General features: G+C 36.4%; 2 protein-coding genes, 2 long non-coding RNA genes and 1 pseudogene across 4 annotated transcripts; 4 read left to right on the forward strand and 1 right to left on the reverse strand.

Annotated features, from left to right (window-relative positions):
- The first annotated feature begins 18,090 nt into the window (after positions 1-18,090).
- On the forward strand, positions 18,091-19,775 carry LOC145046855 (uncharacterized). Its single transcript, XR_013682079.1, has 4 exons — positions 18,091-18,268; positions 18,615-18,683; positions 19,374-19,440; positions 19,695-19,775. It is a non-coding gene; the product is annotated as an uncharacterized LOC145046855 (long non-coding RNA).
- A 7,712-nt stretch (positions 19,776-27,487) lies between these two features.
- On the forward strand, positions 27,488-31,600 carry LOC144997838 (transmembrane 9 superfamily member 9-like). The gene is made up of 7 exons (XM_078957701.1): positions 27,488-27,814; positions 28,594-28,758; positions 28,840-28,949; positions 29,275-29,383; positions 29,765-29,877; positions 30,010-30,163; positions 30,235-31,600. Exons 1-7 carry the CDS (start codon positions 27,701-27,703, stop codon positions 31,390-31,392), a joined length of 1,923 nt encoding a protein of 640 aa, XP_078813827.1. The 5' UTR covers positions 27,488-27,700; the 3' UTR covers positions 31,393-31,600.
- Positions 31,601-32,514: 914 nt separating this feature from the next.
- On the forward strand, positions 32,515-36,482 carry LOC144997839 (leucine aminopeptidase 1-like). The gene is made up of 10 exons (XM_078957702.1): positions 32,515-32,808; positions 33,485-33,896; positions 34,014-34,208; positions 34,286-34,511; positions 34,634-34,760; positions 34,974-35,069; positions 35,200-35,277; positions 35,552-35,612; positions 35,690-35,877; positions 36,155-36,482. The coding sequence occupies exons 1-10, from the start codon at positions 32,572-32,574 to the stop codon at positions 36,278-36,280; spliced, it is 1,746 nt and encodes a 581-aa protein (XP_078813828.1). The 5' UTR covers positions 32,515-32,571; the 3' UTR covers positions 36,281-36,482.
- Positions 36,483-37,200: 718 nt separating this feature from the next.
- LOC144998771 (uncharacterized) lies at positions 37,201-38,882 on the forward strand. Its single transcript, XR_013660424.1, has 3 exons — positions 37,201-37,517; positions 38,220-38,279; positions 38,552-38,882. It is a non-coding gene; the product is annotated as an uncharacterized LOC144998771 (long non-coding RNA).
- Positions 38,883-39,332: 450 nt separating this feature from the next.
- Positions 39,333-42,490, reverse strand: LOC144997840 (putative LRR receptor-like serine/threonine-protein kinase At2g24230 pseudogene; annotated as a pseudogene).
- Positions 42,491-72,089: the final 29,599 nt, after the last annotated feature.

The following is a 72,089-nucleotide window of genomic DNA, read 5'->3' on the forward strand; positions in this document are numbered from 1 at the left end:
ACTCCCCTTCGGATATTACCAACATTTTTAATAAAAATTATATATAAATTATTTATCAAACTTCGAAAATTCATATCTCCTTCATACGAACTCCGTTTTCGACGTTCTTTATATCCCCGCGAAGGTGAGACTACGATCTACAACTTTCGTTTAGATTCCGTTGGCAAATTCCAAAATTATTTTTATTATTTAGTTATTAAAATGACATGATTAAGGAATTTCTTTAAAAATTCATAACTTCTTTATCTGACGTCGGTTTTTGCCAGACTTTTTATCGTTGAAATACCATTGTCGAGACCTTCGATTCTCGTTTAGGTCATTTCCGACCAAATGTCGCTCGATCTCCGATTTGAGTTTTTAGCTGTCTGTTGGTAAGCTGAACTTGGAAAAATCATAACTTCAATATACGAAATCGGATTTGGGCGTTCTTTTTACGTACGATCATGGTTTAATGATATTTAAACATAGAAGAATTTAAATAGAAACTTTTTGGATATTTTATTATCAAAGTTAATTTTATTAACTCAAAAATGTTTACAATAGTTGACCTATTAGATCATTACAAAGAGTTGAAATATCGGGTTGTCACAGTGTCTCTAAAGTTCATCAGTCTTCATCAACTTCCAAGCCTCCCAATAGGAACCAAAGAACTACAAAGGTTGTCTTTTTTTCATCTTCTTCTTTGATTGGTCTTGTTTTTTTTTTCCGAACTTTGCAAGATGACCCTTGGTGGGTTTAACTTGTTTATGTTATCCAAAAATGATCAAGTATTCCGTTGCAAAATATCATGTTTTTGAAAATAGATTTTGAATAAAAAAAAAACCAACAATTGGTACAAAGCCACCTTACAAGTTTGGTTAGATTTTTTTGATATTTTGAAATCTTAGTTTTTTTGAGAATACAAATAACTTGGTTTTGTATAAAAACAAGTTCATACAGATTTAATATATCAAATTTATACTATTTTTTTATGCGACAAAAGTTTCATGCACCTTTTGTCATTTGAAGTTGTTTTAGAAAAACAAATGTTGTTTAATTGTACATTGATATGTGTGATGTGCATAGACTAACAAGAACCATTGTGTTTGTTGTGTTGGTTGATTTTATTATAAAATGGTTATAATAATTTACTTATTCACATGGTATCTAATAAATTAAATATGTTAGTTTTCTTGGTTTATTTTTATAAATAATAAATTAGTTGTTAGATATAATTTATTTGTACAAAAATGTAACAAAAAATGAAGTTGGATGATTTTTTGAAAACCAACAAGCAATTTTCGAGATTAGAAGCATGCTGAAAGTTAGTGACATTTTCTGAAAAGTGTCACTAATGCTTTTTTCTTAAGGGTTGTTGGACTTTTAACGACCGTTGCTGAAATATTGCTTTAAATAAGTATTTCCAATCTTTTGCAAGCAACGAGTGTCTTCTCAAATGGTAGCTTCTACAACAACATTACAAGAAGATTTTTTGATCCCTTAAAATGTCCCTTTAGGAATGGAGTTGCATTTTTATGTTGACTCACTTAGTTGGTTATGTTTATGTACATATAATTTTATGTATGTTTGTGTTGTTTATTTTATGTAATTATTCTGTGTGGTTGATAAATTAATTTTTCACATGCTAAAATAATTGTTGGACAAAATAAACATCACATGGAGTTTGGTTTTCAAAATTTATAATGTGAACATAATAAGATGTAACAAGTTACAGTTTTAAAATAAAATTCGGTTTTATAAAAAACGTTAATAACGTTAAATTTTGAAATACTCAAATATAAGTTTTAAAATGGTGATTTTTATAACCTATACAAACTCCAAATATATAAGTAATATAATGAAGTTTCATTAAAGATATAAAAAGTTCAGATGCACTCAAACTTAATATCGGTTATTAAAATTGAATTGCGTTAAATTATATAAAAACTAGTTTTTTTATATAGAACCTTTAAAAATGATTTTCTTTTGAAAATTGGTATCATGGTTTATTATATGCATGTTATAATTATGATATCATATGTTTTTAAAACTAGAATTATAAAACATATTAAAACCCTTTTATAAACATCAAATCTATACAATCATTTTTTAAAAACACTCGTACATCTATTGTATGCACTAATGAGATAAATGATACCTAACCGCTTAATGTTATCTTTAGATGACTGGGGTGTATTCGCAATTTCTATAACCAAGTTATAGGCCGATTACACATGTTTTTCAAATTGGATCATTTGATCGGAGATCTTTTGTGATAAATGATACCTAAGCAAGAGAGTTTCGAGGCATGGATGTGATCAAACATGTCTAATCAAATTTGTTATAAGCAATCCCATAAATCTAGGAGTTATATAGTAAGATATAATCGATAATCGATATCTACTGGGTTGAATTCAAATGGATGGGATAAATGATACATAACAATTTACCTGTTTTGCAACTTGGATCCTAAACTTTAATAATTAATGTTTTTGGAAACTAAAAGTGTATTAATTATTAAAGAGTTTAACTATTGAAAATACTAAATGAATTTTGTTAAAATTTTGTAGTTAAATAATCCATTATCTTTACCATGAATTGTCATTTTCTTTAACGAATTAATGAAACAGTAACATTCACTAGATACAGCTTTAATGAATGAGTTCATGTCTTAAGAGACAATCTCGCCAGAGATATGAAATTATATACTCTTAAAGGTCCTAGTCCTAAACTATTTGCTTTGAGAAATAAGGCTAAACATGATACCTAGTAAAGACATCATTGTGAAGTTAAAGATGTTTCTAACATCAAAGTAGGAATAGTACGTGGCTAAAAGAGTCACCTTGTGTGACCTAAAATGCCCATGTTTTGTGGACTGAACACCTTTAAGCTCAAGAAATCCAATAAGGCCCACATAGATGGATCTTGTTTTGTTTTTGGGGAAATTGGACACTGGAAGAGGATTTGCTCCTCTTATTTGGAAAGAAAGTCTGGAGGAGACTAGTACTTTAGGTATCTACTAGATAGAACTCATACTTTTCGTATAACACTTAGGTACTTGGTACTTAAATGTAGGGGTGAGCATGGTGCGGTTTTAGCCTAAAATCGCAACTCATACCGCTAGGTGCGGTTTTTCTTTATGTAAAACCATTAGGTGCGGTTTTTTTTCGGTACGGTTTTTGCGATTTTATTTGCGGTTGAGGTTTGTAATGGTGCAGTTTCGGTTTTAGACCGCAAACTACTAAAATGGCCCAATACTAAGAAAATTTATATGTCTAAAATAAGTAAATAACCATATTCATTTAGCATCTTAAAAGCCAATAATATCATTTACTACTTAACCATGGCAGTAGGCCAATAGCCATTTAAATGGCATAAATTGCAACAAGTCAAAGTAGAAAATTACAAGTTTAAACAAGTCAACAACATAGCCACTAGATTGGCCCAAAATCGATAAAATTGCAACAAATTAAAGAACAAAAATAAAGTTTTTCCAGTTTTTCACTTTTCAACTATGGATCAGTTAATAGACATCTATAGCCAAATTCCACAACTTCCACAACTTAGCCAAAATCCATCATTTTCCACCGGTGCTTCCTAGAAGAAAAAAAAAAGCAAAAAAAAATATATTAGTATATTTGAAATATGAACAAACATATAAAGAAAACCTTACCAATTTTTAAACTCGTCATCTTCTCATTAAACTCATCTATGTCCTTATTTTTCATAGAACAACCGAGTTCAAGATCAACCATTGTACATCTTATCCAATCTTGTGTACAAATCAAAGCTTCCGCGGTTTCGGTATTAAGTGAACTTCTATACTTGTCGATAACTCTACCACCCGTACTAAACGCCGATTCCGATGCAACTGTTGATATTGGCATTGCCAAAACATGTCTAGCTAGTTTGGAGAGTATAGGAAATTTGATTGAATTTGCTTTCCACCATCCCAAAAGATCAAACTTTGGTCCCTTTTTTCCTTTCTATCCATTAGATAGATATCAAACTTGTCTTGACCCCCATCATCAAACTTGTCCCCCATCATCAAACTTGTCAAACTCTAGCTCCAAATCAATATCCATCTCACTAATACTTGACTTTTCACCAAAAATCGAATATTGTGAGTTTGGTACATTCTTATTTTCCACCTTGCCCTTGTAATGATTAAACAACTCATCAAGAGTCTTAGTCACCTTTCCCACTATCTCTTTACTTTTCTCCGAAGGCATACCATGGATCAAATCAGTACAATAACTAATGTATGCGAGCTTGTTGCGTGGATCCAAAACAACCGCAACATACAAGAGATAATTCATATTATCTATGTTGTCCCAATATTTATCATACTTTGTTTTCATCGATAGGGTCATGTTTTTCTTTTGTTCATCTTGACTCAAGGTCATCCGAGTGATGGTGGCCTCCATTTTCACAAGTTCAGAAAAAAAATATATTTGATGTTACATACTTTGAAGCGGATATCTTAGTTGTAACATCGGAAAATATTTTCAAGTACTCGATCATATTCCTAATTTAACAATCAAATATCAAAGTGTAAGTATTCAAATGATAAATATAAAACACTAACTAAATAAATCATATATAATAACATACCTAGCCGCTTGCCAATCAGCACCACTCGGAGCACCAACTACTCTAGGCTTTCTTTTCATTTTTCTTATGCTCCGTTCCACATCTTCCACCCCCTCGGTGCGAAAATAAGCCTCATAAGACGGATCTATTATGTAAAGTCTGTTAAGAAAATAACACATGAACACAATGTTATTTAACTAATAACTAATAAGGAAATAAATCCTACATAAAAAGAACACTTTAACCCTTAAAAAAACAGAAAACAACAACAGAAAACAGAAACAGCAAAAAAAAATGCAATCAGCAACAACAAACAGCAAACCAAAAAAAAAAACAGCAACAGCAAACAAAAACAACGAAAAGCAACAGCAAACAAAAAACATAAAAAAACAGCAATCAACAACAACAAACACAAACAAAAAACAGCAAACAGCAATAGCAAACAAAAACAGCAAGAAAAACATAAACAACAAACAAAAAACTAGAAAAACAGGAAAAAAAACATATACCTGTCAAACGCATTTTCATACACTACAGCTGTTTCCAACATTAGATATGTGGAGTCCCATCTTGTATCAACATCAAGATAGGGTTTTAGTTTGGATTTTACTTCAACACGAGCAGCACAATCTTCAAAACTTTTATATCGAGCCGGTGATGATCGCACGTACGTCACAGCATTTTGAATTCTAGTAACAGAATCGAATTGCTCTTCCAATCCATCTCTAACAACAAGATTGATAATATGTGCACAACAACGTAGGTGCAAGTATTTACAATCTAGTATATCATTCGGTCCCGCTAACATCCTGTTCAAATATCTTATAGCCCCATCATTGGAAGACGCGTTATCCACTATGACAGTAAACGCGGTCTCAATCCCCCATTTTTTATACACTCATAAACCAAACTCCCAATGGTCTCACCCTTATGATTCTCTATAGGACAAAAATTTAGGATTTTTTTTAAATCAAATGTGCCGTCGATCCAATGTGCCGTAAGACACATATAGGTGTTGTTTGTTTTTTGGAAAAAACCTCTTCAAACCTCTTACTGCTGCACGAAGCAGCACACACGCAGCACTTTTCATCTCGCAGCTGTTTGTTTTTTAGAAGTCTTTTGAGTTAAAAACCTCTGCGCGTGCTCTGTTTGGCGCAACACTTGTACTGCCTCTTCCAACCTCTTCTTCTTCTTTTTTATTGCTGAAATTTTGATTATATATTATTAAAATTTTATTTCACATTTTTTTCCCTTTTTTTTCGTTTATTCTTATTGAATTTATTTTTTATTTTTTTTATATTCAATAATGATAATTTCTTGAGGAAATATCATTATTTTTTACTGAAAATATCTTTATTTTTTGTTGAAATATCATTCTTTTTTTATTAAATATCATTAATTTTTACCGAAATCCTATACATTATTAAATTTTACGTATTAAAAAGTTATTTTCGGTTTATAAAATTAGTTTATTTTAATTTTTTAATATCTGCAGCAGTATGCAGATGTTAAAAAAACAAACACGCTTTTTATTATAGTCTGCAACCGTTTGATCCACCTCTTCTACTGCAGAGGGTTGCAGAGGTGGTCCGCAGACTTCATGAATTTTTGCTTCAGAAAATCAAACAGCACCATAATTAATGCTTTGAACGGATGACCATGTGTCGGTAGTTAGAGACATTCTTTGACCTTTTAACATTTTTTTGACTTTTTCTACCTCTTGTTCAAAAACAGATATACAATCTCTAGCAACAGTCCATCTAGATGGCATAATAAACTTGGGATTCAATTCCCACAAGTACTCCTTAAAGCCTTCATCATCAACAATACTAAAGGGTCAAGTGTCCTTAATGCACATTTTAGCAATGCCTAGTCTACCCTTCTCTTGGCTAAAGGAATGCTTAGCCAAAGACCCACCCCCCTCCGTCTCTTTGGGCTTGAAGTTTAAGGTTGACTGATTTTTTGAACCTTTTTTTTCCTTATTATAAAGGGGTGATCTTACACAAGAATTTCTTAGATGACTCGGTAACCTGGAGGTACCATTATCTCTAGTTCCACAAGCTAAAAGCTTTTTACAATATTTGCATTTTGACTTTTTAGCACCTTTCTTATATGGAAAATGTTTCCATACAATCGACTTCAACTTTGGCTTGTTTTCTTCTTCAGGGACTTCAAATTCATCATGTTGATCATCTAACATCTATTACACCTTCATTTGTAGCCATTCTAAACAACAAACATACACTGTAATTAGAGCCATATTGTTAAAAACATACACAATTACACACATACAACTATGAAATTTGAAGACTTTGATGTACAAATCTGCTGCAGAAGATGAGTTATTCATAACTTTTAATCGTGAAATGGATGCCCAATCCTTCCAAAATGAAAGAAAATATACGAATGTGTCATCCGATGCCTAAAACTGGGACAATATCGATGCTATGCCTATAGCAGTAAAGAAAATAGATGAGAGGTTATCAGAGTTGGACACCATAGCCAAAGAAGTTGAAGTTGAGCTAATTTCAAGAGACACCAGCTCAAATTCGACTAGATCAAAACTCAAATCAGCTCAAATTGAATCAAATTCATTAGAAATCAAAACTCAACGCATCTCAAATTCAACTAACTGTGATCATGCGAACATATTCAGAATAGTTGTGCATCGAGTGAGCCAAAAAAATTAATCTTACCTAGATTCAGAGTGTCGATTAGATGCGTCGGAGACCGAAGTGCTGGTCGCTGGTGAGCAAGTCGCTAGATTCACTGTACAGGTCGCTAGCTCACTGCTTGCTAATTGCTATTGTTGGTGCGAACGAAGTTGCGATGGGTCAGCTACTCAACTTTGATGACAACGATTGAGATTTGAGAGAAGAGAACACAAGAAATTTTGATTAATTTTGGATGTCGGCCGGAAGAGAAAATTACTATATGTGATTTTAGTGTTAGAGTTTTGAGGGGCTGAAAAAGTGAAAAGATAAGGATTTATTTTGAAGTTGTATTTTTGTTCCCTCCATTTCTTTTCAGTTTTCCCTCTAATTCTATTTCTTCAATTGTAAATAAATAAAAATAAACAGATATGTATATTTATCTTATACTTTAATTTTATTAAATTATCAAATATATAATTATACATATAATAAAATTATATAATAAATTTTGCGGTGCGGTTTCGGTAAATTTGCAGTGTTTTTCAAGCTAAAATCGTACCGTACCATGCTTTGCAGTTGCGGTTTTTGCGGTTTCGATATTTTACGGTTTTTTGCGGTAGCGGTAAATGCGGTTTTTGGTGCGGTTTCGGTTTTCGGTTCGTTTTTGCTCACCCCTATTTAAATGTCTATCCTAATAAATGAAGATCATTTTACCAAATGTCATCTTCTCATTAAATTTGCCACATGTAATTTTGTAAATTTTTTGATTAGATTTAAATCCACATGTCATTTTGTGGTTTTTTAGAATTAAATCCATTAATATGCCACATAATACTAAATTTATATTATATATGTAAAGTATTAAATATATTTAATGTCATAATAAATGCAAAGAATCTTAAAAAATATATAAGATATATTAAAATACATTGAATATGATAATAAATTTAATGAATATGACAAAACAATCATTGATAGTATATGGATGATCTTCTCAATAGTGATTCTATTTATTCATTAATTGAATATGTTTATTTATTTTAAACTTTGATATATAATTTTTAATCAACCCGTGTAATACATGGGTTGCATACCTAGTTAATCTAATATTTGTAAATAGCTTGCAAATATTTACAGAAGAGTAACTAGTTAAGCACAATCAATTTTGAACTACACTCTCAGAGTTTAGTTTATTAATCATGCTAGGAACATAATGTACTTGTAATATGAAACAATATTTTTTGGAACCATATATGTTTTAATTTAGCTTGTCTAAATATATGTCTCAATTTAATCTATGAATGATTAACTATTATTTAAATCGTTTTTCGTAACGATTACCTTCATATTCAGAAATGATTAAAATTATATTTATGAGATAGATCACTTAATAAGAATTATAAAGTAAATATCAATGTTTTATAAATAACAAGTTCTATATGCAAAATACTTTTGACTTAAACTTGTTTTAAATCAAACACATCTCTGATATTGTTATCTTTATTATAAATGACATTCACATATTCCAAATTCAAGAAAGAGATATTTGAAGGCAAATAATGTAGTTTATTTGACATACATAAATCTTATTTATATATAAAAATATTCCTAATGATATTTTCACTAAGTGGTAGAGAAAATAAATACTAAGAAACTATACACTATGTTGTATTACTTCCCTTCTAATGAATGTTAAAGATTAAACATAAGATACCAAATCAACTTTATTAACAACTATAGTAGTTATAAACTATATTTTTACATGTTAAAACATAATTGTGAAATCTTTGTTTTAAGTTTTCAAATATAATGTTGAAATACAAAGTGATAAGAACTATCTTATGTCTTAATGATAATAAATGATGAATTAAATCTTACTTGGTATGATTTACTTTCTAACCGGTAGAAACATCCTCCTTTTATTTCCTTGGGATACAACCTAGAACAATTTTACCTTGAGTACAAACTCCAACTAACTAGTAGATATAACATTTTCTTCATAAGATTTTTTATGGAAAGACTTCATCCTTATCTCATTAAATGTTTTAAAGACTATGTTGGACTAAAGATTTTAAACCAAAAATCTTCTAAATACATATTATATAATACTCTAAATGTGGCATAGATTATTATATGCAAACCCACCAAAAACTAGTTTTCTTACTTCTCTGACAGCCGAGTTAGCAGAAAGCAAACTTCTAATGAAAAAGCAAGTGAGAGGTTCCAATAGTTTTCTTACTCCTCTGATAGTCGAGTTAGCAGAAAGCAAGCTTATAATGACAAAGCAAGTGAGAGTTACATGGAACTTGAAGCAACTCAATAACCATTACCTGATGTAGTAATAGTCGGCACCAGTTTTAACAAGGGATTATTAAACTTGAATAATAGCTATTCATAAACACAAGTTGTTCGCTTTAGTGGTATAAATCATCTATGACTTGAGATATGTGTAGCCTCTCATTGATGAGCTTTTCTTGATGGTTTCTGTAAAATCCATCAAATACAAAGATGTTATGTCAAATCTCGAATTTGATTAATGACTTAGAATCGTGAAGATGAGATGTAATCCATGTATGATAAATTGATAATCACATATGGTCTTGACTGAACTTCCTCTCTATAGCAAGGCTAGAAGGAGTAAGTGATTCTTCTATAAATAATTCATTACATGGATAACTATACACATTTAAAGCATGTCATACCCCCCAACCAGACGGCAGAAACATCCAGGGGCTTACGCGTGACTTCATCCTTGTAGTATCATCACATAGTATATAATTGAAACATAACATCATCATCATCACACATGTAATATAACAACGAACATTGTTTACATCGAGTATTGTGTTTAAATATTACATGCCAAAAATATAAAAGTGCGATGGAACAAAATATAACAAAACATCCATTAAATTGTTCAGCTCAACCTACTTCAGCGGTTTCCTGAGAATATAAGTTAATTTGAAAAGGTCAACATAAAGATGTTGGTGAGTTCATGTTTGAGAAAATGATTTGTATAGCTTTGTAATCACAAGAAAATCCTGTATTTTCTTAAAATAGTTTAGTATGTTTGTGTCCGATCATGTATTAATGCATGTGTGTTTTTGTTTAGTAGAATCCCAAAAGTAAGTGAAGATAATGGAAAGAGAACGTCCCCAGACAACCCTATGTTGTCTGTAAAAGAGAGATTGTTGCCATACCAACCCCCGAGATTGAGTACCAGTGCGAGTATGTTCCTGAGTAATCCAAAAAAAAAGAGAATGGTCTCCCGTAAATTTCATAATGTTAATTCCTCTAAATGAGTCATTATAACCATACTTGATATTGACAATTTCGTTTGTCTTGGCGTCTTTCGGACGTCGAGGGAATAAGGTACGGTTTGTCACCCTAGATTGGTCTAGTCTAACTATACCGAACAGCTCAGGTGTGGGGCCTCAACCCCGTATAGATCTATACACAAACTCACGCTATCCCTCCAAGAGACTCTGGTTATAACTACAGGTTACGATCGTACACAATAGGTGTTAACCGACACGTCTCACTAGATCCTTAATCAAATCTTACGCGAATAGAAACATATAAAACTCATTTCGGGCCCCAATGAACCATGTAAGCGGCCACTAAGGCTCACTAAACACGTAAGTCATTTTCAGGCCCAAAGGAAACGAGATTATATAACATGGGCCCAAAATATATGTAAAAGGACAACTAAGGCCCATTTCACATGTAATGTATTTACAGGCCTAAATAGTACGCAAATAGTTTCCAACGTCCATCGCGCATGTTAATGGGTCAATGAGGCCCAATAAACAAATAAATAGTATTCATGACCCATCAAACATATAAATGGACCACTAAGGCCCAATAACATGAAAATAACAAAACTAGCCCATTCGTTATTATTTTGATAGTATTAGCTCAATTATTTACTAAAATAGCATACAAAAACCCCACTTTTTTTTGTAAAAATAACATCTCTGGCCCATTAAGCCAGAAATTTACAATTAAGGCCCAATTTTACTAAGAAAAAAAAACATTTTAGGCCCCATTTTGGACAAAACTTGTATTTAAGACTAGTTTTTGTAAAAATAACATTTTTAACTCATTTTTGTCAAAAATATCATTTTTGGCTTGATTTTTGTGAAAATATACATTTTCGGCCCATATATAGAAATTTTCATCTTTTTGCCCCAAATGTTCATAATTTTGTAACTTTGACCCCTTTTATCAAAAATTTACATTTTTGACACAACTTTCTTGAAAATGACCATTTAAACCCACAAAATGTCAAAAATTACAATTTTTGGGCCCAAAACCGTGAGAAGCCCAATAAGGCCCAATTTATGAAAATATTTACATTTTTGGTCCCTATAAGGTCTCAAATGTCGAGTATAGCCATTGTTTTAACAAAAATTTCCTTTTGAACCTCATACTAGCCGTAAGTTACATAATTAGCCCATACTTTGTTATTTTGTCGATTTTAGCCCCTTTCATGAAGTTTTTCTTAGATTCAAGTATCCCAAGAGTGTTTTAATCTTTTTTCTTGTGTGATATGTTGAAATAAGTATTATATTATACCAATATCATCATCTTTAAGTAGATCTTTAAGTTTATGAAGTTTACAACACATAAACACACATGTAACTAAAGAAAACACACAAAATCATGCATACACACATAGATCTACACAAAACAACTTATATTCTCCCCTAAAACAAAGTAAAAACCGAAAATAGAGGGTATGAACTCACATTGGGGTGTTGGATTCGGTTTTTGGTGAGGAAAATAGAGAGATTTCGGCCATTGCAAGCTTTCTTGAGTAGATCTCGAGCTTATGAGGTTTTTAAGGAACATAGATCATGAAATAGAGTGTTAAGAGAAGTAAGTTCATCATGAACATAAAGTTAAACATTTTGATGAAAAGTAGCTTACCAAGGTGAAGGGATTTTTGGCGATAACCTCTTGAAACACACACCAACCCATGAATTTTAAAAGGAGGAGTGGTAGAATTTTCCTTGTGTTCTTTGGGAGGTATGAGATGAAATAAAGAATGTAATTTAAGTTTGAAGTGAAAATTGGTGGTGGGGAAGGTCTTATGGTCGAAAATAGAAGAAGAGAGAGGATGGATTTGATAGATGGTCTTTACATGGAAGATTACTCCTAGAGATATGCGGGTTAATTACTTGGAAGACCATTAGACAATAATTAGGTGGCAACACCATAATTATCCTATTATTATTATTATTATTATTATTATTATTATTATTATTATTTTCTTATATGTATATGTGGCCGAGAATAAGCGGGAAGGAAAAGAGAAAGGAGAGTTTGGGGCCATTTTTTGATTATGTTCGAAATTATGTGGCCCAAATTGAAGGTTTTCGGCCCGTTTGGCCCATATGAGGATTTACGGCCCAATAATGATAAAAAAAGAGGGTTTACGGCCCAAAAATGTTTAAGAGAGTTATTTACGGCCTATAAAGGCCCATGAGATTGAAGTGGGTCATTTGAGGTCCAATAAGGCCCATAAAAGTGAAATGAGATATTTTAAGCCCAACATGGTCCAAAAGGTTATAGTTTAATGAATGTGGATCCAATTAGAGCCCAAATAAGGTTCCTTGACCCAAAATAACCAAATTAGGAGCTTACTGGCCCATTAGGCCCAACAAGAGGATCCTGATCCATTCTGAGTTTGAACCGGGTTATTAGAGTTTCAAACCCATAGTCGAGTATATGAGATATGTTGAATTAGGTTTTGAACTTCATAAGTGAGTTTTGATACTAATGATTGAACTTGACTATGTATAATACATGACAACATGTACAAGTTATACAAGAGTTGATTACATGAATATATAACTTCCTAGCCAAAATGCTAGTTATGACAAAGCAAGACTTGTTATAAAAGGTTTTTCTCATACTCATGTCATTGACTATGGTCCTTATCATACTCATGACATTGACTATGATCAAACCTTTTTTCACAAGTATCTATGATTAGATCAACAAGGATCTTGTTTACTACAAATATATATTCTCAATATGAGATATAACAAATAGATTTCAAGAAAGACCGCTTTTCTTAATAGACATCTACCTGAAGATATCTATATAGATTAACTTGAATGTTTTCTTAATATGTAGAGCTTGAGATCTACTTGTGGATATAAAGCAAATATCTCAATGTTGCAATCATCATTTTAATATGAAACCATAAGGTGTGTTTTAATATCAATATGAATAAAACATGTGTGTTTACTAAGAACTAGTGGGAACATAGTGACATTCCTAATCTTGTATGAATGAAACATACTTAATCATAAGAAATTACATTCTGACCAAGCCAAGCTTTTTTCACCTTGATTCGGAATGTGTTTCTAAAATGAAAGACTTAGGAAGAACAAGATATATTCTCGGAATGTAAAATCTATAGAGATAAATAAAATGAATGTTAAAAGTTTTAAATCTTTATGTATACATGGACAATATCTTGAAAGGGATCAAGACACAAAATTCCTTTAGAGGAATCTTGGTATTGCCACATGGCACTAAGATTGAGCCAACCTCAAAAGGATCTAACACATAGGTCTGAACCAACTTAAATGATTTATATTCAATTTGCATGGCAAATGAATCCATCATTTATGCCATATTATGGATAAGACTTGGTATATTATCATGTTGAGTATATCATAATACACCAATTGAATACATGGGTAAGTCACTAGATGACTATAGAAACATTCTAAGAGTACTTTATAATAACTAAGAGAATATGTATTAGTTTAGAATAAAATCTGCATGTAAATATCTACATAAGATTCTGATTTCTAAGAAAATATAGATAATTATGGATTATAATTGGATTATGACTTCATTGTGGAACAGTGGCGGAACCAAAAAATTTGATATGGGGGTACAAACATTGTCAATATATATTATATGTAGTTATCTAATATCGGACACTAAAAAACATGTTATAATCTCTTTAGTTAGGGGTACAATAATGTCACACCCCAAAACTGAGAACGACAAAAACGTTCTGGGGCAGAGGACGTCATGTAAAGTATCACAACAATGCAAAGTAGTAAACAAGCAACAACATCATCCATTGCATTAATAGTATAATTTTAAATACATGTGTGTTCTTTCATAGAATAAAACAACATAATGAATAATCAAAATAAAAGACGAGTCTTGACTGCTCCGTCTTCACAAAACCTGGTCATCTTACATGTCTATTGGTGACCTGAGAATACAAGTTATTTTGAAAGCATAGATCAGCATAAAGCTGGTGAATTCATAAGTATTTTAGTGTCATTGATTTGTAAAAAAAGCTGTAATGTATGACTTGTAATTGTTTGAGAAAAAGTTTGTATAAGTATAAAAGATCCTAGAAAATCCCCTATTTCCTACTAGTATAAAAGTAGTCTTCTACCAAGACCCAACTGTTTTGAAAGTATGCATCACTGTAATGTGACGATTTTCCCCTATATAACTATTATAATTAAAATATAGTCTACCTCATCGTTTATGTGAATGTGTCACAAAATAAAGGTAATAAGGAAAATAGTATATTTATGTCAAATATAATCTACCTCATCGTTTATGTGAATGTGTCACAAAGTAAAGGTAATAAGGGAAATAATTTAATAACTGAAATTGTATCCTTTTGCACAAGGATATTCACGGCGTGGTAACTCGCCGAACAGTACAACCGTAGACATCCATCAATGTGAATTTTCCCTATTATAGCTAACCGCCTTGGGTGTAGAATGGTCAGTCCCGTATCGTATGTAATAGTATCTATGTAATAATATATATGTAATTTGTAACATACACGTTCTGAAATTGTGTATTGTTATTATTAAAAGTGAATAAAATTGAGTGTTGAGTTCTAACAGATGGTTTTTACTAGAAATGAAGTAAAACTATGTTTAGAATCACTCAGAAAATATTGGAAGTCTTATGAGATTCCAATTAAAAGCCAAATAGTGAAATTTAGCGAAAATATAAAATTTTAAATAAGTAAAATTTTATTATTTGATGTTGTAGAGAATCTCGTTAGAAACTTGTAGGCGAAAACCTCGTCAAAATCCGAGTTATAACGAAGAAGTTATGACCAACCGAAGATCCGAAACAAAACCGGCACGGCACCGAATGACGTAAAAATTGAGTTTTTGATAAACTACTTTTTAGCCTTAGTAATCTAAATGAAAGTCATAGTATTCGTTAAACCGAGAAATTCGATAAAAAGAACGCAAAAATATGACTTCGTATGAGGAAGTTATGATTTTTCAAAGTTTCAACTTAGCAGTAGACAGCTAAAAACTCGAATTTTAGATCGAGTGATATTTTACCGATATATCCTAAACGAGAATCAAAGGTCTCATCATTTGTAGTACAACGGTAAAAAGTCTGACGAAAACGGATGTCGGATGAAGAAGTTATGAATTTTTAACGGATTTTCCTGTCCCGGTCTGTTAAAAATAATAATATTAAAATTAAACTCAAAATTAGCCAATGAAGTCCAAACGAAAGTTGTAGAATGTAACTTTAGCTACGGTGCATATAAAGAACGTCAAAAACGGAGCTCGTATGCGAAAGTTCTGGATTTTAGAAGTTTGGGCACATTTTCTGAGAAATTCGCATGAATAGTACCAGCCACCGGAGACCTACGAAGCAACTTCGTCACCCTCGCAAGATCGTGCCTCGTGTCCAACACGTGTCGCAGTCCGGTTTGCTCAGATCTGCATCCCAATGCGCGTCCGACGCGCCTCGCCCCGTGTCGCACTTCGGATCCTCGCACCCGGTCCCCTGCATGCGCGCCACCTGCTTCGCTTCGCTCCTGCCGCATGCCCTTCGCTGCTGCTGCCACCGAGCCCTTCGCTGCTGACTCGCCCTTTCCTCCTCGCGTGTCTCTCTCCCTCGCTGCCATCTGTCTTGCTGACTCTTCTTCTTGCTGACCGACCCTCGCATCTTCGCCCTATAAATAGAAGCCTGCGAGATCTTCCGGGTAATTTTAGAAAATTGCCATTTTGGCCCCTTTTTCCATATTTTCACTATTTTGACTTTTCCCGAAGCCGCGGTATCAGTTTTAGCACCCGAAACACGTCCCGAGACCCCCGAGAAGCCCGAAAATTTTATCTTTTCGGTTTTGAAGCCCTACTTTCGCAGAGCCCAGTTTTCAATTAAGCTTCCGGTTTTCAACATAGAAAGTCATATTTAAAGCCGAAATGCTGTCCAAATTACTATTTTAACCCCCGGATAACTTAAAGTGAGTTCAATATATACGAACAATTGTATGTTATGTGTTATATGTGCTATGTGCTTCTCAGTGTTATTATTCTGAGTTATTCTCCCGTGTTATTTTATTCGCTATGTTTATAGCAATTATAATACCTTTGACCATGTGATCAGTGAAAGGACTTAGATTCACATTGGTACTGGTACGTAGCCTATGGCCATGTAGAGCATGTCTCCGTAAGAGAATGACTTCTATTTTATGACATTGGCATGACATTGGCAGAAGGTTAGATAAGAATTATATGTAGCCTCTAACCATGTAGAGCATGACTCCGTAAGAGAATGAACTCTATTCTATGGTATTGGAAAATGGTTAGACAGGGATATAAGCCTGAAATCTACTAAAATGTTAATCATAAATTATGTCTTCTGTGCCAATTGGGCCAAAGCTTTATTGAAGCATATCAAGTATTGAAATCGTTATGTCTCATTGAAAAGTATATCTTTGAATAAAGTCTTTGATTTATATGAACGATTGTCACATGATTTCACATATGTCTTCTTGTTCCCTTCTGCTTCTGTCATATTGGTATATGTAAGGCATAAGATTATATTGTATCTATTTATTGAATTCACTAAGCGTTATGTAACGCCCGCAGATCCGGGCTAGTCAATTTAAAGGCAATAGGGGTCAAAAATGACTTTTCGACAAAAAGATTATTTAGAATAAATAATCTTAACCAAGTTTTAGAATATGTCACAAGGTTTCTGTACATATAAAGAACGCCGAAATCCGAGTTATAACGAAGAAGTTATGACCCGTCGAAGTTTCGCGTCGGAACCGGCACGGCGCCGGGAAGCGTAAATAGTAAATTTATGATAGAGAGAGATTTAGCCTTAGCGCTCTAAACGAAAGTCGTAGAATATGTTAAACTAAGAACATCGATAAAAAGAACGCCCAAATCTGACTTCGTATGCAGAAGTTATGATTTTTCGAAGTTTCGGATTAGCGGTGTACAGCCCGAAATTCGAATTTTAGATCGATTGATTTTTAGCCGACACAACCTAAACAAGAATCGAAGATCTCGTTATTAGTAGCGTAACGATAAAAAGACAGACGAAAATGGACATCGGATAAAGAAGTTATGAGATTTTAACGGACCAATCCTGTCCCGGCCTGTTAAAAATATAACTTTAAAAATAAAGTCAAAATTAGCCGACGGAGTCTAAACGAAAGTTGTAGAGTACGTCTCCACCTACGCGTGGATATAAAGAACGTCAAAAACGGAGTTCGTATGAACGAGTTACAAATTATAATAGCATATTTACGTATTAAAATAAAGTATAAATCATGTATACGTACACATATATATACATATGTATATATCATTAGAAAGGTATCGACGATGCGGTCATTATAAGACTAATGTTGAGTTCTTTCGACATTAGTTTAGTACAAATATCATTAAATCCATTTAAAATAGTATTATAGAGGGGTGTTTAGTTGTTTATATAACTAAAAGGTCATTAAGTAATTATGGAGGGTAGTTTTTGAAAATTCAATTAGTATAAATAAGAGCCTTGGGCTCTCATATTTCTTGCACCATTCTCTTGATTCAAGAGTCTTTCTCTCTTTATCCCCCGAGCATTTCGGTCCCTCGTGATTCGACTTCTCTTTCTGTAGTTTTAGTATAGTAAGGTGAGCGCTGAAGCGCTGCACGAATCTTTTTTAGAAAGATTCAGCGACGAAGTTCTGCCCCTGCAGAGCCCGACTCCTAGCTAAAATCCCCTTGAAAGTAAGTTATGCTTACCCTATTTTAAATATAGTTTATATTTAAAATTAGTATTGTTATTATAAATTTATAATAAATATTTAAGCTATTATTATGACTTATATAAGTGTCGTTATAATATCTTTTAACTACTCGCGGTACGGGGAATCTGGTTTAAAGGGCCGCATAGGGTTGTTGGATTTCAGAAGTGCTATACGCCAAATGGTCCTGCCCTCCGGTGTTTTATGTATGGCCCCTGTCTGTACATAGTAGTTGGAAAGTATTGTTTAAACGCTTATATAATAATAATAATAAGACTAATAATTAGTGACGGTAATATTAGACTAAAATCTAGTGGTGATAATATTAGGTTTCGTCAAAGGAAATTATTTTAAAGTAAACGAAGCGCTGTCCGAGTACTGAGTCACCACCTTCTCAGGTGAGTGCATAGTCCTTTTCATCTTACACATAGATATGAAGTATTTTATATAAACTACGTGCTATGTGTGCATATTATCTGAATACTTGTTGTCTATGCTGGATGAACGTTTTATACATGTTTTAAAGAATTTAAGTTGTATACGTATTTTATATATACGAATACGTTGGGTATGAGATGGGTAGATGAATGATGAGAGATAGAAGATGATACATTGGCAGTTATAGACTTAGTGTCTATGGGACAAACACCGGTAGCTATGGACTTAGTACCTGTTAAACGTTGGTAGCTATGGATTTAGTACCTGTTGGGAATTGGTAGCTATGGACTTAGTACCTGTTGAACATTGGTAGCTATGGACTTAGTACCTATTAGATAAAGACTAGTAGCTATGGATTTAGTACCTGATGAATAGACCATAGCAGCTATGGAATTAGTGCTTTATGAACGAACATTGGCAGCTATGGATTTAGTGTCAGTCCTATAACCCTGGAGGTAAGGGACTTCAGAATAAACGAATGCAGGATAGATGACTCTTAGGTTAAATCCTTAAAGAGTAAAGAAGATAATGGGGATGGGTAATTGGGTTGATTGTTTGATTGAACATAGTAATTATATTATTGTGGGTTGAAAACCCTATGTACTCACCAGGTTTCCCAACCTGACCCACTCAGTTTATGTATATCACAGGTGACGAAGTGAAGTGACATTACACTGAGAGATTTAAAAGAGATGTAGATCACTAGTGTAAATCATTGTAAGTTCTGTTTATGCTTATGTTTCGGTATTAACGATGACATCCCAAACATTTTAAAATGAAATAAATACGTTTCTTCGAAAATGTTTTAATAACGTATTTACCATGTTTTTCTGGGAACAAATTCCGCAACCTTTTTATAAAATGAAGTACTCTGATTTTTATAAAGCATAAACAAAATCGGTCTTTTCTGGCCGTGATTTTGGGGATGTCACACGTTATCGCTTATTCCTCTCAATATTTAACAATTGCAGGTGATGAGTATTCCAATATAGCTTTATACTGCTGAAAGATTTAGAATAGTTAATAGTATTTCTCTGTATTTTTAATGTTCATGTATGTATGTGAATAGTAGATTCCTGGGTAGACATGAAATGTAATAAAACTTAGTCGGTTTGTATCCAATCCTTTGTAATCACTTTATCAATATAAAATATTGCTTTATAAATATGCATATAGCATGTTTTGAGGAAGTAACTTAAGAAATATTTTGAGATAGTATGAAAGTTTGGGTCTTTCATAAATACAAAAGTTAGGGTCTTTCATAATCGTATCTATGTAAGTGTATGTAATAGTATCTCTTCATATAGTATGTAATAGTATCTCTTCATATAGTATGCAATAATATTTCTGTAATTGTACTTCTGTAATCATATATCTGTAGGTGTATGTAATAGTATCTCTTCATATAGTATGTAATAGTATCTCTTCATATAGTATATAATAGTATTTCTGTAATTGTACTTCTATAATAGTACGTAATACTATCTCTTCATATATTATGTAATGTATTAGTATAGACTCATGAAAGAACTGACTCTTGTGTGATTCCTTGTACTTGGAATAGTAAGTAGTATCTCCTAACTATACCTATTATAGTTACTAGTAATGTACGTGTATAACTGAAAGTATGCCTTTGCTACCCAAAGGTACCGAATTGATTGATAGAACTTTTATGTCTATATACGTATACATGATATATATAACTAATATTTAGACGACATTCAGACAAATAACCGATACCATAAGGCCACATCCAAACAAGGAAAAGGAATTAAAGCGAGCTAGCAGTCCTAAGTCCTTTAAACATTACTTATATAACTATACATACATAGGCATGAAGTTGACAATATAAAAGTATAAAAGAAGTTTTGTAAAACCTTTGAAAAGTTTAATAAATAAGAATTGATGACTTGATGTCAGTTTATAAAATGATTTGAAAACAGTTTGTTTGATAAGAACAATTTAAAGTATAAGAAATCCTTTGTTTGAAACACAATTGTAACAAAGTTTGAAAGGAAAGTTACAATATGTAAGACAGTTTGATAAAGAGTTTAACATATAAAAACATTTTGATAAGTCATTTGGAAGTAGTTTACTGAGTAAACAGCTTCAAAATGCAGTAAGTCCATTTGTATGCTAGTTATTAATCACATGTGATTGATATAATAACTAGCATGATTCAACTTGTATTCCCCTCATAAAAGCATTTATAAACATTTAAAAGGTTAATTAAGGGGTATGAACTCACTTGTAGTGGGTGGATCGTATGGAAGTGTCAGACAAGAGCTAGGTGTCAAGTGAAGACTTGAACACACACAACGATCCTAATCACATATAAAGACATATGTATGTATACAATTAGTAATCATAACATTAATTATACAAGTTAAAACATTCTAAGACATGTAAAAACACTTGATTTAAGTGTTATAAGTCCCAAGGATTGCATTTAAGGGTTGTAGGACTTGGATTTTGGGTTTAGGGTCCAAGGGTAAATTCTTTATGAGTTTACGGTTTTGGGACCAACTCCCTTGGAGTTTACGGTTGTAAACCCATGAGTTTACGGCCGTAAACTCATGGTACTTCTACCATTTTGTGTCTTGAAGCCTATAAGTCATAAAGAAACATTCCTACTTCATGTCTAAGCCTTTGGAAGTGATTGTGGCATCATTTCACCCCTTTGTGGAGTTTATGGCCCATGGACCATTTCTCCATGTGTTTACGGCCGTAAAATCTAATGGTTCATGGTCTTTTTGATGTTTTAAGGTCCCTAGTTCAATGGTGGTCGGTTCTAATCCAAGTTCTAGGCATAAGGAAGGATATTAGGTCAACTTTGCACCATAAAAGGGAGTTTACGGCCTTGGGAGACCCTTAGCTGTAAACTCTCATTCAACCATTGATTCTTGATGTTTCTAAGGCCTAAACAGGTTAAACGTAGTACATAACAAGTTAGAACAAGAGTACTTACGATCTAGGAGCTTGAATGGTCGGTTTTAGCCAAGAACACTAGTGTGTGTTCTTGGTGTTCTTGGTGAAACTTGAAGATCTACACAAATGGAATGATTTCACGGATGAAATCATGTAAGATCACTAGATCAAGTAATATATCAACTAGGTAGGACAAGAAACTTACTAGTTTTGAAGATCGAGGATGAAGATCGGGATGATAGTTGAGAGGATTTGGGATAGAATCAGCCAAGGAAATGAAAGGAATGAACAAATGGCCTTCACTTGATCATATAAGGTGAGTTTACGACCGTAAACTCAATTGTGGTGGCCGTGAACTCCTGGTTAAGGTGTTTCAGGCTTGTTCTTTGTGCTATTACTTCAGTAGATAAACCCCAACACTTATCCCTTAAGTGTACAAGGCTCAGAACGCTCAAACAGACTCCAAATTATGCTAAATGATAGCAGGAATGAGTTTGACTTTCAATGAAGTGGTTGAATGTACAGTTAAGAAAATTTCGGGTTGTCACAAATAACATGAAACATGTTTACAAAAAAAAATTTATATATATAAAACAATTTTTTTGGAGGTACTGTAATACTGCCAACGCCCCATCTAGCTCCGCCACTGTTGTGGGATGAAGAGTAAGTTTAGTTGGAATGAGGTCCAAGCAAAACAAAATGACTTAATCTACTGCAAAATAAGAATACACAACTTTAGAAGTTTAAATCTATTATGATTGGATGAATGGGTTCATTGAAAAACTATGTTGATTTTCAGCCATTCCATGATCACAAAGAAATCTTTGTGACTTTGAGAGAATACTTAATCGAGCTAAGTGACTCTATGTCATGAAAGAATACCAATCATATACTCCAAGATATTTAACTATACCTAAAGTAAAGTCAAATGTGGAGATGATAATATTTGCAGAATTCACACAAATTAAGTTTAGTCGAACCTATTAATAAAGTCCATCTTTTAAGCTAAGTATGAATGACCATACTTCAACTATAATACATTATTATTCTAGAAATGAGATTTTAATTTTGATTTAGTATTGGATATTGGAACATTGTAACAACAACTATTATATGATGTTTTGATATCCTGGGATATGATCATAACATCAATACTTGTTGTGTTCTATATTAACATGTTAAATCCATGAATAATCTTATTATTCTAAAAGTTTATAGTTAGTTATAATTGTGTAAGCAATATGTATTTCGAAGACTTTTAACATATATATATATATATATATATATATGTATGTATGTATGTATGTATGTATGTATGTGTGTGTGTGTGATTTTTTTTTTTTGCAAATTATATCTGGAAAATTAAGATTTTTACATGTCAGATATGTAAAATTCACTAATTTTTTTAAAAAATATTTACAGGTTAAAATTGCAATACAAAACATCTTTTTGTTGTAAACTCATGTCTTTAGTTGTACATAATCACAGTTATCTTGTTTATTTTCCGCTTAAGATGTTTTCATTCTTAATTTTACGGTTTGTAGCAACAATAATTATTTTTCATACTTAAGAAGTTAAAAGTTAATTTCATCATCGATGTCACGATCAACATCAACGTGTTATATATATATATATATATATATATATATATATATATATATATATATATATATATATATATATTACAGAAAGACCATACAAAACAAATTCGAAATTTAGTTTATATTATGGATGAACATGATATGCTTCCATTTATTTTCCTCCATACGATGGGGTACCATACAAACTACGTATTTTTGTTACAAGTACCATACCAAGTATATTTAGTATCAAATTGTTTGGCTACCAATAATTTTGGTTGATACAAGTTGGTAGTGATATATACCATCTTTGTTTTGCTTATTTATTGTAAGATTTAAAAACCAAGGAGGACATAGGTAATCTTGATTTTTGTAAATGAAATTACTTTAATAATATTTTTGATTTACTAAAGAATTCAGTTGAAGTAACTTTCACCCAACTTTTTATTTTTTTAATTTAAAGTGTTAATAATTATCGATTAATGCGATTAAATGACTTATATCCGTGTTTTTAACATTATAATATATGATTTTGTGTGTTTGTGTGTATGTATGTATGTGTGTGTGTGCATATATATATATATATATATATATATATATATATATATATATATATATATATATATATATATATATATATATATATATATATATATATATATATATATATATATATATATATGGAAAAGTGAATATACCTAACAACCTTATATAAGCTTAGGTACCTAACTCCATAATACTATATCGGTTTGTATCATATTTACATTGTAATTGCCTAAGGTTCTTAAACTTCAACCCCATAACTTTATTACTTCCAAAATCTTTGGACTTTCACCAATATCTTTCTTTTACATCACGTATTTTTATTGAATACCGCCTGATAGACTTCATATCCTACCGCTACAAATGAAATGATGTAGGAGAAATATAATGATGAATGTCCAAATTTTTTTTGTAGTAAATCAAGTTTAGGGATAAAGTTTAAGAACCTTACATGATTGCAATGAAAATTTAATGCAAAATGATCTAGTTTGATGAGGTTAGGTACCTAAGCTTATATAAGGTTGTTAGGTATATTCACTTTACCCATATATATATATATATATATATATATATATATATATATATATATATAGGGTTAGGTTATTTTGTTTTTACTAAGTATTGTGTGCCAGAATGCATAGATCTGGACCATCGGATGGAATATAATCAAATGTCATGCTTTGAGGGTCTATGGTAGTAGAATAGGATAGCATGTACCATATAATCACACAAATTTCAGAATAAGGGCATTTTAGTCAATTAACCTATATTAAAAAAGGAAATTTTCGGATTTTTAGGGATGATTAATTCCTTTATTTTTTAAAAATCTGAATATTTTAAATTAATTCAAATTTAAAAATCCGATTTTATTCTGTCAGAATGATAGAATGTCAACCATAAACTAGTAAATGCATTTTTCGATTTTATTCTGTCAGAATGGCAGAATGCCAAACATAAACTAGTAAATACATTCTGAAAGAATACACAAAATCGATTCTTAAACTAATAATATATCAAAAAATTACATTGTATGATTGTGATTCATTGAATAATAACAAACATTCTAAAAGAATAAACAAGTATAATTCTTAAAAGATAACAACATTCTTAAAAAATGAGTGTGATCATTCTTTAATTCATTCTTCAACCCTTTCCCATCAGGTCTTCAATCCATTCTTGAAGCCTTTTCCACCAGAAATTCATTGCCAAGTAATTTGTAGTGATACACTTGTAAAACCTGCACATTAAACATACAAATAATTAACTACAATTTATCAGAATACAACAAATAATATTCTTACAAAATAAACTATTCTGCAAGAATATTCTTTAAGAATTTGTATTATCAAGAATATACCCAACAAACAAAATAAGGAACTAGAATCAACCTATTCTGACAGAATAAGGAACTAACATTCTTCGGGTTCCATGTGTTTCTTCTCGATATGCTCAATGTATTTAACTGCAAATTCTGACAGAATAAGGAACTAGCATCAACCTATTGTTATAAAAATGGCATCCAACCCAATCTAAATTGAGTTGTATAGTTCTAAAAAGAATAAGGAACATAGTGAAGTAAAAACATTAATGATTTTTAACTATTTTTTCATTGAGGCATTTTATCGAACACATGGAGGCCATGACAGAATGTTGTTTCAAGAAATTACCCGTGATCAGATTAAGCATATCATGCAGGCTAGCACCAAGTTCCTTTGGCATGGCTTCTAACAAGGGTATCAATGGACGAAACTGTGACCCATTCAAACATGTAGCTGCAAAGGAGACAGACACTGTTAACCGCATATGTTAATGGTGGAAAAAAGAAAATTTTGATCAATTGAAAGACACACACACACACACACCTGAGATAAAGTTCTCATTTCATATTTCACTCTCAAAATCTGTCTTGACCAATTCTTCAATGCCTTCAATGAAACCCGTCTGCGTTTCTTCCTGTAATCCCTTAAATTACCTGAAGCACATGACTCTGTGATGAAGTTCAAGGTGCTGTTTTTAGTATCCCTCCAGAAACTGTAAAGAACAATGATGTTTTCATTCTCTAATGTCTGTAACAATTTGATTTATGAAAAAGAGTCTCTTGAGAACAAATGGATCTCCACCGAAGCTTCTTAGTTTTACTTGGTTCCATGCCACATCTCTTCCGATCAAATCCCCTGTACACCTTCTTCACTGCACCAACGCCTAACAAATCATTGTATCTCCCAAATTCAATCGAAAGTTAATGAGTACAAAATTCAATCAAAACATCGAAATTGTAAGACCTGATTGAGATAACGAAGAGTGTAAATTAGGAAAAGTGAACCTGAAACGTGAACATGACCGTCAACCTCCTCCGCCTGCAACTGTCGGCGCTTCTCGGGTTCTGCGAGTGAAATCATGACGACGATTGCTGCGACCGAGCCGCCTCCGATGACTGCCAGTGTTGTTCCCTCAAATGTGTCGGCTCCTAGTGCAGATACAGTTAGGGTTCTTCGATTGTTTAGTTTGTAGGATTGGAGAATTGTGTGGTGGTGAAAGAGACATTGTGGGAGTCCGATGAGAGCGTAGGATCCCTTAAATAAAGGGATATCAGTTGTTAATTTTGGATATTCATTAATACATATATGTAATATTACTAATTTACCCTTATTTAATTAATTAATTAATTAATTAATTGCTAATTTCTGATTGGTGCATTTAGGCACATAATATTTGTTAAAAACATTTGAACCTATCTCTCTCTCTTTCTCTCTCTCTCTCTCTCTCTCTATATATATATATATATATATATATATATCCGGTTCCGGTGATGACTCTTTTTTCGGTGAGGACTTCTTAAAAAAATTGAAAAAAAAAATACAAATCATAAAATCGAGCATAGAACTACATTCAATAGAAAAAAATTGAAAAAAAATGGATCATTAAAATTGAATAATGGATCATAAAAATGATTCATGCTTCAAATTTAATGATCCAATTTTTTTCCCTCCCCAATATAGTACTATGCTCGATTGTATTATTTGTATTTTTTTTTTCAATTTTAAGGTGTCCTTACTGAAAAAAGAATCATCACCCGATCCTTTCTTTCTTCTTCTCTCTCTCTCTCTCTCTCTCTTTATATATATATATATATATATATATATATATATATATATATATATATATATATATATATATATATATATATATATATACTAGCTTGGTAGAATAGTACTTTAGTATTTAAACTTTTGCCTAATTATTGTACCAAGTTTAATCAATTGCTATGATACTACCAGCAAAACAAGTTGACTACCAACATTCGACCGATATGTTAACGTTTATTTGGTTAATTATTAAATTTTATAAATAATTAATATATAGCAAGATTCTAAAAAGCTCGTCATGACTCCATAACTTGTATTTGCTTTCACGCCTTAGTACAATGTTGTCTTAAGTCATATACGTATATATAAATAGATAGTAGTAGAAAATATACATAAAATTATTAGTTATGTACAAAGTTATCGTGGTAAGTGACCCCTTACAAACAACGTAATTGATCACAACTTGTAAAAACTTGAGGTTTTGTATTGCCACCAAATCACAAGTTATTTAGGAAATAGGTAGAAATTGCCGTTCGTATATGTATGTATTCTCTTAACTTTTTTTGTACGTCTAAAATTTGTATTTAAATAACATTTGAGTATAGACCAGAAGAGCTTAAAATAGTGGATGATATCCATTTAAGGTAAAATGATCAAACGGCTGAAACGCGTTTGATCATCTCCACTCTCTACTCATCTTCTTGATCCCCAATTGGGTGCAGGTTTTTGCCATTAAAACCAAACTCTCACATTACACACTGTTAGAAGAGAATTTGAGAGATTCGGCTACGGATCTGAAAACCCAGATCTCAAAATCTTTCATTTCTCCTTTCCGATCATATGGCTAATCGATCGCATCTAGGGTTTCACGTATGGATCTGCGTTCTTCTTCTTTTATCCATCCATGGATACTCCTTCTACCTCCCTGGTGTCGCACCCCAGGATTTCTATAAGGTAAGAAGTTCTGATTTACCTAATTGTGGTTCTGGTGTTTCAATGTTTGATGATATTGCTAGTTATGGTTATTGTTATTGCTCATCAAATACGATTTAAATAGATCGTTACAGTTACCATGTGTTTTCATTGATTTTGGAAGAATCTAGTATGTCGGTATGTTATTCTCCAAGATCCATTTTTAGCTTCCATGTCTGTATGCATTAGCTTCTGTTTCTTGATTAATACATAAAAATCAGGAACTTTTTCCCCAATTTGTTTACTCGGAGTAGTGATCTTATACTTAGATGACAGGACATTGGTTCCTGTTGTCGATCTTGCTTCATCTGTATCATTGTCTTCTGAGATCTCAGCTTCTAATCATTATCATGTCCTTACTCTCTAATCTAATGGTTTAATCTTTTTATTACTTATCTGTCAACAATCTAACTATGAGTTGTGCATGTTATGATGACTATAGGCCCCCTAGAACTCAACTTGTGTCCATGAAAATGACCTGATTTGAAAATTAATAAATCCAGATTATTAGCTTTTGGGCCCTACACCTTGGTAATAGTGCTTAAGGAGTAGATCTTCCCACATACAAGCCCTTGTATTGTATCCACCAAATGGGGCCTTCCTGCTGTTTGAAAAATCTCTTAAAAGCTATCAAGCTATTAAGGATACCTCAAATACTACTACTGTTGTCTATGTGTATATGTATAATGTATGCACACATACAACAACTGTATTATTTTCATTTAGTAACGTGCATAAATATTTTCATTTTGTGATTATAGGGAGATGTTCTGAGGGTAAAAGTGAACAAATTGGCTTCTACAAAGACTCAACTCCCATATTCTTACTACTCTGTCCCTTATTGTCGCCCAAATAAAATAGTTGATAGTGCTGAAAATCTTGGGGAAGTTCTTCGTGGTGATCGTATAGAAAATTCTCCGTATGAGGTATAAAACTAAAGTTTTGAGATCAATTATGTTCCTTTTTACACTATGTTCTATAGTTTTCTAATGAAAATTTATTTGCAGTTTCAAATGCGAGTGCCACAAATGTGCAATGTTGTATGCCGAAGAGTATTAAATGAGAAATCCGCCAAAGAATTTAAGGAAAAGATTGATGATGAGTATAGAGTTAACATGTAAGACACTTAACATCAAAAAATTTGAATTTCACTATTATGTAGACCTAGACAAGGATGAGACATGAAAAGACAGGACCTGACATGACAGAATAGGTTGTACTGTGTATAGTGTGCATTGGAATCAGACTGATACTGATACTGATACTCATATCAACGAGACAAGCATGTAATTCTTGTCCCACTAAAAAAGTGGGACAAGGACTTGCTCTTGATCTCTTGTTTGTGCAAAAGACACGAATACCCTTATTATCATCTTGATCTTTTGTCGGTGCAAAAGACATGAATACCCTTGTGTTATTGATTTGCAAGCTTTTGTTGACAGGATATTGGACAATCTACCTTTGGTTGTTCCCATGACAAGGCTTGAAAAGGATTCACCTGTTATATATCAGCATGGATATTTTGTAGGACGCAAAGTACAGTATGCAGGAGTAAGACCCTTTTTTCTTTTTCTTTTTTATATATTTTTTTGTCAAGTGTTGTCTGGATAAAGAAAAAAAAGAGTGAAACTTTGTAAAAAGTGTAGATGTATTGAGGATCTTAAGCTGCTTTTTTTTGCATTAAGTAAAAAAGTAACACTTGTATATAGCAAGTCCTGCGTGGAAAAAGTGTCTGAATGAGACTAAATGACCATTTTACCCTTACATTCCAAAAAAAAAAAAAAAATTCACAATATTGACAACTTTTAACAACATTCATCTATAGCTGTCCAGATTAAGTTCTTAACCGATTAAGCTTATTAATTCAAAAAGAAACAGCCACTAACCACTTATTGTATTTTTTTTTTTTTTCTAACTTGTAATTATCTGCAGACAAAAGAAGAAAAGTATTTTATCAACAACCATTTGACATTCACTGTGAAGTTTCACAAGGATGTGCAAACTGATTCTGCAAGAATTGTAGGATTTGAAGTCAACGCTTTCAGGTAACAACACAATCAAAGTTTTTTATTACGACTTAATCACTTAATAGAAAAAACCCTCAAATTCATTTCCCTGACTTTCTCAATTAAGTCATTCTTTCTGAATTAAGTCTTGTTTCCATTGATTATGTACAGTGTTAAGCATCAATACGATGGCGAATTCAACGCAAAAACCACCCGCCTATCAACATGTGATGCTCACGCAAAACGCATGGTCACAAACTCCGATCCTCCACAAGAAGTCGAAGACAAAAAAGAAATCATTTTCACTTACGACATTGATTTCCAAGTAAGTTGGATTGTGGGTCCCACAATGTTTTTCCTTTTATCAAGTCAATTAACATTAAAAAAAAAAAACAGGAAAGCAATATCAAATGGGCATCAAGGTGGGACACATATCTTCTAATGGCAGACGATCAAGTCCACTGGTTTTCAATCGTGAATTCCCTCATGATCGTTCTATTCCTTTCCGGGATGGTAGCCATGATCATGTTAAGAACACTTTACCGCGATATCTCAAAATACAACCAATTGGAAACGCAAGAAGAAGCGCAAGAAGAAACCGGATGGAAACTCGTACACGGTGACGTATTCCGACCGCCATCCAATTCCGACCTCCTCTGTGTCTACGTCGGAACCGGAGTCCAATTCCTTGGAATGATACTAATCGCCATGATCTTCGCCGTCCTTGGATTCCTATCCCCGTCGAACCGCGGCGGTCTCATGACCGCCCTTCTCCTCCTTTGGGTCCTCATGGGTATCTTCGGCGGGTACGCGTCCGCGCGTCTTTACAAAACTTTCAAAGGAACGGAATGGAAAGCGATTACCCTCAAGACCGCGTTTATGTTCCCCGGAATCGCGTTTTCCGTCTTCTTTGTGCTTAACGGTTTGATATGGGGGGAGAAGTCATCCGGAGCGGTTCCGTTCGGGACGATGTTTGCTTTGGTGTTTTTGTGGTTCGGAATCTCGGTTCCGTTGGTTTTCGTTGGGAGTTACATTGGATTCAAGAAGCCCGGAATTGAAGATCCGGTGAAAACGAATAAAATCCCGAGGCAAATCCCAGAGCAAGCTTGGTACATGAGCTCGATTTTCTCGATTTTAATCGGTGGGATTTTGCCATTTGGAGCGGTTTTTATCGAGTTGTTTTTTATCCTAACATCGATCTGGTTGCAGCAGTTTTATTATATTTTCGGGTTTCTTTTTATTGTGTTTTTGATCTTGATTGTGACGTGTGCGGAGATCACGATTGTTTTGTGCTACTTCCAGCTTTGTAGTGAGGATTATCTTTGGTGGTGGAGGGCGTATTTGACATCGGGTTCATCGGCTTTATATCTGTTTTTGTATTCGGTTTTCTATTTCTTCACAAAGCTTAATATCACCAAGGGCGTTTCGGGGATTTTGTACTTTGGGTATATGCTGATTGCTTCGTATGCGTTCTTCGTGTTGACTGGGACGATTGGGTTCTATGCGTGTTTCTGGTTCACCAGGCTGATTTACTCTTCGGTCAAGATTGATTGATTTGATTGATTATGTAGTTTTCTTGATGATTTATAGGGAGATTAGGGGTGCTTTATTGATATGTTTAGTTATACGAATTGTTTTTTGGTAATTGGATTTGGTATTTGATGATTTTGTTTTGGGTAATTTGTATGTAGAGATTTGAGGGGATTATTAAGGCATCTTATCGTTCTTGTTTTATGATAATTTGTATCTTGATTTTCAAGTACTATTATGTTTTGTGTGCTTCTTAATAGTTTTGTCTAATGAGACCCCAAAAGGCTAAAACCATCACATTTGACTTTGTCAACTTGTCATCATCATATCATGCAATGTTAGTTTTATGATTATGATTGAAATATTGAATTTGACTTTGTTTTGTTTTGGTTTTAACAACTAAAAGACATGGCAGAAGTTGATCGGCATCAAATGTTTTCTTTATCAATATTAGATCATATTATTCCAAAACTGAATAAAAGAATATCATTTGGTGAAACATATAATCCAATTTGAGAGTTGACCAACTAGGCACCTATATTTGTTAATTTTCAAACAATTATCTATTGTGTTCAAAAAAAGGCATGATTATCACACATCATTTTGAAAACAAAAACATATGAGAAAACAACTCATTTATTTGCGGTATTAATAATTACTTATGTAATAGTATATCTATATATCGTGTCAATAATAAAGAATAACTTGTAATTTTAAGTATTGTATCAGTGTTTATAGCCGGTTATAATCGTGCACGTATACATATTTTATGGAAAGTAAAGAGTTGAAATGATTTAAAAGGGTTTTACCATGAACATATATATGCATTTATGTAAAATTGAAAAAAGACTTATGTGTCCCTCTAAAGTCCATAGAAAACGAAAACAAAAACAAATACTGTGTGCTAAACACATCTCACATAGTCACATGTAGTTGAGGTGACTACCTATGGGACCGGTGATTAATAACACACTCGTATACTCATACCCATAGAAAGACCAAAAAGAAAAGTCATGTTATAGTGGATTTTATAGTGTCCATTGCTAAAAAAAAAATAGAAGATATAGTAAGGGTTTGTGATAGCTACTTCAAATATTATTTTAATAAACTTTACAATCACATGCTAGTCATCCAAATCCCACGACTCCCCCTTTTTCATCTCACCCAATTCCTACCCCTATATAAAGGCACCATCCGCTACAAATGGCAGCAGCAACCGCCATTAGAGTTGCAGCACATTCTTCTCTCACTCTTCTCGCGTCATCCCCATCTTCATCTTCCTCCGTTTTTGAAAACTTTAGATCCATATCCCATCTGGGTATCATTTCATTTTCTGCAAACACGTTGTTGTTGTCTTCTCCAAGAAGCAAACGTATGGCTCACGTTGTCGCTAAGGCCACTCTTGGCCTCACTCATCCTGCCCAAATCGACCATCCCAAGGTTTATTTCTATCATAATTTCGATCATTTTTCTTGATTCATGTTCTGTTATTACTATTTTTTGATGATCGATTAATCGTTCGTCGTACCCGCTAACCTAGCTGCGGAATCATTTGATCTGTGCTAAAATTGTTATATCCAATAGTTTATGTGTAATCTAGGACGTAGGTATGACGTTGATTCATACATATAATCGGATACTTGAACTGTACTAAAGAAGTAAATGGTGCTATTTTAATAACAAGTCAACTATTAATTGAAAGATTAAAAAAGTCTTCCAATTCAAGAAGGGTATGATTTTTGTCAAGCTTTTGATCTCCAAAACGTTACCAATTTTTCTAAACACAAGTAGCTCTTTGTCAAGTTTGAAGTTAAAAGATAAACTAATCAAAATAGATTGTTTTTATCAATATAGATCCACATAGTCGTTCAAAACTATATGATTCATGAAGCAAATGATGCAAACCCCGATTCTCTCTTCATCTTTTTGAAAACATATCTATATAACTTACCCATATATATTGCTCCATTCTAAGATCCAAAACATGTTTGTACCCAAATGAATCTAAAGATCTTTCTATTAGCATTTCAAGAACTTGTAACAAATGATAAATGCAACAAGACCCCATTCTAAATCATCCTTCTTTCTTTCTTTCTTTCTTTTTGAAACACACAAGATTTCTTTTGCTGCTAAAGAGACCAATTTGGTAGAATGGAAAGGAGATATACTCGCAGTGGGTGTCACAGAGAAAGACATGGCAAAAGACCAAAACTCAAAATTCCAAAACCCGATTTTAAACAAGTTAGATTCCCAATTGAGTGGATTATTGTCTGAAGTATCTAGTGAGGAAGATTTCACAGGAAAAGCTGGACAATCAACTGTTATTAGATTTGCGGGTCTTGGATCCAAACGGGTCAGCTTAATTGGGCTTGGAAAAGGGCCCACAGGCCCATCTTATCGTAGTCTTGGTGAGTCTGTTGCATCAGTTGCAAAGTCTTCTCAAGCCAAAAGTGTTGCCATTGCTCTTGCTTCTTCAGAAGGGTTAACTACTGAATCAAAGCTTGCTACTGCTTCAGCAATAGCTAAAGGCAAGTTTTTCTTTTTCTTATATTTTATTAGGTAGGCTGCACCTTGAATTTTTTTACATAATTATTACATGGAATAGGATTACTAAATGTTGAGTTATTTTCTTTGTTTTATGATAGGCACATTGTTGGGTACTTATGAAGATAACAGATTCAAATCCGAGTCAAAGAAATCCACTCTTAACTCTGTTGACCTTTTTGGCCTTGGATCTGGACCCGAGCTAGAAAAGAAACTTAAGTACACACAAGAAGTTTGCTCAGGGGTAATTTTGGGAAAAGAGCTTGTAAATGCCCCTGCTAATGTCCTCACTCCTGGTTAGTCATCCTTTTTTATGACTAACTTTTTTACCCTTTTAGGTCCCATTTGTTACATGTTTATGTTTATGCTTCAGGGGTATTAGCGGAAGAAGCTGAAAAGATCGCTGCAACATACAGTGATGTAATTACAGCAAAGATATTGGATACAGAACAATGCAAAGAATTGAAAATGGGTTCATATCTTGGTGTGGCTGCTGCTTCTACAAATCCCCCAAAGTTTATCCATTTATGTTATAAACCTCCAAGTGGTTCCATTAAAACCAAGCTTGCTTTAGTAGGAAAGGGGTTGACTTTTGACAGGTGATAAACTGATAATGATATTCTCTTATTTTGTTTTCAAATTTGTTATTAGTTAGAGGATGTATATTACTATGTTTAATGTTTTCTTTCAAATGTGATATTCTTGTTTTTTCTGTTTGCAGTGGTGGCTACAACATTAAGACAGGACCTGGTTGTTCAATCGAGCTGATGAAGTTTGATATGGGCGGCTCAGCAGCGGTTTTAGGTGCTGCAAAAGCCCTTGGTCAAATTAAACCGCCTGGTGTAGAGGTGAAAATTTATAAAAAAGTTAGGACTTAATAGGAAAGTTTATTTAAAAGTTACCTGATAAGGGCAAAGTTTCTTCCTTTTTATACAGAAAGTCTGTTTCTTTTTTGGATTGAATGGAAGTGTCTGAATGTGAATCCATTAAGTAAAAAAAAGTAATAACACATTTTTATACTTTTTGGCATATGACTTTGGCTTATAATTATGCTATCACAGGTTCATTTTATTGTAGCAGCTTGTGAGAACATGATAAGTGGAACTGGTATGAGGCCTGGAGATATTTTGACAGCATCAAATGGAAAGACAATTGAGGTACAGATTTACAAAAAATCATGAAAATTTTATAAATTAGAAGTGTATTCAGAAGGCATTTTCTTTAATACGATTATGAAGTTTGAAAAATTCCTATTTTATTTTTATCGAATCTTTCCTGTTAATTTAGGTCAACAACACTGATGCTGAAGGCAGACTTACACTTGCTGATGCTTTGGTGTATGCTTGTAATCAAGGAGTAGACAAGGTAACTTTTGCTATTCAGTTGCATACTTTCATTTGAGTTAAATGCAAAAATAGCAACATACTTTCATTTGTTTGTTTTTTTTTTTTTAATTTTTTCTTATCACATCATTGGGTAGATTTTTCAATTTTCAAAAAAGAAATTAAAACTACAATGCTACGATTTTGTAGATTTTTTGATCTTTTAATAAGAAAAAAAAAACATGGCTCTTTTTAGTTTGTGGCTCCTTGTTAAAGAATTGCTGACATGGCAATGACATGTTCCATAATTTCTTTAGATAGTTGATTTGGCAACTTTGACTGGAGCTTGTGTGGTTGCTCTTGGGCCCTCAATTGCAGGTATACACACATACATGGGATAAAAAAAAGGATATATAAAATTAGTCAATTGACATTTTGCTTGAATGATAAAACAGGCATTTTCACACCGAGTGATGAGTTGTCAAAGGAGGTGGTTGCCGCCTCGGAAGTCGCCGGAGAAAAGCTTTGGAGGTTGCCAATGGAGGAAAGTTATTGGGAATCCATGAAATCTGGAGTGGCTGATATGGTCAACACTGGTGGTCGTCAGGGTGGTTCTATTACTGCAGCTCTTTTCTTGAAACAGGTATCCGTGTTTTCTCCAAACAATTTAAGGTTAATTGCAAAATTACGTTTTTACCCTTTCTGCTCATCACAAAGAACAAGTAAATTTTATTTTAGATATTTGATTAATGGTCAAACAATTTTCATCTATTTTACTTCAACACGACCTTGTACTGTGTTTGGTATGCATTGAAAGATGGGATAGGGGTCGACCCCTGTGCAAAAGACATGAATGCCCCTCTCCTCATTATCATCATATAAAGAAACATATTGATGAAGATTGTGGTGAATTATTGCAGTTTGTGGATGAGAAAGTAGAATGGTTGCATATTGACATGGCGGGACCCGTTTGGAGTGACAAGAAGAAAGCAGCAACAGGATTTGCAATCCCAACTTTGGTGGAATGGGTCGTGTCCAACTCTTAATCTTAAAAGGGTTTTAATCGGTTTGGCGGGTTGACCCGTGGGTCTTAAATTCTCTAGTGACTAGTGGAGTGGGGGGAGGTTCAAATGTGAGTGAGTGTTGATGAATCTGAATGAATAAAAGGATGTCCATTTAAGGAAAAAAATTGGATCTCTGTGTTTGGGTCTCCTCGCAGTTTATGCATATGCAATTTGGTTATGGTTATTACTGATTTTCTTTTGGGATTGTGTGTTGCATTTTGCATTGTTGCTTCTCAAAGGTTTTTTATTATACGTGTTCTGTCTAAATTCTAATAAAATATGAGCTTACAATTTTTTAGGAAGAAATACGACTTATGTGTACATAAAGATCAAACCTTGTATACATCCGGAGGTCCAATTTGATCAATCTGGTTTAAGAAAGAAAAACTTGTCATCTTTACAATAGATCATCTACTACCATTTAGACGAATACGAAGGATATAAATGTATGAATACATGATCATAAATATTAGTGTAAAATACAGTTGTTGTGGATCTGATTTTTTTGTGCGACTTTCAATGTTTTGGATACTATAATTTTGTTTAAGACTAATCATGGCAAGACTTTACCATAATTAGTTCTTATAAGTATTGTTTTGGTATTAATAACGAAAATGAAAACAACTAAGCTAACATTAATGAAAATAAAAAATGACATATTAGTGTTCAAAACACATTATACATCATCTTCTCTAAAATACAATGTGAACTTGGGACTTGCGTAGCTTCCAACCAAGTAGTTTCTATTTAACTTCAAACAATTCTATGTAACTTTCATTTAACTTCATGGCGATATCAGTTGTAACATCCCAAGATTTGACAGGTATTCTCGAACCCTCTTTTATCATTTCCTTATCATTTATAGTCCTTAGGGTTGGAAGTGAAGAGTCAAGATAAGTTTAAGGGCCAAGTTTGCAAACTTGTGCCAAGAGGGAGTACGTTACGCGTACATAAGAGTACGCTAAGCGTACTAAGATCCGCCTTAGTGCGCTGGGCGTACTAATGTCAGGGTGAAACCCTAATGAGCATCAAGACCTCCCTTACCTCAGCCTCCACAGATTACATTCGTCCTCCCCAAACCCTAGCCTTTCCTTTGTATGTTTAAGCTTATTTTGTGTGTTCTTAAGTGCTTTAAGAGGAAGGTATTGCATCAAAGTGTTGGAGAAGAAGATCAAGCTTGTAGATCTGAAGTTAGCTTGTGCTCAAGAAGCTCTAGAAGGTATAAAGTTCCAAACTTTATACATATATGCAGAGATCTCATCATTTTACTTTATTAGAAACATTTCTTGTCCCAAAAGCCATAAGGTGGTGTATGTTGTGATTTGGATGAAAAATGGTTGTCCTTCTAGATTCTTGAAGGGACCTTGAGTGATAAAAATGAGATCCCATTAGCTATATGTGTCCCATACATGGAGAAATAAGGTCTTAATGGATTAAGACCAAGCATTAAGAACTTTATGGACGTCCAAAGTGATAAGGTTCATGACTTTATGGATCCTAGACATGTCAGATCTGAAGTTTGGGCTTAAGTGCTTAAGCCATTAAGCACTTAATAAGGTTTTGGCAAGCTGTTGAGTATGCCCAATGGACTAGGCCAAGACGAGTACGCCCCGCGTACGTCCTCTGTTGGGCCTTTGTCAAATGGGCTTCAAATTTTAAGCTGTTTATGGACTAAATGGAATCAGGCCTTTGATGGACTTTGTAAATAAGATATTTTGGGCCCAATAGTTATAGTGGATCATGTAGTGAGGTCCAATTAGGAAGTTAGGCCCAATTTAGTAAATTAGGCCGATAATGGGCTTTATATGTGGACTGGGTATTTGGGCCTTGGCCCAATAAAGAGAATGAACTTAATGAATGGTGTGGACATTTAGTGAAGAAGGTTATTTTGGGTATTAACTTGGTGTTAATTGTATAATAGTTTGGGATTCCCGGTGAGATAGCAGTCAGAGATTTACAGTATTTCAGCACTACTTGTGAGGTGAGTTATCCTCACTATATCAATAGAGTCTAAGGCACCAAGGTCGGCCCTTTATGGATTGTATCTAGTTATGACATGATATGTTTATTGGTTTGCATCCTGGTAGTTAGGATGAAGTTATGTTTATGCTTAGTGACCTGGTTAGGTCGGTGTCCTGGTTATAGGATGTTGCTATGCTATATGATTTGTTAGATCAGTTTGATTGTTATATATGTATGCCTACGTATGATAGTTATGTGCTCATGTGTGTTTTTGATTTGGGATGGGTTAAGGCAGTCCTGCTTTGTGCTGAAGGCCAACATACCCAAGGTGGACCGAATAGACTATAAACCCGAAAGGGTATGGTAGTCAGACCGAAGGCTCGGTGAACGGTCCAGATAGGCTGAAGGCCCTGAGAGGCGGTCCAGACGTGTCGAAGGCTCGAAGAGCGGTTCAGATAGACTAAAGGCCTGCGAGGCGGTCCAATCAGGCTGAAGGCTCATTATGCATATTGTTATGTATTTGTTGATATGATATGATTATGATTATATGAGGTTGGTATTTTGGGGGTAGCTCACTAAGCTTTTGGGCTTACAGTTTCAGCTTTTCGTTTCGTACCGCTCCTCCTGCTGTTATGATTTTATGATTTGATACTGGGATACTCTGATATTTATTATTTTGAAAACAAACTATATAATGTTAAATAGTTTTAAGTGTTTTGAAAAAGTTAAAATTTAATATGATTTTTATGGATATGATCATTGAAAATTTCCAGATAATATGAAACGTCATATGTACGATATATCAAACCATATGATCCGACTTTTTTCATATGTGAAATGACTTATTCCGGCGGAATATTATAGTAAAATGCAAATAACTAGGTTATTTTGTTATGTGCTAAAAATTTGAAAAGTGGTCGGTTTTTTTAATATCTCTATAAAATTTTATATTAATTTCCTTTAATATAAATATAAACTTGTTTATCCTCGCCGGTAAAAGTTTTTTTTTTTTTTTTTTTTTTTTTGACATTTTCACGAAAAACGATCATTTGTTTAAAGTTTAAACGAAAAGTAAAAAAGAACAGGAAACATTCATTTCATTACGATATACAACTTTTACAGCCACGAGTTAACACCACATTTTCCCTTTAGGCTTTTGTTGATTTCTTTCAGAAAAACCATGAATACATATTTCGGCGCCTAAAACTCGTCCTCTAACGACAAAACGAGTAACATGAAACCCACATGCAAAAAACCAACTTCAAGTTTCTTCACTTCGGTTCAATATCCTTAAGAAGTCCAACAACTTGTTGCATGCTTGGCCGCTTCGCCGGAACATCCGCCGTGCACAGATACCCAATCTTTAACCCCTCCACCATCTGACCCTCATCACCGACGCCTCGCATCTTGGGATCTATGGCTATCGAACCATGGTTCATCCTCACAAGCCCTCTAACCCAATCAACTAACCCTGTTGCTTTCAAGTTATCTTCATCTGGATACTCATCTCCCACAGGCTTCTTCCCTGTGATTAACTCAAGAAGAATCACCCCAAATCCATACACATCGGATTTTGGACTGACGGTGGCCTCCGGCGGCGAGTATCCGGTAGACCCACGACCGGTTTCATCAGAAACACCGTTGCCGAAGATTTTAGCGAGCCCAAAGTCCGATAATCTGGGTTCAAGATTATAATCGAGATAAACACTACTCGCTTTAACGTCTCGATGAATAATCGGCGGTGAGCATCCGTGGTGGAGGAACGCCAAGGCACGGGCGGTGCCTAGGGCGATCTTGTGCCGGAATCGCCATGTGATCAACAGCGCTTCCGAACCCACGTTTTGGATCCCGTTTTCATCGGTTTCTGTTTCTTCCCATGTATCTGTACTCCAATCTTCAGTCACTTGAACTCCAAGAGGAAGATCGTAAAGCAAATTATGCAAGTTTCCGTTCTCCATGTAATCATAAATCGCGATTCGTTGTTCTCCGGCCAAACAGTATCCCATCAAAGGAACAAGATTCGGGTGTTTGATTCGTCCGAGATACTCGAGCTCTGTTGCAGCTTCTTGGTCAGTCATGGTGGAACCATGGACTAAAACCTTAATCGCGACATGTACCCCACCTCCCAAAACCCCTCTATAAACCGGTCCGAATTGCCCTTCGGCCAAAAGGGTATCCCTGTCGAAATTTGAAGTAGCTGATAAAAGATCCGAGAATGTAAAATTCAACAATGGCTTCTCGAAGATCACAACAGGGACTAAAGATGCAATCTTTACATCTGCTACCCAAGTGGTTGAATCCGTTCTGAATGAAAATGGCCCAGAAATTGCACATTTTTCAGTGTAAGATTCTTGTTTAACATCCCACATTCGCGTTTTTTTCCGACAACCGAAAGCACAGAGTAGCAAACCGACGAGCAAGCAGATCAAAGTGATGGCTAAACCCAAGGCGAGCTTGAGTCCTCTATGTCTATGGATTTTTCTTCTGAAAAGGGTCGGATTTGCAGCGATTGGGCAACCATTTGATGACCCGATGAACGCTGTTTGTAGGGTTTCGAGTGAAAACTCTGAATCACAAAGGGTTAAGTTGTTGTAAGAGAAGTTGAATCTTTCCATCCATGGAAGTTTTTGCAAGAGAGATAACGGTATGTCTCCCGTTAAGTTATTGTTTGAAAGATCGAGATTTTGCAGGGTTTTGAAGCTTAGAAGTGGGAGTTTACCAGAAAGATGATTACTTGAAAGATCGAGTGTTTTTAAATGATTCAACTTCGAAATCCCATCACCAATTCGATTGATTAAATTGGTGTTTGACAAGTTAAGGTACTCTAAACTATGGAGTTCATCGATGTGGATGAAACTTTGTTTCGAAAATCTGTTCTTCGCGAGATTAAGGTGTTTGAGATTATGAGCTTGACTTAAATTACTGAAAAACATTCCGCTAATCTGGTTATCGGACAAATCAAGATGAACTAAACGAGACCAATCGAAGGAAGAACTGAAATTTACCTGAGAAATATGACCTTCGAAATGATTACTACTTAAATCAACCACCTCTAATGGCCATTTAAAGATTTCAACAACAGCACCCGTGAAAAGATTCTTGGAAATATTCAAATAAGTTAAAGAAACCATCTTTGAAAAATCCGAACCCCTTCCTCTGATTCCATTTCCAGCAAGATTCAAGCTTTTGAGCTTCGGAAATGCAGTGTCAAAACCATCAGGAAGACTCCCATGGAAACTGTTCATAGAAAAGTCGATAGATATCAACGAGTGGCAACGTATGATCCCTAATGGAACGATGGATTCGAACTGATTTCGATTGAGATTAAGAACTTGTAAACTGGGAAGAGAATCGAAAGAATCAGGGAGACTCCCGGAGAAATTGTTGAAAGAAAGGTCAAGTTTTTCGAGCGATTCAAAGTTGTCAATGTTAGATGGGAGATTAGCGGAGAATTTGTTGTTTGAAAGATTGAGCGTTTTGAGTGAAATCAAACTCCAAAAATCGGATGAGAAATCAGTGATTTGATTACTGTTTAAATCGAGAATTTGAAGCTTTTTGAGTTTGCCAATGGTGTTATCGGGAATTGGACCAGTGAGTCCCAAATTAGGAGCAACAAGACCAATGACATTTTGTTGTTTAGCGTCACAAAACACAAACTGCCATGAACAAACAGATGAAGATGGATTGAAAACATGAGAAGATGAAGAATTTCTACCCATTTTTTCAAAGAAACTAGAGATGAAGAACTCATCTGTATTGGGTATTAACTGTTCTTGTTGTTGACCAAGGTTTGACTTCAAGAAAAGTGTTAGAATCAAAATGGAACCCAACAAAGCAAACCCCATTTCTGAAATCAGCTAAACAAAGAGAGGAAGAGTCAATTCTTTTTATCACGCTTCAAAGCACCTTTTCACCTCATTAATGTTGATCACATTAAGTGCAAAACCAACCCACCTGCCACCTGCCACCTGCCACCACCACCACCACCGCAATCTGCTAACCTGAAATACTCATCTGATCGAAGAAGCCAAAAGAGAAAACAGGGAATTTCAAAAACTTTTTGTCTTTGTGTTAAAAGGGCATGCGAAAAGGGTTCAAACTTTGGATGAAAAAGAAGAAAAAGGAGGGAGAGATGTTGGGAATGGAGAATTTGGCAGTTTTTTTAGTGAAAAGAGTGAGTGGAGAGATTGTGGAGACCGGAGGGAGTTCATAAATGTGCCAAGGGTTGGTGAACGTATCAGATAAAGCTATTATGGTATTCAATGATGCAATACTGTGTGGGTTTTGAGTGTGTTTTGGTGTGTGTGGTGGTAGACATCATTTTTACTCAAGTTGTTTATGTTTTTTTTTTTTATCATCAAATTTGGAAGTAATAATGGATAGAAATTCAACTTTTTAGAAAGCAAAAAAGAAAAGGTTGATATGATATTAGGAGTAACAAACATTGGATTTTATATAAAATAATACAATATATTTTTTGGTGTATACGATTTCTTAATAGTTATTTATTTATTTATTTTGTACATGTATTACTAACAAAGTTTCACAAATGGCATGTCAAATCAAATACCCACCTATCTTCATAAATGTAATATATATATATATATATATATATATATATATATATATATATATATATATATATATATATATATATATATATATATATATATATTGAAATCAATTAATTAGGTATTATACCAAACAATATGTTAATTGTCATCGTACAAAGAATGAGATGACAAACGGGCAACAAGCTGTGCCGCTAAGCCTTTTTGAATAGTAAAACTAATTCTTTTAAAGATTACATCCGAAGATCTAGGAGATATATAATATTACTATACATGATTCGTTGTATTCTTTTAAAAAGCTTTACCGCATTCGGTGCGAGGAAACCAAACGTATCAAATGCAAATGGTATGAATACGTGTTGATTTTTTTATGCACGATTTTTCATGTTTGGTGACTTTGTCTATAGCTGCTTTTAAAGCAACATGTCCCGTCGTGAAACCCATAACCCTCAGGTCCACGAGAGGGGATACCCCTGTAAGATCCACACATGCGTGTTTCCCTCTGACCCATCTAAAAATCAAAATGTCAGTTGGTCTAAGGGTTGACCTTCCTTCTGTTGGGTTAGTCAAGAAATTAACAGATGCATCTTTCTTAGTGGAAACCCCGACACGCTTAAATATGTTAAACAAAACATCCCTAACCATATTGTGCCTGTATATGAACCCCGTGAGTTCTTTACAGTGAAATGTATGCTCTCCAAAAGAGTCCAAACATGCCTTGCGATACACATGACATATCTCATCGGCTGGGAATATAGGAATCATGAGTCGATATTTGAGAATAGTACGATACTCCACGGGAGATATGTGTTGGCCAAGCCCATCTATAGGGATAGTCAGAAGAAAATCTTGACCATGTGGTGCATGTATATATAAAATAATACAAGATCCGTTAAGAACTCATACTTTTCCGAGAACTAAAGGTGGAGCGTTAGATCAAAATTAACTCATTAAGGGCATAATCGTCATCATACCAATCCTATGTAATTTTTTGTATTATTGGAAATACTAATAAAAAGCTCTCAAATTAACATTATAAAACAATTTTGTAGATTTTTTTTATAAAAAAATAATTTTTGTTTTTTTTTTTAATTTCAGATTTTTTACTTTTTTTTAGAAAGCATAAAATTTTTTAAAAAGTTGAAAAAATATTTTTTTTAAATGCATTTTTTTAAAAACAAGTTTTTTAAAACTTGGTAAATTAAAAAAAAAATTGGAATATATATTTTTTTTAAAAACTATAGTTTTGCAACAAAAAAAATCAATGTTTTAGGAGCATATATGCATATTTTTTGAAGTGCAGGTATATATATATATATATATATATATATATATATATATATATATATATATATATTTATACTATATTACTCGTAAATAAATCATAAAAAACCAATTTCTACTTACTATTTTATAAACACAATAGTATAAGTATTTTATTCCATACAAAAATTATAAAAAATGCTACAAATTTTCAAAGGGCTTTCATGTCTTTGTGTCAAGATTTCTATATTTTCTTCAATTTATTACTTTCACCTCTTCAATTTTTTCCCAATATTCTTCCAAATCTACAAAAAAAAAAAAAAAAAAAAAAAAAATAATGCAAGAACATTCACAAAAAACATATGTATAAATCATGTAAGATTCACAAGTGATTATATCATGTAGGATTCACATGTGATTGTATCTTTTAAGATTCATTTGTGATTTATATTTGAATAACTTGTAATTCATCTATGATTCACTTGTGATTTACATGTTATTCATATATGAATTACATGTGATTTACATGTTAATCATGTAATTCATCTGTGATTTACTTGTGATTTACATGTGAATTATGTAATTCATATGTGATTCACTTGTGATTTACATGTGAATCACATCACATGTAATTTATATGTCATTCACTTATGATTTACATGTGAATCACATGTGATTTACATATAAATCACATGTAATTCATATGTGGTTTACATGTGAATCACATTTGATTTACATGTGAATCACATGTAAGAATGCTAAGATATCCCCTTATATGTATTGAAAAAAAAACCAGTTACATATATTTACAATAAAAGCTAAAATATCCCATTATCATCATTTCATAAGCAATTTAAATTGAAGTCTCTGTTTTAGTACCAAATTAGAAGCACTTGTAAATTTGATTTAAGGTTAAAACACCACCAACTAATATAAAAAAACCTGCTTTCTCATCTGCTTTACTTCATGGCTAGTGTCGATCATAACGTCTACTCATAAGTTTTCAAATTTAATTACAATGGGATAAGATGAATAGAGAAGTTATCAAATATAAGGGACTGATTTATGGACTGGAATGGACATGTAATGTAATGAGCCGTTACAATCCATGACCTTGGTTGGCCTCCAGGAATGAAATAAGTTTTCATACTTTAACTATAATAAACAACTTTTATATAAAAAATAAAATTACTTATATAATCTTCAATAATATTTTAATGTTTTTAAATAATTTCAAACTTCAATTAGATTCTTCTTTTTATTTTCCAAAAATAACAAAAATATTATTTACACTAATTGAAATACATAAATGTAGTCGTGTATCTTTATTTGATTAAAAGTTTAGTTTCAAAATTTTTTTTTTATGTTTTCTAATTACCTTCCTCATTCCATGCCGTTGTGATTCCATTCCATCATATATATAAAACACTAATAAGTAAATTTAATTTAAAAAAAAAAGATACCTTTGACGATCATAATCCCGAGCACGTTCCCTTGAGCGTGACCTGGATCATTCTCATTCTACTGTATGTAAAGACTCAATCATAATCTCATTTTATACATATTAGAGATAACACTTGAATTGAAAACTGAATGGAAAGAAAAACTTACGAAAGATGAGAGATGTCTAAAGCGTGAATTGAGTGCATCCTGAGTTGTTCATTGTTGCATGTGTAATCATAGAAAGGAGAAAGTGCAAAGTAATCAAAGACAAGGTTGCGGTCAAGTAGGTATGTGTTCAACTATCATTGATCCCTGAATCATATTTCGGTCATGTATTTCCCTGGTGGAAGCGGAGCTGCTAGAGCATTTCCATCTCCAGGTCCTAAGTTTGGTGGCAACATGGACTTACACTCTACTTTATTGCAAGAAGAATATAAAGAATATCAACACATATGTGATAATTATTAACTTGAAAACCATTACACCATAGAGCAAGAGGTCCAAACATATATTTTTAGTAAGATCATTTCAAGGAGGTAAACAAACATGTAAGAGAACATATGAATATTAATCCTACCCTGAACAAACATAACTACATATGGAAAAAAACATCAAACACCTTCTGGGCATTCAAGAAAAAATCAATTTGAATTCGTCACCAATAGGTCAACATCAGCAAATCTTGAAGAAAACGATGATATCCACCATAATCAGTTACTCCAGCTGGATTCATCAGCAACAATTTGCATTGTTTATGAAATGAGTTGAGGTAGATATAAGTGATTAATTAGATAGCCTTCACATCTCACTCTCACCCTCACCCTCGTATGGTAATCAAAATATACTAAATTAAAGCAAATGTTGGAATAATCAAGATCAAAATGTAAAAGCAACGTGAAACATTAGAATCTAACCATACATCGATGATTGATTTGGACGATTACAAGGTCACACGAGCTGATAAAAATTTTGATTTCAAATTTCAGTCATATAGGGACGTTAGAGATAACTGTTTATGAGAAAACATCTCTTCGGAACCCTAGAACAACTTTCACCTTCATCTTCTTTTGATATTCAACACATCAAGTGAAATTTGGTATTGAAACCATAAGGCGGCAGACTCATGACTAATGTCAGGCATTGGAAGGCCGGAGGCGGTGATAAATTAAGGATCTAGAGAATCAGGAGAGTAGATGAGATGGGTCAAGATATGGAAGTGGTAAGGAAACATCGTATAAGAACATCGGTGAGGAGGTGAGGCGATGATGTAAGGAGATTTCTCACTGGAGGCAACATCGGGGTCATCAATTCTATCGGAATGTGGTCATGATTAGAAGGCAGTGCAAAGGGAGAGGGAGAATGGGAGAGATCGTCGAAGATCTACAGGCGTGGCATTGGTTTTTAAGAGAGAGAAAGAATGAGTTTGGATGTATTTCAATGCCGATAACACCATTGGCTAAGAAAAACATAGATACCCCCGTCTCTTTTTTCACAGATATTTACAAAACTGCAATTAGAAATCACAACCTTCCATTTTTTTTGATCTAATGGTCTAAAATTAGTTCTCGGGTTCTCGGAAAACTATAAGTTCTCAAATAATCCTTCATATATATATATATATATATATATATATATATATATATATATATATATATATATATATATATATATATATATATATATATAATATTTAGTAATAAAAGGAAAATATCTCATAAATGGTTTATGTGGTTTTCAAAAAAATTGTTCTTAAATTTTTAGGTTATCAAGAATGGCCCCTTTGGTTTAATTTTTTTTAATAGAGGGTCATTTATATATATAAAAAGACATTTATACCATTTTAAATTTATTTTCGACTTTCTTTAATCAAATTTTAATCTTAAAAAGTAAGAAAATAAGATGGACCCTTATTAGGTGCATTTCATGCATCTATTTTGCATAAACATCTCATCATTAGTGTTGTTGTAACGTCCCGAAAATCCAAGATAAAATTTTCATTTTTAAAACAATAATTTATATAACAAATTGTTCTTAAACCATTCAAGATAAAAATAGCATTTAAACATCAGAGTAAAGATAATCAATGCGGAATTACACTTTGGGGGATGTTGTGCAGTCACGTCAGACCGTCTCCTTTCGAAACGGAAGTACCTGGAACCATAAACATAAACTGTAAGAACAAAGCTTAGTGAATTCCCCAAAATACCACATACCATACATATCCTTGGTCCTAGCCCTCCCATTGAGCCAACCCACAATAATGGGCCTAGCCCATCATACAATGGGGCTAGCCCATCATACAATGGGCCTAACCCAACATATCATGCGAGAGTCACAAAGAAAACTAGCATATAATAGATTCTAGTGGGCCAGCATTGGTGCATTCGACCCACGAGTATAGTCACAAAGACTACAAAACTCATAATTGATCTCCAGCACTATTTTCTTGCTTATGCAATACCATTAAAATACATTGTATAACTAAATACTCGTTCAAATTACTTTTGAACTAAATATTGACAAACCTTAGTTTGAAACTAGACCAAATCACAATACATGTAGTTCCATTTTAGTATAGTTTTCCTAGTCATACAATACTACGGGGTATGACTATACCCTTTTTCACCTTATTTGGAACTAGGCATCCTTTATACGTTTTAGTTTAAAACTTAAACAAGACTACACTCCATATAATTAACTTTCAATACCAACCCTTGTCACACCCCCAACCATCGGTGGAAACACCGGACTATGCGACGTCTTTGTCGTGGATCACAATTATTGAACAATACAAAAATATAACATAAAAAGTACTATATAATTACTGAAAAAGAGATTACAATAATATACAAACTTACAATAATCTAGTATTTCAAACAATATACTACTAACTAATGCAACATCACACCGATCTGTAGGTGCTTGCAACTTCACGACTTGACTTCAAGGAGCGTGAACTTCCATTTCTTGGTTTCCTTGAAATACATACGGTTTTGAAAACATCAACATGATGGTGGAGAGTTCACAAGTTTGTAGTGTTGTATCAAAAGTACTTTTTATACTAAAAGTATTTGGTTTATCGTATATAAGAATTTTCTGGCTTATATTTAAATTTAGTGCACTTTTTATCACTAAAAAGTGTACGATTATTATATAAGTATTTATTTGACTTATAATTTGGAATACTTGTAAAAACTCATAGTATAGGTAATGAGTGTATAAGTTTTTATCAGACTTATATTATGAGATACTTTTAAGAATTCAAAGTATGGTTAACGAGTGTATAGGTTTTGCTTTGATTTATGTTATTAAATACTTGTTATATTACCAAGTATGTGAACTGAGGGTGCCTCCCAGGCGGTAGTGGTAGTGGGTGCCTCCCAGATATTAGTGGTAGTGAGGGCTATATCTGTGTACGATTGTTTATTATTCGGGTAGAGTAACGACATAATATATATTTATTATTTGTGTAAAAAGAGCATATTAATGGAATTATATATATCTTTTATCAATTTTAAACGAGTAGAGTAACAGTATAATATTAGTTTCTATCCATTTGAAAACAAGCACAGTAACTATATAATATTTATCTATTAACCATTTTAAACTAGTAGGATAGTGATATGATGTACCTAAGTTTTTATAAAGAAGAATCTTATAACGATGATTTTATTATTATATAAAAACTAATTAATTAAGCATGTACCCCCCCCCCCCCCCCCCCAATCTGAGAAAGAGTTTGAAAAAAGGTTTCGTGAACTCACCCTTGAAGCGTGTTTTACTGACTCGAGGTGCGCGGCTGTAGGAGTCGGGGCTTGGGACTAATCAGAGAAAGGTAAGGCTTTTGGTAAAAGATTGAGGGAGTGAGCAGAAGCTCTAGAGGTGAGAAAATGGAAGGGTTCAACCCTTCTCTTTATAGTAAGAGATTTGGGGAGCGTATCACACTTTAGGCAGGGGCGCGCCACGCTTTAGCATGTTGGCTCCACTCAGGTGTCGACACAGTCAACCTTTTGTTGTTCCATGTAGGAGAAATCTCCGTGAATCTCATTTTTTTGGGTGCCACATGGCCCGCTCCGGGCATGCCACATCACCCTTACCGGGTAAAATTGATGATTTTTGGAAAACCATATCTTTTGCATATCAGCTTCATTTTTGACGTTCTTTATATCCACACGTAGCTATCGATGAGTACTAAAACTTTCCTTTAGAATCCATTAGCTAGTTTGGCTCCTATTTTTAATTCATCTTTTTGCAAGGGGTGCACTAAAATGAAACGAATAAAATTGTAACTCTCTCATACAAACTCTATTTTTGGTGTTCTTCGTCTTGTTGGTTTTGTATCGAGGAGTACTACGAATCTATTCTATGTTATTTTGGTTAAAACTCAACCAATATTTCTATAACTTTTTACGAAACACATTTTCGTGCACGGTTGATTTTAGAACTTAGAAAAATCATAACTTCTTCGTACGAAGTCAAATTTTTGCGTTTTTTATATATTCGGGATCGTGACGATGTGTGCTTTCAGGATATGTTATTATTTATATAAAAATAAACAATTATATATGTAACATCCTAAAATTCAAGACCAAAACTTTCGTTTTTAATTAAGTTATTATAAAACCAATAGTATAAAAACATTCATAATAACATCACATGTCAAGACCCAAGTGTCAGTAATCAAAACGTGTTATAATAAAATAAAATCAGAGTATAATCCCAAGGATCTCATGTGCGAAAAATCATAGTGTGATGCGCTACGATCAAGACGCCTCCTTTCCCTTGAAAACGAATACCTAAAACCAAAACTATAAACCGTAAGTACGAAGCTGAGTGAGTTCCCCATCATACCATATATCATATAATAAACATATTGTTAGGAAATTCTAGGGTGCCCGACCTACCCATGTCAAGTAATTCTGGGGTGCTTGACCTATCCTGCCAGGCAATTCTGGGGTGCCTGACTTACCCATGTCAAGCAATACTGGGGTGCTCGACCTACTCTCCGGTCTATCTCAAGCGGTTATGGGAACTATTTCACTCCCTACCACTACCACATAAAGACATAACAAAAACATACTGTCAGGCATATTTGGGGTGCCCGACTGTAACGCCCGTAGATCCGGGCTAGTCAATTTAGAGACAATAAGTATCGAAAGAGACTTTTCAGAAAAAGATTATTTATAATAAATAGTCTTTACCAAGTTGTAGAATATATCTTAAGGTTTCCGTACATATAAAGAACGCCGAAATCCGAGTTATAACGAAGAAGTTATGGCCCGTCGACGTTTTACGGCAAAACCGGCACGGCACCGGGAAGCGTAAATAGTGAATTTATGATAGAGAGATATTTAGCCTTAGAAATCTAAAAGAAAGTCGTATAATATGTTAAACTAAGAGTGTCGATAAAAAGAACGCCCAAATCTGACTTCGTATGAGGAAGTTATGATTTTTCTAAGATTCGGCTTAGCAGAGCACGACCCGAAACTCGAATTTTAGTTCGAGCGGTTTTTGGCTTACGTGACCTAAATGATAGTTGAAGATCTCGTTAATAGGAACTTAACAGTAAAACTATAGACGAAAACGGAGTTCGTATGAAGGAGTTACGAATTCTTCGCGGTCATTTAACAGTCTAAACGCCTCCTACTGTTAAATTTGAGATTGGTCGAGAATTAGCCAACGGAGTCTAAATGAAAGTTGTAGATTTTGATTTTACCTACGCGTTGAAAAAAAAGAACTTCGAAAACGGAGCTCGTATGAAAGAGTTATGATTTTTCTAAGTTTGAAGGCTGATACACGATAAGAGGTGACGTGGCACCACCAGAAGGCCACCACATGCCCCAACTCGGCGAGTAGGTCCTCCTAATCGGCGATTGAATCAGGAATTCACCCTATAAATTGAGGTGTTGGGTCTTGCCATTTCCTCACACCTTCAAATCCTTATTTCTCTCTCTAGTTTCTCTCTCTAACCTCCCTTAAGCCCCCCAAAGTCTAGGTAAACCCCCTAGCACCCGAAGGAAGCCCCGAGGCTCCCGGGGTCCCAAGAAAAGAGTCTTTCAGCTCGGAAACGCTGCTCTAGCGAAGCCCGGTTTTCGAGAAAACCCGCTGTAAGTGAGCTATGCCTACCCTATCTTTAGCGTAGCTTATGTTTTGATATAGTAATGTTATTAGGTCTTTAAAATAATTATTTGGGCTATTATTATGAGTTATATTGAGTGTTATTTAACGCTTATATAATAATAATAATAATAATAATAATAATAATAATAATAGCTAGACTATTAATTAGTCGCGGTTATCGTTAGACTAAACCCTAGTGGTGTTGATACTAGGTTTTATCGATGGAAATTGTTTTGAGAGTATCGAAGCGCTGTCCGAGTGCTAAGTCACCACCTTTCAGGTGAGTGCATAGTTACTTTCATCTTACACATAGATATGAAGTATTTTATATAAACTACGTGCTATGTGTGTGCATATTATCTGAATACTTGTTGTCTATGCTGTATGAACGTTTTATACATGTTTTAAATGATTTAAACTGTATCCATATCTTATATATACGAATATGTCGGGTATGACATGGGTAGATGAATGATGAGAGATAAAAGATGATGTGAGTAAACATTGGCAGCTATAGACTTAGTGCCTAATAAACATCGGCAGCTATGGACTTAGTGCTTATTGGACAAACACCGGTAGCTATGGATTTAGTACCTGTTAGGAATTGGGAGCTATTGACTTAGTACCTATTAGATAAACACTGGTAGCTATGGATTTAGTACCCGATGAATAGACTATAGCAGCTATGGAATTAGTGCTTTATGAACGAACATTGGCAGCTATGGATTTAGTTATAGTCCTATAACCCTGGAAGTAAGGGACTTCGGAATAAACGAATGCAAGATAGATGACTCTTATGATAAATCCTTAAGAGTAAAGAAGATAATGGGGATGGGTAATTGGGTTGATTGTTTTATTGTTTACACATATTAATTATATTATTGTGGGTTGAAAACCCTATGTACTCACCAAGTTTCCCAACCTGACCCACTCAGTTTATTTATATCACAAGTGTTGATATGAAGTCACATTACACTGAGAGATTTAAAGAGATGTAGATCACTAGCGTAAATAAATGTAAGTTCTGTTTATGCTTATGTTTCTGTATTAACGATGACATCCCAAACGTTTTAAAATGAATAAAATACGTTTCTTCGAAAATGTTTTAATAACATATTTATCGTGTTTTTCTATGAACAAATTTTGCAATATTTTTATTAAAAGAAGAACCCTGATTTTTATAAAGCATAAACAAAATCGGTCTTTTCTAGCCGTGAAAATGGGGATGTCACACCGACCTACCCTTTGGTCCTTTCGACCGTACTCGGGGACTATTCCCCATACTACCTACTATCACATAACATGATATCATGCTAGCACATAAACATATCAGGTAGTAGAAAACCTAGATGATTATCACAAAGAAAATCATTTATCAAACACTCTACTAGTGTGTAACGCCCGCAGATCTGGGTTAGTTAACTCAGAGACAATGAGCACCAAAAGTGACTTTTTGATAGAATAGTGTTTAGAATAAATAATCTTAACCAAGTTGTAGTATATTTCACAAGGTTTCCGTACATATAAAGAACGCCGAAATCTGAGTTATAACGAAGAAGTTATGATCTGTCAAAGTTTCGCAACAGAACCGACACGACACAACGCGACGTAAATAGTGAATTTATGATAGAGTAATATTTGGCCTTAGCGATCTAAATGAAAGTCGTAGAATACATTAAACCGAGAGCTTGCATAAAAATAACGTCTAAATCTGACTTCATATGAGGAAATTATGATTTTTCGAAGTTTCTACTTAGCGGATGCACCCCAAAGTTCGAATATGAGATCGAATGGTTTCTAGCCAAAACAATCTAAATGAGAATCGAATATCTTGTTGATAGTAGTTCAACGGTAAAAAGACAGATTAAAACAGACGTCGGATGAAGAAGTTATGATTTCATAACGGAGTTTTCCTGTCCCGGCCTACTAAAAATAATATAATAAAAATTAAAATCAAACTTTGCTGACGGAGTTTAAACAAAAGTTATAGAGTATAATCTCACCTACGTGTGGATGAAAAGAATGTCGAAAAAGGAGCTCGTATGCGAAAGATATGAATTTTTGAAGTTTGAGGCACGCATACCGAAGCTTATCCGGAGGGAACGCCTTGCGTTCAGGAGGGGAACGCCCCGCATTCATTTTTATTGGCCTCAGATTGGCCACACCGCCCTCTAGTCACATAGCCATCACTTCCAAAGTTCATTCAGGGAACGCGCTGCATTCGGAGGCCAGACCCCTCCTATAAATAGGATGCAAGTGCAGCCGAATTGGTTGCTCATTTCTTTCCTTTCACTCCCTTATTCTTCCTTTTTCTTGGCAAGTTATACCCCCAAAGCCCCGATATCAAACCCGAGACCCGAAGCAATTCCCGAAGCCCCGAAGATCCCAAGAAATAGAGTTGTCAAGCTGAAACTCTTCCCGCGAGAAGCCCGGTTTTTGTGAAGATCTCCCGGTTTTATCGAAGAATAATATTTTAAGAGCCGTAGAGTTGTCCGGTAATCGTCTTATCAGGTGAGTGTGTAGTTACTTTCTTCTAACACATAGATATGAAATATTTGCTATGAAGTACATGCTATGTGTTTATACATTGTTTGTTTACTTGAGATGGATGTTGAAATAATGTTTTATACAGGTTTTAAAAGATTTAATGAAACGACCCCAAAATTTCGTTTTTCAATATAATCAAAACCATAATATGAGTATCATAACATAAAAAAACATACGCGATGTATCCCAAATCATAATAAAATACTGTGCGGAAAACTGTATCATACTATATCAAATCCAAAACAACTAAAACCATCCCCAGGACAAAAGCTAAGCTGTGGTGTGTGCGATGCTATCACCCCGAGCTCTTCCCTTTGCTTGCGGAAGTACCTGAAACCAAAACTGAAACTGTAAGCACGAAGCTTAGTGAGCTCCCCCAAACTACCACATACCATACAATAACATATAAACACATATTGGGCCTCGTCCACTGCATCGGGCCGAAGCCCGAAAACTGCATCGGACCAAAGTCCGAGACTGACTGGGACCTTGTCCCCTGCATCGGACCGAAGTTCGGAACTAACTGCATCGGACCGAAGTCCGGAACCGACTGCATCGGACCGAAGTCCGGAACTAACTGCATCGGACCAAAGTCCGGAACTAACTGACTGAACATGGCATAGCATAACGCATCAACTAGCATGAACACATATACGGCATACTACATCGGGCCGTAGCCCGAAACACATAACACTTAACGCATAAAACATAGCACACAAATCCTGTTCGAGCCACGAAGGCATCAAACATACTAGCTTCTGCATCGGACCTAAATCCGGAAACTACTGCTAACTGAACGGGCCGGCATTGTGGCCTTAGACCCGTTCCTACTGGAAGGAAACTCACCTCGTAAGCTGGCTGCTGAGTGTGTGGCTCGGGAAGCTAACGGCTGCTGCTCCTGAATCTCCTCGGCTACAAGTCCATAAACACACTCAATCAAATACTAAACACTGCACTTAGGGTAAAATGACTCTTTTACCCTTGGTCAAAGTCAACTCTCTTTTGGGCTGACTCGCCGAGTTGGGCCGCCCAACTCGCCGAGTCCGAGTTGCGCGCTGCTACTCGTCGAGTGTGGCATCGACTCGACGAGTACCCCCTTGATCCAAGAACTCAGACAATCTTCATCCGACTCGTCGAGCCGTATGAACAAACTCGACGAGTTGTTCTTGATCTTTAAGAAGATTGCCTTGGACTCGCCGAGTTGTATGAACAACTCGCCGAGTCCCTCCATCACTGAGTCGACCCTCAACTCGCTGAGTCCACTCACTAACTCACTGGATCCACTCGACACTGATAAAAATGGAGGAATCGGGAACTCGCGACCCAACTCGCCGAGTCGTTCTTCCCGACTCACCGAGTTGCCGCCATGCAACTGATTTTTACTTGATTTTGTTTGAATCCAACACATACAATTGATAGATCTGAGTCCAATAAGCTGATTTACCACGTAAAGTTTCCAACTTTACGTGTACAACCTCATGAATAAGGGAAATAAGGCTAAAAGATGCACAAAATGGGTAGATCTATGGTTAATATGCAAAGAAACTCCAAAAAGGCAGTAGATCTAGGCTCTACAACACCCAATCATTCAGATCTAAAAAAATCTCGACTTATTAAGGCATTCATGCAAACATAAGGCTTGGAACAAGCATCAACTTGATCTTAGAAGAGCTCTAATGGAGGTTTAAAGCATATAACAAGAGGGGAAATCCGAAAATACCTCAAATAACTCAGATTTGCCCTTGGATCTTTGCACTACAACTCTTCTCCTTGCTCCTTTCTTCTTCTCCTTCTTCACACCTTCACAAAATGGCACAAAAACACTTATAAGCTCTCAAGGATGAACTAGGGTTTTCGCACAGCTTTAGAGGGTGAAGGAGGCGAGAATGGGGGGCTATAAGGTGACTTAAATAGTGGGCAACCCGGGGATTTAGGGTTTCACCCAGACGGATGGACTTGCCGAGTCAGGGATATGGACTCGCCGAGTCCCCGGCTCACGCGTGCTCGAAGACGCGACCCTACTCGGCGAGTCAGGCTATGACTCGCCGAGTCCCTCTTGCAAAACTTACAACAATTACCAATGAATTAACATACCGGGATCGGGTCGTTACAATTCTCCCCCACTTGTCTCAGACTTCGTCCTCGAAGTCTGATTCGGCTGGATCTGCAAATATCTCCGGGTAGTGCGCTCTCATCTCCTCCTCAGCCTCCCACGTGCATTCAGACCCCTTCCAGTGCTGCCACTGCACCTTCACTAGCTGAATTACCTTGTTCCTCAAGGTCTTGATCTTCCGTTCCAGAATCGCGACCGGCCTCTCTATATAATTCAGGCCGCTATCAACCTGAATGTCCTCTAGGGGAACGACTGCTGTCTCATCCACCAAACACTTCCTTAACTGCGACACGTGGAAGGTGTTGTGTATCTGACTAAGCTCCTCGGGAAGATCCAATCGATAAGCAACCCGACCCACCCGGGCCAAAACCCTGAAAGGACCAATAAATCTGGGGCCCAATTTGCCCCTCTTCCGGAACCTGATGACACCTTTCCAAGGTGAGACTTTCAGAAGAACCATATCTCCCACCTGGAACTCCAAGTCCGAACGCCTCCTGTCGGCGTAGCTCTTCTGCCGACTCTGCGCAGTCTGCAGCCTACTACGGACCTGCTGGATCAACTCAGTCGTCTTGAGCACCACTTCGGTGCTCCCTATGACTCGCTGACCGACCTCGCCCCAACAAATCGGGGTCCTGCACTTCCTACCATATAACATCTCAAAAGGAGGTCGATCAATGCTCGCATGATAACTGTTGTTATACGAGAATTCCGCTAACGGAAGATACGTATCCCAACTGCCCCCAAAATCTAGAACACATGCCCTAAGCATGTCCTCAAGAGTCTGAATCGTCCTCTCGCTCTGCCCATCAGTCTGAGGGTGGAAAGCGGTGCTGAAATGGAGACGAGTACCCATCTCGTCGTGGAACCGCTTCCAGAATCTGGATGTGAAACGAACATCTCGGTCCGACACCACCGATACCGGCACTCCATGGCGTGCCACAATCTCCCGCACATAGATATCAGCTAACTTTTCCGCCGATATACTCTCCTGAATCGGAATAAAATGAGCACTCTTCGTCAACCGATCCACTACTACCCATATCGAGTCCACTCCACATGCGGTCCTGGGGAGTTTGGTGACAAAATCCATGGTGATATCCTCCCATTTCCACACGGGAATGTCTAACGGCTGCATCTTGCCGTGAGGTCTCTGGTGCTCCGCCTTGACCTTCCGGCAGGTCAAACATCTCTCAACATACCAAGCGACGTCCCGCTTCATGCAGGGCCACCAATAATCAGGTCGAAGATCTCGATACATCTTCGTCGCTCCTGGGTGCATAGAAAATCGAGACTTATGAGCCTCGTCCATCAATACTTGCCGTACCCCACCCCAGTACGGTACCCACACCCTACCATGAAGCGTCAACAAACCCCGACTGGCGTAATCAAATGAAGCTACTCGGCCCACTATCCTCTCACACTTCTGTCTCTCCTCCTTGAGGCCCTCCATCTGAGCCTCCTTGATCCGCTCCAACAACGGAGTGATCACTGTCATCCTCATACACAAATCTCTGATAGGGGCCGTCGACACCTTGCGGCTCAGGGCGTCAGCCACCACAATGGCCTTCCCTGGATGATAAAGGATCTCACAGTCATAGTCCTTCAGCACGTCCAACCATCTCCTCTGCCTCATGTTCAAACTCGGCTGATCCATAAGATATCACAAACTCTTATGATCCGTGTAAATAGTACAGCGGACCCCATTAAGGTAATGTCTCCAAATCTTGAGGGCAAATACAACTGCCCCCAGCTCCAAGTCGTGGGTAGGATAATTAGCCTCGTGAGGCTTCAACTGTCTCGAGGCATAAGCTACTACGTGTCCTCGCTGCATCAATACTGCTCCCATACCTGTGATCGAAGCATCACAATAGACTACGAAGTCCTCTACTCCCTCTGGCAAGGTAAGGATCGGAGCCTCGCACAATCTCTGTCTGAGAGTCTCGAACGCCGCCTGCTGCTCAGGCCCCCAACGAAAAACCACTGACTTCTTGGTTAGTCGGGTGAGCGGCACTGCTATCTTGGAGAAGTCCTGAATAAATCTCCGATAATACCCTGCCAGCCCTAGGAAGCTCCGAATCTCAGATGGAGACCTCGGGACCTCCCACTGCATCACGGCCTCAATCTTGGACGGATCTACCAAAATACCCTTCTGGTTGACGAGATGACCAAGAAACTGCACCTCGCGCAACCAGAACTCACACTTGGAGAACTTTGCGAAAAGTCTCTCCCTCCTCAAAGTCTCCAACACCTCCCGCAGGTGCTCCTCGTGCTGCCCCTGTGTCTTGGAATATACCAAGATGTCATCTATGAATACTATCACCAACCGATCCAGCATCGGTCTGCACACGCGGTTCATGAGATCCATGAACGTGGCTGGGGCATTGGTGAGCCCAAATGGAATCACCACGAACTCATAATGACCATACCGGGTCCTGAAAGCAGTCTTCTGTACATCCTCATCTCTAACCCTCATCTGATGATAACCGGAGCGTAGATCGATCTTGGAGAACCAAGACGCTCCCTGAAGCTGATCAAACAAGTCATCTATCCTCGGAAGTGGGTAACGGTTCTTCACCGTTACTTTGTTCAACTCCCGATAATAAATGCACATACGATGCGACCCATCCTTCTTCCTCACAAATAAGATCGGCGCTCCCCAAGGCGAACTGCTCGGCCGAATGAAACCCTTGTCTAACAGCTCCTGAAGCTGTGTAGACAACTCCTGCATCTCAGGGGGAGCAAGTCGATACGGTGCTTTGGCTATCGGAGCCGCACCAGGAACTAGGTCGATCCTGAACTCAACCTGCCTCTCTGGAGGTATCCCCGGAAAATCCTCGGGAAACACATCAGGGTAGTCACGAACAATAGGAACATCATCAATCGTCGTCTTGCCCTTCTCCCGGGCATCCAAGACGTAAGCTACAAAACCGGCGCAACCCTGCTGAACATAGCGCCTCGCCATTGCGGCGGAACAAAAGGTCGATCCTCGCTGGGGCCTCTCGCCCTGAATCACTATCTCTCCCCCACTGGGAGTGCGAACCCTCACTAGCTGAATCTCACAATCAATCACCGCCCCATTGGGGCTGAGCCAATCCATGCCCACAATAACTTTATTCCCACGCAGGGGAATAGGAACCAGGTCCACTGAAAACTGCTCATCAAATATCTGAAGGGAACACCCTCTATGTACTCTGCCGACCCTCACGGTCCTATCATCTGCTATCTCAACCTCTAATGGACAATCCAGCTCCCCTGGAGATCTGCTAAATCTCTTGCTAAGCGCAAGCGATACAAATGATCGGGTAGCCCCCGAATCGAACAATATCAAAGCAGGGATGCCGTTCACCGAGAACGACCCTAAATAAAACATATCATCAAGTAATATTCAAACGATATTATAACAATTAAAAGATGGAGGAAAGATACATACCCGTCACCACATCAGGAGTCGCTCGCGCCTCCTCTGCTGTCATCTGAAATGCCCTGCTCTTCGCCACTGGCGCATCAGATCGGCCCTGCCGGCCATCCGTAATCCTCAAGGTGGCAGGGGCAGGTGCAACCACCTTCCCTGCTGCAGCTAAACTGGGACACTGGGACCTTTTATGTCCCCTCTGATTGCACTGAAAGCAAATCAGATCTGATGCTGTAACCGTAGTAGCAGGGGCCGTACAATCCCTACTCAAATGCCCAGTCCGACCGCACTTGTAGCAGCCGGAACTCCCTGCCTTGCACGCCCCCTCGTGCAATCTCCCACACTTGCCACACCGACCGTGGCTCTGCTGACTCCTAGACCTGTGATCTGAAACCTTGGGCTTTTTGCCCATACTGCCTGAACCCGAAACCGCCTCCGGTTTCCTCTTCTTCTCTATCTCGAGATGAATCTCCCTCTCTCTAGCTCTGGCAATCATGTCGTCCAGCGTTTTACAACTGGACCGGCTCACAAACATGCGGATGTCACTCCGCAACATCTCATGATAACGGGCCTTCTTCATCTCCTCATCGGTTGCATACTGAGGAACAAGAAGGGCCCTCTCCCTAAACTTGGCGGTGATCTCCGCCACTGTCTCTGTAGTCTGGGTAAGGTCCTGAAACTCCCTAGCTAACTGCTGCACCTCAATGACCGGTGCAAACTCCGCCCTGAACCTGGTAGAGAAATCAGCCCAAGTCATGGCATCCAATGCCGCATCATCCCCGATGGCATATCCGACCTCCTCCCACCAATCCCGTGCCCTGTCCTTCAGAAGACAGGACGCCAATCTGACCTTGTCCCCCTCGGGACACCTGCTAGTGCGGAAAGCATTGGCCACATCCGCCAACCATCTAGTACTCGCTATGGGGTCCCGCGCCCCATGATAGTCTGGAGCCCCGCATGCCCTGAACTCCCTGAATGTAAGTGTGCGCGACCCCATCACGGCCGCCATCTCAGCACGGAAAGTACTCAATCTCTCATCCATCAGCTCTAAATTACCCTCCTTGATCGAACCGAAGATCACAGGAGTCTGCTCCAGTATGATGCGGGTAACCTCAGAAGAAAGGAACTCTCTAGTCTGCTCATCCATCTGCCCGACCTCCGGGCCTGATCCCGATCCTGATCCCCCTCCGGCATCTGAGCTGCCGACTGCTGGTCTCGGACGCAAAACTACCATTCTGAAACATATCATAACAACATCAGAACACTGAAGTATCTCAAGGGATCATGGCACTGCTACTAGCTTCCTGGTCTTGTCTTGGCCTTCCTTGATTCGAGTACGGATCCTCTGCTTTCAGTAGTACGGGCCCATACTACCTTCCACATCTATCCGTACTTTCCTCAAGAACTGCCTTGACTCCACCAAGTCACTTCTACTACTGCTATTCTCTGCTACTCTCATCCTAGGCTTGCCCTAGGGAAACCTCAAGCTTAACACGACTGGTCCTCAGCTGATGTAGGTCTCCTCATAATGCCAGTTAGCCACCACCTAAACACCATCACATGTGATGAGGATCAGATAATCCTTCAAGTAAAAGATCCATCCCTACAACGGTTGGACTCAAACAAGAGCTGCGCAATAGGGCCAGTTCCAGCACTCTGGGATTATTCAAAACTGATCACATGTGGTGTGACGTGTTCACCTAATGGCTAACTCCCATTACTCAGAACCCCACCAAGCACGAAGCAAGCAGCATTCGGACAAGGGAAACAGACTCAGGCCAAACTATTCTCATAACAAGAAACTGCACTAGCATAGGATGCTAAGCTTCCACTAACAGGCATAACCTAATCAGGCTATCCTACTGCTGTCTACTCAGTACTAGCATGCAATACTCATAAAGCTGTAACATATAAGCAGGCACATAAGGCATTCTCCTAGATCCTTAGTCCTATACTAGCATGCCGTTCTACTGAAACTGAAACTGAACAATTAACTTGTATGGGTAATTTGGGAGTACTTACTTGATCTCGGCTGACCGCATGCACACACCTCTATCTTGTTAAAAACAATTCCTTCTTTCTAAGTGCTTTCAAAATTCTTTTTGGTAAAACATTTTTATTTTACTAAAATCTTTTATTTCCCTTAGTTTGAGTTCAGACACACCCGGAAGTGTATCCGAATCCCTCAAACCAGGGCTCTGATACCAACTTGAAACGACCCAAAAATTTCGTTTTTCAATATAATCAAAACCATAATATGAGTATCATAACATAAAAAAAACATACGCGATGTATCCCAAATCATAATAAAATACTGTGCGGAAAACTGTATCATACTATATCAAATCCAAAACAACTAAAACCATCCCCAGGACAAAAGCTAAGCTGTGGTGTGTGCGATGCTATCACCCCGAGCTCTTCCCTTTGCTTGCGGAAGTACCTGAAACCAAAACTGAAACTGTAAGCACGAAGCTTAGTGAGCTCCCCCAAACTACCACATACCATACAATAACATATAAACACATATTGGGCCTCGTCCACTGCATCGGGCCGAAGCCCGGAAACTGCATCGGACCGAAGTCCGGGACTGACTGGGACCTTGTCCCCTGCATCGGACCGAAGTCCGGAACTAACTGCATCGGACCGAAGTCCGGAACTAACTGCATCGGACCGAAGTCCGGAACCGACTGCATCGGACCGAAGTCCGGAACTAACTGCATCGGACCGAAGTCCGGAACTAACTGACTGAACATGGCATAGCATAACGCATCAACTAGCATGAACACATATACGGCATACTACATCGGGCCGTAGCCCGAAACACATAACACTTAACGCATAAAACATAGCACACAAATCCTGTTCGAGCCACGAAGGCATCAAACATACTAGCTTCTGCATCGGACCTAAATCCGGAAACTACTGCTAACTGAACGGGCCGGCATTGTGGCCTTAGACCCGTTCCTACTGGAAGGAAACTCACCTCGTAAGCTGGCTGCTGAGTGTGTGGCTCGGGAAGCTAACGGCTGCTGCTCCTGAATCTCCTCGGCTACAAGTCCATAAACACACTCAATCAAATACTAAACACTGCACTTAGGGTAAAATGACTCTTTTACCCTTGGTCAAAGTCAACTCTCTTTTGGGCTGACTCGCCGAGTTGGGCCGCCCAACTCGCCGAGTCCTACTCTCACTTCTCAGTTCTGCGCGCTGCTACTCGTCGAGTGTGGCATCGACTCGACGAGTACCCCCTTGATCCAAGAACTCAGACAATCTTCATCCGACTCGTCGAGCCGTATGAACAAACTCGACGAGTTGTTCTTGATCTTTAAGAAGATTGCCTTGGACTCGCCGAGTTGTATGAACAACTCGCCGAGTCCCTCCATCACTGAGTCTACCCTCAACTCGCTGAGTCCACTCACTAACTCACTGGATCCACTCGACACTGATAAAAATGGAGGAATCGGGAACTCGCGACCCAACTCGCCGAGTCGTTCTTCCCGACTCGCCGAGTTGCCGCCATGCAACTGATTTTTACTCGATTTTGTTTGAATCCAACACATACAATTGATAGATCTGAGTCCAATAAGCTGATTTACCACGTAAAGTTTCCAACTTTACGTGTACAACCTCATGAATAAGGGAAATAAGGCTAAAAGATGCACAAAATGGGTAGATCTATGGTTAATATGCAAAGAAACTCCAAAAAGGCAGTAGATCTAGGCTCTACAACACCCAATCATTCAGATCTAAAGATATCTCGACTTATTAAGGCATTCATGCGAACATAAGGCTTGGAACAAGCATCAACTTGATCTTAGAAGAGCTCTAATGGAGGTTTAAAGCATATAACAAGAGGGGAAATCCGAAAATACCTCAAATAACTCAGATTTGCCCTTGGATCTTTGCACTACAACTCTTCTCCTTGCTCCTTTCTTCTTCTCCTTCTTCACACCTTCACAAAATGGCACAAAAACACTTATAAGCTCTCAAGGATGAACTAGGGTTTTCTCACAGCTTTAGAGGGTGAAGGAGGCGAGAATGGGGGGCTATAAGGTGACTTAAATAGTGGGAAACCCGGGGATTTAGGGTTTCACCCAGACGGATGGACTCGCCGAGTCCCCGGCTCACGCGTGCTCGAAGACGCGACCCTACTTGGCGAGTCAGGCTGTGACTCGCCGAGTCCCTCTTGCAAAACTTACAACAATTACCAATGAATTAACATACTGGGAACGGGTCGTTACATTTAAACTATATATGTGTTTGCATCTACAAATATGTTGGATAAAACTTGGGTAGATGAAATAGTTAATGTGAGACGAAATAATAAGTATTTTTGAACTCAATGTGTTCATTAGGTATTTTTGAACTCTATGTGTTCACTTGGTGTTTTTTAACACAATGTGTTCGTTAAGTATTTTAAACTCTATATGTTCACTTGGTGTTTGAACTCAACATGTTCATTAAGTATATTTGAACTAAGTGTTCACTAGATGTTTTGAACCTATGTGTTCATCAGATATTTTTGAACTGAGTGTTTAATAGATGCTTTAAACTATGTGTTTATCAGGTGTTTTTGACCTATGTGTTCATTAGAGGATTATGTTCATTAAGTATTTTTGAACTAGATCTGTTCACTTGGTGTTGTTGAGTTGAGTGTGTTCACTAAGTTTTTTAGAACTAAGTATTCACCAGATTTTTTGAATTAAGTGTTCACTGGGAGTGTTAGAACTAGGTGTTTGTTAAGTATGTTGAACTAAGTGTTTACCGGTTGTAATTTGAGGATCTGGGCAGTGGTGGACTTTGTGTCAATTCCTTAGGTTAATCCTAAGGAATTAAATGAATAAATGATAGTTGATTCTTAGGGTAAACCTTAAGAAATAAAGAAGATAATGGGGATGGGTAGTTGGGTTGATTGTTTGATGATTGAATATAATAATTATATTATTGTGGGTTGAAAACCCTATATGCTCACCAGGCTCCCAAGCCTGTCCCACTCAGTTTTCTTTGCATTACATGTAATGGCACTAGAGTATAAGTTGGTGGACTTGACGAGAGATTTTGGATGATAGATCAATAGTTATAAATAACTGTTATAAGGTCTATTTTATAATATTTATGCTTTTGGTCTTTATTGAAACATGACATCCCGAGATTTTGTTATTTAATGAAAATACATTTCTTTAAAGAAATGGTTTGATAAATTCTTGTCATATTTTGTTTTGGGAACAAATTCTGCAACTCTTTTAATCAAAGGATTACTATAATTTTATAAAACAAAACATAAACAAATTGGTCTACTCTGGCCGTGAAAATGGGGTTGTCACAGTTGGTTTCAGAACATTAGTTTAAGCGAACTAGGAATTTGTAGGATTTCTAGACTTAAACTTAGGACGCTAAGCGATGACTGTGAGATGAGTGTCTGCCATATTTTAAGACACGAGCACTATTATATTTTAGGAAAGATGCCTAAAGTGCTTTTATGTGCTAAATGTTATATGTTTGCCATATATTATATTATATGTTATATGTTTGCCGACCGGGTCTGGAAACCTTACGTGTTTAGGCTTCTAAGCGTATGACTACGATATTAGAACTAGCATGTAAACGTTTCGGAGTGATAATAAGATTTATACGTCTATCATAAATAAAGCTTTCTTATTTTAAAAAGAAAATCTCGCCTAAGTACACCACATGTCTGCTTGGATGTACAAAACGTTATGGTGAAGACTCGTATAGAATTGAGTAAATGGAGGAAATGAAAGGCTTATGATAGTGAATGACACCTATCAGAAGATATCGTAAGAGTGGTATCTTGCCTTTAGAGTATGTCTGATAAAATAACGGAACATTTAGAGGAGTACGGTACGTCTGAAGTACACCTTCGATTGGCAGGATGGTGGAACGATTGGTGTAATTTTTTCTGATTAATTGGATACATTCGTATGTGTTAAATTGTTTGGTGATTTTAGGACTTGGGGACTATGAGACAATACTTGGGACGAGTTTGAGTAGGTGTAAATAGTAGTAGAGATCTATACTACTGGAAGCACATGACTCACGCTTGGATCAGGGAAAGTCACAAGGTTACCACGAAGCTAGTGGTTGATTCCGTTTTTACTCAAGTATGTTGTTACCATTTTTTCGGTAATGACTAAGAGGATGATTGATATTCTGACCCTAGTGGTAATATCAAATGAGTCCGACTATGATGAGTTTGTTACGTGGTTCATAGAACCAAGTTCGATGTAGCATCTGACTTAAGCCAAAAGATTGAAATCAATGCGATCATTAGTATCGTGCTTGTTGTTAAAGAAGTAGTAGCTAGAAATTCTACCTGCTAAAATGTGATTATATCACATTAGAACATGAAGGAAGGTTTAGTTTGTTCTGGAATTTGACTCTAAGAGACCCGAGTCTAAGCATTGCATAATACGATGAGAGGTCATTAGAACATGACTCATTGGTCTGTTACAATAGATGAAGGAAATTACTTATCCTAAGAAGAAGAAGGAGTCCTCAATACGGATTTATTTTGCAACTCAAAGGTTACGATTGAAAGTCCAACATAGTACGAAGAGCAGATGCAGGATTGAGCACTACCTGCTATCAAGAAGTTCAAGAGTTAGATACTCATTCAAAGAAACATAGAAGTTACAATTATTACCTAGGATGAAAACATAACGTATGGAATCATTATACAAGTCCTATTTTCATTGATGATTCCAGGACGTAATCATCCTAAGGGGGAGATAATTGTAACACCCGCAGATCTGGGCTAGTTAATTTAGATGCAATGAGCGTCAAAAGTGACTTTTTGATAGATGTGTGTTTAGAATAAATAATCTTAACCAAGTTTTATTATATGCCACTAGGTTTCCGTGCATATAAAGAACGCTGAAATCCGAGTTATAACGAAGAAGTTATGACCTGTCGAAGTTTCGCGACAGAACCGGCACGATACAACGCGATGTAAATAGTGAATTTACGATAGAACGATATTTAGCCTTAGCAATCTAAACGAAAGTCATAGAATACGTTAAACCGAGAGCGTGCATAAAAATAACGTCTAAATCTGAACTTCGTATGACGAAGTTATGATTTTTCGAAGTTTCGACTTAGCGGTATGCAGCTCAAAGTTCGAATATGAGATCGAATGATTTCTAGCCAAAACAATCTAAACAAGAATCAAAGATCTCGTCGATAGTAGTTCAACGGTAAAAAGACAGACGAAAACGGATGTTGGATGAAAAAGCTATGAGTTTATAACGGAGTTTTCCTGTCCCGGCCTACTAAAAATAATATAATAAAAATTAAACTCAAAATTTGCCGGCGGAGTCTAAACGAAAGTTGTAGACTATAATCTCACCTACGCGTGGATATAAACAACATCGAAAAAGGAGCTCGTATGCGAAAGATATGAATTTTTTAAGTTTGAGGCACACATACTGAAGCTTATCCTGAGGGAACGCCCTGCGTTCAGGAGGGGAATGCCCCTCGTTTTTTTTTCTTGGCCTCAGATTAGCCACGTCGCCCTCTAGTCGCATAGCCATCACTTCCGAAGTTCGTAAGCCATGACGCACGGCGGAACGCGCTGCGTTTGGAGGCTAGACCCCTCCTATAAATAGGATCCGAGTCCAGCCGAATTGGTTGCTCATTTCTTTCCTTTCACTCCCATATTCTTCCTTTTTCTTGGCAAGTTGTACCCCCGAAGCCCCGATATCAATCCCGAGACCAGAAGATCCCGAGAAATAGAGTTGTCGAGCTGAAACTCTTCCCGCGAGAAGCCCAGTTTTTGTGAAGATCTCCCGGTTTTATCGAAGAATAATATTTTAAGAGCCGTAGAGCTATCCGATAATCGTCTTATCAGGTGAGTGTGTAGTTACTTTCTTCTAACACATAGATATGAAATATTTGCTATGAAGTACATGCTATGTGTTTATACATTGTTTTTTTACTTGAGATGGATGTTGAAATAATGTTTTATATAGGTTTTAAAAGATTTAAACTGTATATGTGTTTGCATCTACAAATATATTGGATAAAACTTGGGTAGATGAAATAGCTAATGTGAGACGAAATAATATGTATTTTTGAACTCAATGTGTTCATTAGGTATTTTTGAACTCTATGTGTTCACTTGGTGTTTTTGAACTAAATGTGTTCGTTAAGTATTTTGAACTCTATGTGTTCACTTGGTGTTTGAACTTAACGTGTTCATTAAGTATATTTGAACTAATTGTTCACTAGATGTTTTGAACTTATGTGTTCATCATGTATTTTCGAACTGAGTGTTTAATAGATGTTTTGAACTCTTTGTTTATCAGGTGTTTTTGAACTATGTGTTCATTAGAGGATTGTGTTCATTAAGTATTTTTGAACTAGATTTGTTCACTTGGTGTTGTTAAATTGAGTGTGTTCACTAAGTGTTTTAGAACTAAATATTCACCATATGTTTTGAATTAAGTGTTCACTAAGAGTGTTAGAACTAGGTTTTCGTTAAGTATGTTGAACTAAGTGGTGGACTTTGTGTCAATTCCTTAGGTCAATCCTTAGGAATTAAAAGAATAAAGGATAGTTGATTCTTAAGGTAAACTTTAAGAAATAAAGAAGATAATGGGGATGAGTAATTGGGTTGATTGTTTGACGATTGAATATAATAATTATATTTGTAACACCCCGAGTTCAGAAGTTCAAGTTCAGGGTGCTTGGTGTAATTAAGGAGGATCAACTCGGCGAGTCCATGGATAGACTCGGAGAGTCGAGTCGTGATTTTGGTCGCGTGTTAAGTGACCAACTCAGCGAGTCGGCAGCTGGACTCGGCGAGTTGGTGCTGAAGGGAGAAAAACCCTAATCAGGGGTTTGTGCCATATATATAGCCCATTATAGCCACCCTCAGCCTCTTTACCTTCCATTTTAGTTCCAGAAAACCCTATATCGTGATAGGATCCATTGTTGAGAAGATTAAAGCTTGGAAGGAGAAATTTGTGTAGAAAAGTTGGAGGACATTGAGGATAGCATCAAGAGGGCTTGTGGATCTGAAGTCTACATTAGTTTAGACTTATCTTTGGGGTAAGTAGCCACTACCTTAAGCCTTTTTCCTTACTGTCATGCATTGTGGTTGTTTTGGGGGATTCTTTAGCCTGGTTTGGATCCATTTCGGGTTTAGAGGTTAGATCTGAAGTTACAACTTCAGATCTAGGTTGTATTAGAGTTATAAGGGCAGAAAGCATCAGTCCTTGGGCTTGATTGAGAGTGTCCTTGCCTTAAACCTTCATTTTTAGCTTGTTGGAACTTGTTGAGCCTTGCATGCACGTAAAGTTGGAAACTTTACGTGTGAATCTTGCCCTAGGAGTCCAAATCAATGTATTGGAAGCAATGAAATGGCCTAAAATCGTCTAGATGAAGATGTCACGGCTGGACTCGGTGAGTCACATGGTTGAACTCCCCAAGTAGTATGAATATGTGCATGAACTCGACGAGTTGGAAGAACAACTCGGCGAGTCCGTTGAATAATGCCTTGGACTCGGCAAGTTTGTTCTTGGACTCGGCGAGTCTGGTCGTGGAGTCCTAACTTTTTCTGATTGAACGGTGAATCGGTGAGTCGAGGGATGATTCAGTGAGTTGAGCGAGAAGGGACTCAGAATTGTGGGACTCGACAAGTCGACGAGGCGACTCGGCAAGTAGGGTCACACAGGAAGGTTGACTTTGACTGAGGACTTTGACTTTGACCAAGAGTTGACCAATTGACTTCCAAGGGGAATTTGGTAATTATTGGTATTTATTGAGTTCAGTCTTTTGGTATTGATCAGTGGTGGAGTTGTGTCGGAGGTTGGAGCAACATGATCTTATCTCTTCAGTCAGCAGTTGCGAGGTGAGTTATCCACACTATATCGACAGGGTCTAAGGCACCAAGGACAACCCTTTGTCGGATGGAAATCTGGGTAGTTGTTATGTTATTGCTTTGCTATATGTTTGCATCCTGGTAATTAGGATGATATATGTTAGAGACCTGGTTAAGGTCAAAATCCTGGTATATAGGATGATGCTATGTTATTGACCAGTTAGGTCGGTATCCTGGTTAGAGTGTGCTATATATGCGATCTGCTAGATCGGTTGACTAGTGATGAATTGCCATATGATTATATGTTTATGTGCACATGGTTGATTGACTGGGGTTGGGTTGAGGCGGGTCCTGCTTTGTGTTGTAGGCCAACATACCCAGGGCGGACCGGATATCCCGAAGGCCCAGGGAGCGGTCCGGATAGGCTGTAGGCCCCACGAGGGCGGACCATACGTGCCGAGGCTTGGAGAGTGGACCAGGCCGAACGAAGGCCCGGTGCGAGCGGACCAGTCATACTGTAGACTCAGAGAGTGGACCAGGTGGGTTGAAGGCCCGATGCGAGCGGACCAACCACACTGCAGACTCAATGTATATGGCTAGACTCGGAGGGTGGACCAGGTGGACAGAAGGCCCGGTGTGGCGGACCAGTCACACAGTAGACCCAAAGTGCATGGCTGTTCTATTTATGATATGATATGTTATGTGTATGGTATATGTAGTTGGTATTTTGGGGGTAACTCACTAAGCTTTCGGGCTTACAGTTTTCAGTGTATTGTTTCAGGTACTTGAGGAGATCGTGGCAAGGCAAAGGTGTGATCGTACCGCTCCTCATGTTTTATGTGTTTATGATGTGGTTCTGGGAAATACTATGATAATAAATGAATTGAAAACCTTTTTTGTAATAAATTAATGAATATGGGTTGTTTTTGAAAAAAGTTTAAATTGGTTGAAATTTTTTGGATGTTACAATATTATTGTGGGTGGAAAACCCTATATGCTCACCAGGCTCCCGAGCCTGACCCACTCAGTTTTCTTTGCATTACAGGTAATGGCACAAGAGTATAATTTGGTGGAATTGACGAGAGATTTTGAATTATAGATCAGTAGTTATAAATAAATGTTGCGATGTCTATTTTATACTGTTTGTGCTTTTGGCCTATATCGGAACATGACATCCCAGATTTTGTTATTTAATGAAAATACATTTCTTTAAAGAAATGCTTTGATAAATTCTTATCATATTTTGTTTTGGGAACAAATTCCGCAACTCTTTTAATCAAAGGATTACTCTGATTTTGTAGAACAGAGCATAAACAAATCGGTCTTTACTGGCCATGAAAATGGGGATGTCACATAGTGGGTCGACATTGTGGCTTTAGACCCGCTTCTGCTGGAAGGTAATTCACCTCACAATGGTGGTTAGGGTTTCTATTCCATTTTTGTTCAAGCATCCAAAAAGAAACTACACGCAAACAAAAGCACACCATCACCCAACACGGCGGTTGGTGGCGGCAGCCACCACCTCACAGTGGTGGTTTTGAGTTTTCTTGTTATTATTCTGTTATTGATTACAACATACAAATAAAAATCCCAATAACACACATACACTAAGCTAAACACACACACACACATCCATCCTTGTGGTGGCCAGCGGTGGTAAATGGTGGCAGCCACCACCTCACGGTGGGGGTGGTGGCCTTTTTCGTGATTTGTCCAGCCAAACAAACCACACACAACACATACTACAATAGGAAACCCACCCACACACTTGTTTTTCCCAGAACAGGAACACATCCACCCTTCAGGTGGCGTTTGGTGACGGTAGAATCACAGAGAGGCGGCAACGACGATGATTTTGCGATGACAGCCACCACCTCACGGTGGTGGCGAAGGCTTCTCTTGATCTTCTACCCATCAACAAGTCGACACACGCACAGATGAGACACACACAAACCACCGATGACATTGTCTTCAATGGAAATGGGTGGCGGCGGAGAGAAGATGCGACTGTGGTGGTAATCGCCTCACTAAGGCGGCGGATGGAGGGTAACGATGATTTACATCATCAGCGGAGTGGCACAACGGTGAATCGGTGGTCGGAGAAGCACGAGGTAGGGTGGCAGCCGGTGAGGGAGGCATAAGGGGGAGGTGACGGTTGTTTCATCCTCCTAGGGTTAGGGTTTCGGGAGGATTAGATAACCGCCTCCATTCTGAATGTTTTTCTGTAATGACAACAATAGTCCCTCCCTTCCCTTTTTCTTTCAATCTTAGCCCATAATTTATCATTTAAACCCCACCTTCTAAAATTCCTTACAAATCAAGTCCGAAATTTACCAAGCAGCCCCTCTTTCTACAAATTGTTTTCAGATGAAGTCCTTATGCTACCGTTCAGCCCTAAGCCTCCAAAATCTCTTCAAATTAAGTCCCAATAATTTACTATGTAGTCTCTGCCTTCACAATTATTTATGAAACCAATCCGAAACTTACACGTTTAACCCCCCATCTCTAAAATTATGACA

The sequence above is a fragment of the Lactuca saligna genome, chromosome 5 (assembly GCF_052625555.1).
Source record: "Lactuca saligna cultivar CGN05327 chromosome 5, ASM5262555v1, whole genome shotgun sequence".
Lineage (NCBI taxonomy): Eukaryota > Viridiplantae > Streptophyta > Magnoliopsida > Asterales > Asteraceae > Lactuca > Lactuca saligna.

What these genes read in the sequence shown, in the direction of transcription:
- LOC144997838 (XM_078957701.1), top strand. Translation starts at nt 27,701, where the DNA reads ATGGCTAATCGATCGCATCTAGGGTTTCACGTATGGATCTGCGTTCTT. An exon ending in CACCCCAGGATTTCTATAAG is followed by an intron (nt 27,815 to 28,593) that starts GTAAGAAGTTCT and finishes TTGTGATTATAG; the next exon opens with GGAGATGTTCTGAGGGTAAA. An exon ending in TTTGAAGTCAACGCTTTCAG is followed by an intron (nt 29,878 to 30,009) that starts GTAACAACACAA and finishes GATTATGTACAG; the next exon opens with TGTTAAGCATCAATACGATG.
- LOC144997839 (XM_078957702.1), top strand. Translation starts at nt 32,572, where the DNA reads ATGGCAGCAGCAACCGCCATTAGAGTTGCAGCACATTCTTCTCTCACT. An exon ending in AAGGGGTTGACTTTTGACAG is followed by an intron (nt 34,512 to 34,633) that starts GTGATAAACTGA and finishes TTCTGTTTGCAG; the next exon opens with TGGTGGCTACAACATTAAGA. An exon ending in CAAATGGAAAGACAATTGAG is followed by an intron (nt 35,070 to 35,199) that starts GTACAGATTTAC and finishes CTGTTAATTTAG; the next exon opens with GTCAACAACACTGATGCTGA.